General features: G+C 35.5%; 3 protein-coding genes and 1 non-coding gene across 8 annotated transcripts; 2 read left to right on the top strand and 2 right to left on the bottom strand.

Annotated features, from left to right (window-relative positions):
* The first annotated feature begins 4,160 nt into the window (after window positions 1-4,160).
* LOC126692793 (ubiquitin C-terminal hydrolase 12) lies at window positions 4,161-17,943 on the top strand. 3 transcript variants are annotated; one of them, XM_050388561.1, is made up of 32 exons: window positions 4,162-4,364; window positions 4,649-4,715; window positions 4,923-5,070; window positions 5,183-5,340; window positions 6,177-6,442; window positions 6,535-6,753; window positions 6,831-6,939; window positions 7,035-7,150; window positions 7,893-7,991; window positions 8,335-8,444; window positions 9,253-9,327; window positions 9,552-9,630; window positions 9,749-9,895; window positions 10,002-10,082; window positions 10,189-10,308; window positions 10,576-10,698; window positions 11,823-11,900; window positions 12,042-12,130; window positions 12,227-12,335; window positions 12,457-12,525; window positions 12,604-12,714; window positions 15,007-15,062; window positions 15,169-15,346; window positions 15,437-15,538; window positions 15,650-15,721; window positions 15,954-16,019; window positions 16,155-16,220; window positions 16,427-16,513; window positions 16,642-16,758; window positions 16,916-16,990; window positions 17,138-17,224; window positions 17,479-17,943. In XM_050388561.1, the coding sequence occupies exons 1-32, from the start codon at window positions 4,335-4,337 to the stop codon at window positions 17,518-17,520; spliced, it is 3,351 nt and encodes a 1,116-aa protein (XP_050244518.1). In that variant the 5' UTR covers window positions 4,162-4,334; the 3' UTR covers window positions 17,521-17,943. The 3 variants fall into 3 exon arrangements, with proteins under 3 accessions (XP_050244516.1, XP_050244518.1, XP_050244517.1); XM_050388560.1 differs by having other exon boundaries at window positions 4,920-5,070; XM_050388559.1 differs by having other exon boundaries at window positions 4,161-4,364; window positions 4,920-5,070; window positions 12,042-12,335.
* A 1,540-nt stretch (window positions 17,944-19,483) lies between these two features.
* LOC126692791 (uncharacterized) lies at window positions 19,484-23,738 on the bottom strand. Of its 2 annotated transcripts, none has more exons than XM_050388558.1 (8): window positions 23,466-23,738; window positions 23,160-23,360; window positions 22,886-23,045; window positions 22,594-22,664; window positions 22,379-22,429; window positions 22,179-22,291; window positions 20,148-20,253; window positions 19,484-19,747 (listed from the first exon to the last, which is right to left on the bottom strand). In XM_050388558.1, the coding sequence occupies exons 1-8, from the start codon at window positions 23,575-23,577 to the stop codon at window positions 19,653-19,655; spliced, it is 909 nt and encodes a 302-aa protein (XP_050244515.1). In that variant the 5' UTR covers window positions 23,578-23,738; the 3' UTR covers window positions 19,484-19,652. The 2 variants fall into 2 exon arrangements, with proteins under 2 accessions (XP_050244515.1, XP_050244514.1); XM_050388557.1 differs by having other exon boundaries at window positions 22,886-23,048; window positions 23,466-23,735.
* Window positions 23,739-23,793: 55 nt separating this feature from the next.
* TRNAR-CCU (transfer RNA arginine (anticodon CCU)) lies at window positions 23,794-23,866 on the top strand. Its single transcript has one exon. It is a non-coding gene; the product is annotated as a tRNA-Arg (tRNA).
* Window positions 23,867-27,300: 3,434 nt separating this feature from the next.
* Window positions 27,301-35,644, bottom strand: LOC126692790 (probable glutamate carboxypeptidase AMP1). Of its 2 annotated transcripts, none has more exons than XM_050388556.1 (10): window positions 34,357-35,625; window positions 33,355-33,597; window positions 33,123-33,275; window positions 32,861-32,929; window positions 30,256-30,343; window positions 29,666-29,749; window positions 29,464-29,552; window positions 28,682-28,795; window positions 28,392-28,526; window positions 27,301-27,688 (listed from the first exon to the last, which is right to left on the bottom strand). In XM_050388556.1, the coding sequence occupies exons 1-10, from the start codon at window positions 35,266-35,268 to the stop codon at window positions 27,506-27,508; spliced, it is 2,070 nt and encodes a 689-aa protein (XP_050244513.1). In that variant the 5' UTR covers window positions 35,269-35,625; the 3' UTR covers window positions 27,301-27,505. The 2 variants fall into 2 exon arrangements, 1 of the variants encoding a protein (XP_050244513.1); XR_007645080.1 differs by having other exon boundaries at window positions 27,668-27,688; window positions 28,392-28,531; window positions 34,357-35,644.
* Window positions 35,645-60,948: the final 25,304 nt, after the last annotated feature.

The raw sequence follows: 60,948 nt of genomic DNA, 5'->3' as shown, positions 1-60,948 counted from the left end.
TATATATATATATATATATATATATATATATAGAGAGAGAGAGAGAGAGAGAGAGGCTCTGGAATAAGAAGTCATAAGGAGAGAGAGATAGAGCCATGACATTTGGTCAGTGGGAAGAGAATTTAGAGTTTAAGACCACAATCGTAAGATTTTCAAGGCAAAGGACAAAGCTGGAGAAATTATATGTTGCTTTCAAATATGAGTTTATGTAAATTATATTGGTGATTTTGATTTTTGTGTTTTTGTGTTTGGTTGCTAAGAAAATGCAAGAAAATCTAGGTGTGAGGACCAAAAGGGCTCATAACAAACTTGGGTTTTAGCCAAAGTCTAAAATGGGCCCAACTAAATGTTCTAGAGGGTTGTGTGGGCCCTGCTAAGGAGAAAGACTGCTTGAAGAGGAAATAAGTCTGAGGAAAGATTTTGGAGATGGACGAGTCGAGGAGGGTGAAGGGTTTGGGGTTGGGTTGCACGTCTAGTCCAAGAAAGGTGATAGTAATTGTCCTAGACAAGTGTCAAAGGAAACTTCCTGGTGAAACTACCAACACCTTTGCATTAAATGCACTACACCAACTAGACATGTTGCATTAATGGTTGAATGACACATGAACAGTGTCTCACAACATGTTACTTGCCCAACACAGCCTTAAAAGAAGGGGAGGAAAAGGATGGGACAAGTATCCAAGGGAAAGAATATCCTCCATCTAGGTGGAGGGCCAAGATTGAAGCAATGGAATTATAAAAGGGAAGAGGTCCTTCATGTAAAGGTTGTTTAGATAGGCTAGAACTCTAAAGGATTCCAATAACACTTAAACTCCTAAGTCAAATAGGTTTTAATCTCTTATCCTTTTCCTTAACTGATAAGGAGACTAAAAGTTTAATATAAATAATTTACAAAATAAATCTCCATGTTACATATTCTTTTATTTATTTTCTTTGTAGTGATTATAATATAAAATAATATCACCTTCAAAATAAGTTAAATAATTCATCAATTTCACTCTAGAAGCAATTAAATTAAATATAAGTGAGGCGGGTGTTATAGAAGCTACCAATACCTCCGTATTATCTATCAAAAAAAAAAACGTTTGCATTAAATGCACTACACTAACTGGGCATGTCGCATTAATGACCGAATGACACGTGAATAGTGTCTCACAACCTGTTACCTGCCTAACACAGCCTCGAAAGAAGGGAAGGAGAAGGATGTGACAAGTATCCAAGGGAAAGAATACCCTCCATCTAGGTGGAGGGCCAAGATTGAAGCAATGGAATTATAAAAGGGAAGAGGTCCTTCATGTACAATAATCGAATCTCGAGAAGAGAGAGAAAAGAAAGAACATAGTAAAAAAGAGTGAGATCTGGTATTTTATTAAGTGTAAAGGCTCCTCAGCCATTTCGAGAAAGAAGAAATAAAGAAAAACTTGTTTCATTACTAGCTGTCTATTATCATTCAAAGAAAAAAGTTTTTTTTTTAATGGCCACGTTAGTATTTAGTGTGCTAATAGTGCATTTTGTCTGCTACGTAGGATATTTTCGTTAGCAAGATGACGGTAGGGACCGAAAAGGAACACTTTTTTCATTTTGGGGACTAAAAATGATAAAATAAAAAAGTATGGACCAAAATGAGAATATGGTCAAAATGTAGGGATGAAAAATGTATTTCCGCCTTACTCAATTACTACAAAGTATAATGTGAGCACTAGTTAATAGTTTGCATATATATATATATATATTAATAGATAGAACTGAGACAAAATCCAATTAGATTTCAAATTGAAATTCAATTAAAGTTTAATTTTGCACCACATGTCCCATCTAATTTAAGTTTTTGAATTTTTGTGTCAAGTGAGTTAATTTAGTGTAAAAATTAGATTTCAATTAGAGTTTAATTGTGTCACATGTCCTATCTAATCTATATTTTTCTAATTTTTTAACCAAGTGAGTTAAATTTAGTATAGAAAACGAGGAATCCAATATAAATAAACCATAAAAAAAACATAATCATATATCTAACTCTATATATAAAATTAGAGATTGAGAGAGTTTGAATAATTTTATATTTATGAGTCATTTTTTGTGTAACAAAAAAAAGCAAATCTATAAATCATTTATGTAATATACCATAACTATGTACAATCCGTTACTAACTAGGTAAATCAAAATTAGATTTTGCATTTTCGATACAAATTAAATTGTTTAGATTTTTGCTGTTATATTTTTCCCTGGACTAATGAGCATATTTTTTTATATTGTTTTCTATTCAAATATTTTGTATGCGAAGATCTTGAACGTAAGTACGTAACAAAATGTAATTGAGATGCATGATCCCATGCATGTATCCCCATTCAAGTTAGGAGATACTATTTGACCAATTTATTCTTTTATTTTGTGTTGTATTTAGTAGTATTTCACTGACAATGACTGTGAATTGATATTGTATATGTAGTATTTAATAATAATTTTTAAAATTATATACGTAATAGCAACGTAATGAGAACGTAACTAATATAATGAAAATTGCAAAGAAAAACTATTTTTGGTACTTTCAAATGTTTTGGTTGAACTAATGTCCTATATATTTAATAACTCAAATCAATATCAATAACACCACTATAATTCATCATTCAGTTACATTCTAGTTATTATGATGTTTATGTATACATATGCAGTAACATTCACAATATATAGATTATAGAGTAGAACCCATGCATGGGCCCATCCGTATATCTCCAAGGCTAGGACTGAGCTGCGTAAACGAGGCCCAAACTTGGATTGAGCTGAAGTTTGCTTACAACAAATTATTTTACGCACTTTATTGGTCCAATCCAATTCGATCCTAGTCTGGCCCAATCCACAGGTACCTCAACCAATGCCAATTCCCATTATCAGTTTATCAATGCTGCTAACTCAATCAAATCCACTTCAATACAGTCATCATTGAGAAGACTACTACGAATATTGCACCATCACCATCGTCCTGTTCTGGGCTAGTGTATATCTTTCTTTTTCTTTGGTCATACTACCACATCATACCACTCCCACTATTCCCCACCCCTTTAACATACATACTATATCATTTTCTAGCCATCACCAACCCCCCCTCCAACACCTTCTCTTAAAATGCCATTGGGATAAATAAATTTATTTGTTTGCTAAAGACAAGGAATTTTAAGAAACAATGACCCTAGAGACAAGTCTCTTTGGGAAAAAAAAAAAAAAAAAAGTCTCTTTGGAAAAATTCTAAGCTTCATGCATCATTCTATCGTTTCATGAGATTTTTGAGGGGTTTTTTGGATTGAGAGTGAATCTATTATGGTGTTTTTACAATTTTATCCATTTATTTTAAAATAAAATTTTATGATAGATATATATCATAAAAAGAATCTTAATTTGTTTTATAGTTTGGCACAAAGACCAATATATGATATCTCATAAAAAAAATTAGTACTAGTATTTTTGGCTAAATAAAAAGCATTTATTAAAGTCCATATTCCTCTCTTATTTTATTTATATTTATACCAAAAGGGACCATATTCAAACTCAAAGAACAGTCACTAACCGAGTCCTAAAAACTTGTTTCTACTAAACTACTAATTTGTTTTTTTTTTTTTTCCCTAAAAAAATGTCTTCTTTTTATTGATTTTTAAAATTCAGAAAACTCCCCCTTGTAAAAACCATCTTAATCAATGATAATACAACATAGAATCCCACAAAATCCTCCTTAAGAGATTTATATAAATTATGGTTATTGATACGTAGTTTTATAGTGTCGGTTGATAGGAAAGATCATTAACATTAAAAATACACAAAAAAAGGTGTTTGTACTACAAGGAAAATCATTTGCATAACAAAACAAAAAAATATCTAAAAACAAAAAGAAAAAGTAAAACCACAAAAAAGAACAAATTTTGGTAGTAATAGAAGACTAGCAGTCTAGCAGCATATGGATTATACAGTCAATAAATAGTGTCCCATCAACCAAAAAAATAAAAAATAGTGTACACGCACGTGACCCTGAAAGGCTACCACGTCACGAAATCTGACTACGTGTCATAATTTCACTGGTCATTGACCATCGTCCCGGACACAGACTAACCACACGCCAAAAATTTCGAACGCCCAAAAACACCCTCGGGTTTCCCTGAAAAACCACAACTCTACCCTTTCCAAAATTCCCAAGGCCTTTTCTCTCTCTCCCTCTCTCTCTCTCTCGGCACAGTCCCTCTTCTCTTCGCTAAGCCTGCTTGGCTTTTATATTTTTCTCTCTTCTCATCACTCAATCACTCACTCACTATCTCAGATTCATCGATCCAGCGGTCCAGGTTTCTCCACCAATGACCATGATGACTCCGCCGCCGTTAGATGTACATACCAACTCTCTCTCTCTGTCTCTGTATCTCTTTCCCCTATATATATTTAGCATTTATCGGAGTCACTGGTTTTTGGCTCAATTTTGATATCCTAGGGTTTCTGGTTCGATTCAGAGGCATCGAAATGGCTTCGATTTTTATTTTTTTTGGAATTTCACTTCGTTGAAGTTTGGTTTGCTAGGGTTTTGATTGATTCGCTAGAGTTGGGAGTTAGGTTTTAGGTTAGGTTAGGTTTTTGGCTGATCAGAGCTCTGATTTGCGTATTTTTGTGTATGTAGCAAGAGGAAGACGAGATGCTCGTGCCGCATTCAGATGTAGTAGTCGAAGGCCCTCAGCCAATGGAAGGTTTTTTCTCTCACTCTCACATTCATTCAAACCCTAAATTTCCATCAAAATCTGATTTGATCCAGAATTTGTGGTTTCTCTATGAGTTTCATTAATTCAGTGTGGCAGAGTTTCTAATTTGATCGGTTATGAAGTTAGGGTTTTGGATTTTTTTTTCTTTCTTTTTTTGGTGGATTTGAATTTTTATTTGTATTGATTTGATAGTAGTGGCGCAAGCGGAGCCAGCTAGTACGGTGGAGAATCAGCAAGTGGAGGATCCACCGTCTATGAAATTCACGTGGACAATTGATAATTTCACTAGGTTGAATACCAAGAAGCACTATTCCGAGGTTTTTGTCGTTGGTAGCTATAAATGGTATTTGAATTTGAATTTTTGTTGTTGTTAAAGTTATGTACACATTGGTAGCATGCTTTTAATTCACGTGTTATGATCTGTATTGGACGTGCTATTGTTGTGTTTTTATCAGGAGGATACTTGTTTTTCCCAAAGGGAACAATGTGGATCATTTGTCAATGTATTTGGATGTCGCTGATTCGTCCACATTGCCTTATGGCTGGAGTAGATACGCGCAATTCAGCTTGGCTGTGGTTAATCAGGTTCACAGCAAGTACTCGATACGAAAGGGTGTGTTCTTTACTGTTGTTATTGTCCTTTCCTTCTGTTCAGGCTTGTGTGTTTTGTCATTTTGTCATTTAAGGCAAAGGGTTTTTTGTCTGATGGAATTTGTGATCTCTCTTATCAGTGTCATGTTGCGTTGTCAAATAATTATCGATCATTATGAATGTATTTAATGTACAATTTCTTGTTCTATAATTTTGTTAGTATGCCATGTTGTTGATATGAATAGTTCCTGCAATTTATTGTTGGAACATATAACAGTAAAAATTATGCTGTTTTTCTTTCAGCTTAAGCTTTTAGAGAAACTTGCAAAAATATTAATATGGTATTAAAACTAACCATATTGGGTTCAAGACCCATGTTTTCTGATAATCCGGAAATACATCCACGTGTACAGTCTATGAAATGAGCAGCTATATATGTGTGCGCTCACATGGATGGCTCATGCTACAGGAGCTGCACATGATTTATTTATTTAGGGAGGGGGGGGTGTTATAGGAACATATAAATAACTAAATGATTTTGCTCTCTATCAGCTTAAGCTTTTAGCTAGTTAATACATTTGTGTCCTTTTCTTTTTCTGTGCACTTTTTCATTTTTCAAGCTTAAGTGAGTTAGTGTAACCAAGAAAAGCTCTTCCTCAAAATTAATCCAATTGCCTGGTAGATTGAATATTAAGGTTTTAATTTTTTAATTTTTATAATATTAAAACATGGCCATAGTTTTAGACCTTCATACCTATATATATATATATATATATAATGGCCATAATTTAGACCTTCATACCTATCCACAAAAAAAAAATGGCCATAATTTTAGACCTTCATGTTTGTATTTTGCAGACACACAACATCAGTTCAATGCAAGAGAGAGTGATTGGGGTTTCACATCATTCATGCCTCTCAGTGATCTTTATGACCCTGCTAGAGGGTACCTTGTCAATGACGCATGTGTCATTGAAGCTGAGGTTGCTGTTCGCAAGGTTTTGGATTACTGGTCTTATGACTCAAAGAAGGAGACTGGTTATGTTGGACTTAAGAACCAAGGAGCAACATGTTACATGAACTCTCTTCTTCAGACTCTCTACCATATTCCTTACTTTAGAAAGGTCAAAATGTGTTTCATGTTTCCCTAAGTCACTGTGAATTATGTCGATATTATATAGATGGAAATACCTTATTTTTGGAATGTTGACATCAGGCTGTGTACCATATGCCAACAACTGAAAATGACATGCCCTCAGGAAGCATTCCTTTGGCGTTACAGAGCTTATTCTATAAGCTTCAATATAATGACAGCAGTGTTGCAACTAAAGAATTGACCAAGTCTTTTGGATGGGATACATATGATTCTTTCATGCAACATGATGTGCAAGAACTTAATAGAGTTCTGTGTGAAAAGCTTGAAGACAAAATGAAGGTATATGAGGTTTAGCAAATTCTGCCATAAACATTTATGTTTGTTTCGCTCTTTTAATCCTTGCCCTGTTGGTCCAGGGGACTGTTGTGGAGGGGACAATACAGCAATTATTTGAAGGACACCACATGAATTACATTGAATGCATCAATGTGGACTACAAATCTACAAGAAAAGAATCATTTTATGGTATTTACTCTTGGTGCAAGTTTGAATTGTCTGGGGTTTTGAGAAATCATTTTTAGTTGCAGTGCATGATATCAAAACTTATATTTACTTTGCAGACCTCCAACTTGATGTCAAAGGCTGTCGGGATGTTTATGCTTCTTTTGACAAATATGTGGAAGTTGAACGACTTGAGGGCGATAATAAATACCATGCTGAAGAACATGGTTTGCAGGTGAGTTACTGTTATTTGATGGGGAACCAAATGTATGAAATTTGGGTAACCACAACCTAAATATGTTGAGATGATTCATACTTTCAATTTCTAAGGCACATATAGGAGCTCTTTTGGGAGGATCATGATAGGCCAGCAAAACCATTCTTATATTGTGCTGGCACTTTGAAGCAAACCATTTGAATCTAGGTTAAAGTGGTAAAATTAAAGCAATTGTTATGATTGTAAACAGATTCCTATTATCATAGATAATTCTAAGTTTAAGTGAAGTGATTTGTATTCGTGCTCAGGCTGCATGCACCTGGACTGATGCTCTCTTTCATTCCACATGAAATATATACTACTACAACAACAACAACCAAGCCTTAGTCCCAAAATTTGGTGTTTACTTTGGACACTCCAAGGACTTATCAGGGTTCACATGAAATTTATATAATTTAAAATTGACCTAGAGGCAAATGAGTTTGTTTATGGTGTTGAGAGAGTACTTTTGGAAGCACAAAGAAAGGCAATATAAATTCTCTCCAAGAGTAATATATACATAGAAATTGCATGGGGTTTAATTGAACAAATGGAGTTTGGGTGGATATAATTTTGTACTTCCTCACTTGTTGTGGTACTTAGTCAGCATCATTCCCATAGAATAGTTTCCCAAGCCATCATTTATGTAGAGTTTTTTCTTGTTTAGTAATGAACTTTTTAAATATTTTTCTCTAGGATTTCTGATTAATGCTGATTTCAGGATGCAAAGAAGGGTGTCTTGTTTATTGACTTTCCCCCAGTTCTTCAACTTCAGCTAAAGCGATTTGAATATGATTTCATGCGGGACACTATGGTTAAGGTCAGTTTCAGAAACTGATTTTACTGCTTCTTCTTGGTTTGTGCTTGCACTCCTGTCCATCTCTTCACAAATTGCAGCTATCAACTTTGCCCTGTGTATAAATCTTCATTATGGGTCTGCATTAAAGATAGGTCCCTTATGGTCAGTAGTATTGTTAGTTTTTAATTTAAATAAGAAGCACTCACCGCGTGCTTTCTTTCCCTAATGGGTTGAACTTGTTTAGGTATGCTCAATGCTGGTAGTCTGTCTTTCAGTGGTTAAATAATTAGTCTTATATAGCATTCAACCTTTTTTGGTGGTTAATATTTCCTTTTTTATTTACTGGATGCTTTTGGTTTTGCAGATAAATGACCGCTATGAATTTCCTCTTGAACTTGACCTTGATAGGGAGAATGGAAAATATCTGTCACCTGAAGCAGATAGGAGTGTCCGCAACCTTTACACACTTCACAGGTTTTAGTCATTTCTTTTGACTTACAAATTTGTTGTTTTCAAGAAGTTTGTATGATGTATGCCAATGACTTCATTGACCAACTTGCTGAAATGTTGTTTTTCATTTGATCGGTGTTGGCTAGATGAATGTTTTCTGGCATGTCTGCATTCTGTTGACTTCTTGTGATTTGGATAAGGCTTGCTTCTTTTAAATTTTTATTTCCCTTTTATTAAAATTTTTTTTTAATAACATTTCATGTCTAAAGCGTCAATGAGCTAATTGGGTTAACCACAGGTCTAAAGCATCCAAGTGATGGTCGTGCTTAGTTATACTGTACTGTTAATTCAACTCAATTCAATTATGTTCTATTCTAATATTAAATTGGGTTGGCTTTATGGATCCTTATCAACTAATGTCTGTAACTTCCCAGTTTAGCATTATCCTTCTTCACTATTTGTATTCATATTAGTTTTAGCCTCCTTTTACCTATTTTGCTCCATCAACTTGGATTCATTCTCTCCTACCATGCATTAATCAATTTCCATTTGCACATGACCGTGCTATGCTATACTGTCACAGGACATATTCATTATTTGTGTGAGGCTTTGAATCTCCTTTGTTGAAATTATTAAGGCAAAGCCTGATTCCATTTTCTTGTTGAGTGATACATAACTGAGTGTCAATAATCAATCTCAAATTTTCCCTATATTGATTGTTAATTAGAAGCTATTTCTCATGTCTGCTTTTGCATCTGATAATTTAACTGGTATGGATTATATACTATTTGGATTTGCTTGCATCTTCATGTGTTCAATTCTTCTATTGCAGTGTTTTGGTCCATAGTGGTGGGGTGCATGGTGGACATTATTATGCTTTTATCAGGCCAACCCTCTCAGATCAGTGGTATGCATTCTTTAAGGAATCCATTTTCTTGCAGTCAAATTGTAATGTAATGGATTACCGTGCATGCATAAGTATTTGTAAAAAATTTCATTGAATTTTCAGTTTTTGCCTAAACAATTTGCATGCAAAATGTTAGTGCATGTTCATTTGTTTTGTTTGTACGTGATTTTAATGTACAATAGTAAGAGCCTTAAATTTGTGGTGACAATATTTTGTCCTTTTAGGTTCAAATTTGATGATGAGCGGGTGACAAAGGAGGATGTGAAGAGGGCATTGGAAGAGCAGTATGGTGGTGAGGAAGAGGTATTCCTTTTTTTCCCCTCTATAAATATTTCTAAATGCTCTGTTTTTTTTTTAAATTTTTTTTAATAATATTCTCATCTTTTTTTCAACTGACGTCGTCTTTTATCATGTTGATCAGTTGCCACCGACCAATCCTGGCTTCAATAACACTCCCTTCAAATTTACAAAATACTCAAACGCTTACATGCTTGTATACATACGTGATAGTGATAAGGACAAAATAATATGTAATGTTGATGAGAAGGATATAGCCGAACATCTAAGGGTAAATGCTTAGTTTTATTTGTTCATGATTTAAATGATATCACTCCATTCCGAGAGCATCCAACTGCATGTGTGGATCTAAACTGGCTTACAATGTCTCATTTCAGATTAGGTTGAAGAAAGAACAAGAAGAGAAGGAGGACAAGAGAAGATATAAAGCACAGGCCCACTTGTATACTATCATAAAGGTTTTCTTACCTTTCTGTTCTTGTTTTAAGCTAATTGTTTTACAATGACTAGCTTAGGTGTCTCTTTCTGAATCTCATGACTTATGCTATTAATTAATGAATCCAGGTTGCACGAGATGAGGACCTTGCAGAACAGATTGGAAGGGATATATATTTTGACCTTGTGGATCATGAAAAAGTTCGTAATTTCCGTATTCAGAAACAGACACCCTTTAATGTTTTCAAGGTACTATAGATGTTTCTACTTTGAATCTGATTAGAAAATGGTTGAAATTTATTGTTTAAGGCAATTATTCTGTTCATCTTTCTCCAAGCTTTTGTGCATTCTCTTTGTTCTTAATTATTTGACAATTGCGTTTTTTACAGGGGGAATTGGTATTTTTAAATTTAGTGAATTCTGCATTTTGTTGTTGCTTATTTGCCACTGTGCTGTACTTTTGTCACGAAACTTAGTGTTTATTTTCTCATTTTCTAATTTTGAGGTGATTCCCAGGAGGACGTTGCCAAAGATTTTGGCATACCAGTGCAATTTCAGCGATTTTGGATTTGGGCAAAGAGGCAAAACCATACTTATCGTCCCAATAGACCATTGTTACCTCAGGAGGAATCACAATCTGTAAGTGCATCTTGCTTTGCTTCTTGTGCTGTGTTTTCTTTTCTAATAGTTATAACTTATAAGGGCATAGGTACTTAATATGGCTTGCCATTCTTGTTAGTTATTTAGTACCTATGGCTGTTCCATATTGACATGGGATCTAAATCTATTAAGATATTTCTACTATTAAGTTATGTGGTGTATTTGGAAGGACCAAAATGCTATGAATTGTGTGGGACGTGAAGATTCTGTTGTGGAACTGAAGCTTCAATTTTTGTCGCATGATTGGATGGCTGCTACTAGTTTTTTGTTTTTTTCCTAATTTGTTGGAGTTTATTGACCTCTTAGATTTTAGAGGTTAGATTCATTTTAGGTGTGTTTTTTTGTATACCTCCCACGTTTTAGGGTTGTGCCCCTTTTCATATATATAAAAAAAGGTTGTGCCCCTTTCTGCATATTTCTTAATGTCATTTGAAAAAAGTTGGATGCTGGAAGATCAACAATGGTAGAGGTGAAATCATTCTGTAAAACCATCTCAAGTGTGCAAAACAACTTTCTCAGACTGCCATTTTATTTTTTGATGTTTTGAGGGGGATTATATCTATCATGTGTATCCATGAAAAGATTCATTGTGTGCAGTAATTATGTTTACTCTTGGTGGGGTTTTATCAATTTTTGGTTAATTCCTTGGTTGAGTTTATCCTCTCTCTGTCCGGAAGTTTTTTTGTTTTTGTTTTTTCCTTTCTTTCTTTCTTTTCTTAAATTTTTTAATTTATATGTTCGAACGCTATAAAAACTCTTAATATTTGTGATTAATAAATAAGTTTTTTTTAAAAAACTTTTCTTTTTTCTGAGTATGTCTGAATTTTGTTCAGTTAATATATTATAAATGCATCTAAATTTGATTTAATTATGGGTGGCACATAAACACACACATACATCTGACACTTCTAGTTTATGTTTAGATTAATCCTCTCTCAATTAACCACCATGTCCTCAGTGTTCTGGTCAAGGGTTATGCTGGATTCTTGTATTCTGTCATGACTCATCATATGCTCAATACTATGTAAAAAGTGCATGTTTTTGTCTGCATAACTGGGTAAATTTGTATTGTGATGCTAATGATAACCATTTGCTGGTTGTAGGTTGGACAATTGAGGGAGGTTTCAAATAAGACACATAATGCGGAACTAAAGTTGTTTTTGGAAGTGGAGCTTGGTCTGGTAATGGTGTTTTTATGATACAGGCAGTTTACTCTGTAATTGTTTACCTGTGTATTTGAACAGCCATTGAAATTACAATGCTAGGGTAAATATTACAAATAATTCTTCTACACTTTTACTAATTCAAATATGGTATTTCAGGATCTACGTCCTATTCCTCCTCCTGAAAAAACTAAAGAAGACATTCTTCTTTTCTTCAAGTTTTATGACCCTGAGAAAGGAGAACTACGGTATATAGTGATTTCTTCCTTTTTACTGTGTTTTTTATTGTTTGGGAGTTTATTCTTTTTATGCTTTGTAACACCAAATTTCTTTCATGGTGCCAGATATGTTGGTAGGTTCTTTGTGAAGAGTTCTGGTAAGCCCATAGAAATTCTAGAAAAACTTAACCAAATGGCTGGCTTTGCCCCTGATGAGGAGATAGAGCTTTATGAGGTTTGTGTCCCAAAAAAATTATTTGTTCAGCATGTTTCATCCCTTTTTTTTGTGCTCTATGGCTAATCATGTTGTTCAAATTAAAATTCTTAGTCAATATATTTTATAAATTGTGGTTCAGGAAATAAAGTTTGACCCTTGTGTCATGTGCGAGCACCTTGATAAGAGGACCTCATTTCGATTAAGTCAGGTAGACTGCATGTCTGGATATATATATTGTAAAATGGCATTTGGAGTAGTAATTCACCTTTTGTTACTTTTTTTCTAGATTGAAGATGGGGACATTATTTGCTTCCAGAAATCTGCTCCACTTGAAAGTGAAGAAGAATGCCGATACCCAGATGTTCCATCATTTTTGGAATATGTGCATAATCGCCAGGTCAATCTGCCAAAAATTTTAAAACTTGATTACTGATATTTATAAAGTTTGTTAGCTTCTTGTAGTTTCTAGGACATTGTGATGCAGCAATGGAAGAAAGGTCAAGTCGTTGTCAGTTTTGGCAACTTAGAGCTTTCATTTGTGGAGCTTTCATGCGATGTCCAAATGAAGGAAGATGTACATGGGTTTGACTTTTGGAGGTCATATCACCAGTGTCTTAGGGTTAAAACATGTACATTTGTTAATATTAGTCATTAGTTTAAGAGTTATGATTTTTTTTATGTGCAGGGGTAGAATCGGGATTTATTTGTTTTTCATGTCAAGTTTAGAGTTTTCTAGGGCTTTCTAGTAGTCATATGTGTTATTTCTTGGGTCCTACCTCTAGTTGAACAAGAGTCAATGGCTATAAGTACCTTTGTAATCTTCATATTTTGATTAATAGATATCGAGTATTTTGGTTATTGAAGGCATGTGTTCCCTTTTTTTATTCTTCTCTCTTTCCCTTTTTTTCTTTGGCTCACTTCCTCTGTTACTGTTCATGTGCATTGTTCACTGCCCTCTGTCAGATTATTATCTTCTTTGCAACTCTTCACAAGCCTATAACCAATTAAATCCCTATCCCTTAAACTTTAAAACCCTACATATTATTCCTAACTATTAATTGTCATTAGCCTTTCAAATCATAAAATCTATTCCTGCTGTTGTCAAGACTTCCAACAAACATAATTTATAGAATGTTGCAAATTTTAACCATCAAAATCATGTGCATTTCTAAATATAAATAATCTTTCAATCATAAATCCCTTCTTATGGAATCATATGCATCCATCATAGGAGCAATTGTAGGCAGTTTTCCTAATTTGTCCCATGACAATTTGGTATGATACAAGCAAGGCTCTCTTACTCTAATCCTTAAACCCTATGTTTGGATTGAGGGAGAGTAGAGGGGAGTAGAGGAGAGTTGGATAGAATTTCCAGCCACCTTCCCCTATACTCTCCCTCCATCCAAATATACCAAAATTCTCCCTAGGAACACCAGGCTTTCAAACAAGAAATATTTGATCAAAATATGAGGTCTATGAATAGAAGGCAAATCTTACTGCTTAATTGATCTGGACCACCCCTCCATGGCTCCATCTAGGGATAACAATAAACCAGCTAAATAAAAGAAAGTAAAGGTAGGATAATATAAATACAGTAGCCATGCTGTAGTCCCGACTTTTTATATCCAAAAGTAAATAACCTAAATTACATCCAATAACATGCTTGTTGTAAAAATAAGCTGTCCTTGTTGATGTGCAGAGAATTATCGATCCAATTTGAATTTGCCTATGTATGTCATTTGTTATATGTTAAAACAAAAGTATATGATAAAATCAATATAATTCCTTAAAAGTATCAATGATTCAATTGCTGTTAGGTATTTTGTCTTTTAGAGCCATTGACAAGGGAATTTCAGCTGGTCTATAAGGATGTAGTTACTCTTTTAGGGGAAAAAATGTTGTTAATACTATTTAGTGAGAATAGAAGTTTATTCAACTATCATGCAGTTTAGGTGGAACTGGATGAAGCATTACTGTTTGGCCTCCCTGCCATGGTCATCCTTGCTGGAATATAGCAGATAAATGTTAGAAATGGTAGTCTGGATGAACTAGATTTTGTATTTTTATTGTGGATCCCATATTGTTAAAGATCCATATATCCTTAATGGGCTAGAAGATTTGTTGTAAGAGTAGCAATTCTGCTATAATTATTATTATTTTGAGAAATAAGGACTTTGTTGAAGGAAAATAGGTATACAGGGTTGTATCGAATTAAATGTAAAGTTCAAAAGAACAAGAAAATCTGAAAGGAAGATGATAGTTTCTGGATTATGCATAAGGCAAAGCATAGCAGTACTTAAAACTTTACTACAGTTTTGATTACTGGACCCCCCTTTCCAGCATGCAATCATTTCAAGTCTTAGTCATCACTTTATAAACCAAATAAAAAAAATAAAAAAAAAAAAAAAAAAAAAAGAAAGAGAAGAAAGCACTTGTGACCATTAATCTTTTGTCACTGTACAGTGCAATTAATATGCATCTTCTTTCCAGTCCTCTGGTTTTTGTAGATCTCAAATCAGTAAACATGCTATGGTCGTTTATTGAAATATTTGTAATTGTTTGCTAGGCATGGTTGTGACCCCCTTGTCCACTTAGATATTTAAGTGGTCCTGTCAAATGTAAATTTTGAAATATTTTGTAATTATGCCAAGGCATCAATTTTACGTCTTTATGATGTGATGCTTAATAGGTTGTTCGTTTTCGATCATTGGAGAGACCGAAGGAGGATGATTTTTGTCTAGAGTTGTAAGTATTTCCAGCTGATACAATTATTCTGTGCAGTAGGAGCATCATCACTGGTGTTATTTGATTTTATTACCCTTTTTTTTTTTTCTTTTTTCTTTTTTTCTAGGTCGAAGGTACACAGTTATGATGATGTTGTGGAGAGAGTGGCTCGGCGAATTGGTTTGGACGATCCATCAAAAATAAGACTCACATCTCACAACTGCTACTCTCAGCAACCTAAGCCCCAACCTATTAAATATCGGGGATATGATCATTTATCAGATATGCTAGTCCATTACAATCAGGTGTGGTGTCTGTCACGTGGCTTGAGTTCTTGAAATGTTCTTTTACTCTTATTGGTGGGTGTAAATTATTCTTGTTTTTCCATTTTGCAGACCTCAGATATATTGTACTATGAAGTCTTGGACATCCCCCTGCCTGAATTGCAAGGTCTTAAAAATCTGAAAGTTGCTTTTCATCATGCTACAAAGGATGAAGTGCGTCTGAAATCTATAACTATCACCACTTTGTTGTATATGTGTGTGTGTGTTCATGGATCATGCTTATATATCTGATTCTCCTTGTAATCTTTTTAAAATTGTTTTCAGGTGGTAATACACAACATCAGATTGCCTAAACAGAGCACTGTTGGAGATGTGATTAATGTATTAAAAACGAAGGTAAGTTTTTGCCATAACTGATGAATTCATGCTTTGTGTTTATTCTTTTAAGGTTCTTTTCCCTCTTTCTATTTTAGTAAAAAGAGTCCCAAGGAAAGTATTATTCATAAGTGGCAGATTTGCAATTTGCACCCTTCAATTATATATTGCAATTTACGTCTTCATGTTCCTATGTCAAATCTTTTATAGTTCCAATATGATTAATCTTCTCCTCTATTGTCACTTGAAACAGGTAGAGTTGTCTCATCCAAATGCTGAACTTAGACTACTTGAGGTTTTCTATCACAAGATCTATAAGGTAATGACTATCAATTCATTGTTGAATTAGGCAGCATGTGTTGCCGTATCTGAAACGTCTTCATTCACTAAAATATTAATGTCAGTTATGTTGTACACTGTATGTGCCCATTACTTTTCTCTCTGCTGCTTGCAGATCTTTCCACCCCATGAAAAAATTGAGAATATAAATGACCAATACTGGACATTGCGTGCAGAGGAGGCAAGTTTTATCTAAATTCTATTTTTGGAATGTACTCATTAGTTTTTATCTATTTATTATGTTTTACCTATTCCCTCTTATTTGGGGGAACAGTTGATAGATTCTCTGCTAGTTGAACAGTTAGGGTTTTGGTTCTTAATATTCAGCATACATAGTTGCCGGTGGTTTAGAATTGAGGCTGATCATGTTTACTTATTGAATTTCAGATTCCAGAAGAGGAGAAAAACCTTGGGCCCCATGATCGTTTGATTCACGTTTATCACTTCACGAAAGAGACTGCACAAAACCAAATGGTATTGCAATTCAGATAATTGGTTCAGATCCCTATTACATTTTTCAAGCTGTTTTATTATTTAAGTGAAAAATGGCAATTGGTTGCATGGAAAATTTCAAGGATCTTATTTTATGTTTCTTGCAACAGCAAGTACAAAATTTTGGGGAACCCTTTTTCTTGGTCATACATGAAGGTGAGACTTTAGAGGAAGTTAAAGTGCGTGTCCAGAAGAAATTGCAGGTTCCAGATGAGGAGTTTTCAAAGGTACTGATTTTATGCTGCTTGGAAGCTTGCAAATTTGTATAGCATATTAATATCATTGAAACTTGGTATTGCTTTCTTTCCATACCATAGTTACATATCTAGCTGAAAACTGATCCTTTGTTATTATTATTTGCTTTTGATCCTTTTGGTTGTTCAGTGGAAGTTTGCCTTTTTGTCAATGGGTCGCCCAGAGTACCTGCAAGACTCTGACATTGTATCTAACCGTTTTCAGGTGTGTCTATGTTTACTTGTAAACACTAGGTGATGAGCACCAGTGCAACTGTTTTTTATTGGTCTTGTTTTGGCTCAGCATTTAAATTGATTGTTTTGATTTATTTATTTATTTTAACAAGTGAATGTGTTAATATGTTTTCCTCAGAGAAGAGATGTTTATGGTGCTTGGGAGCAGTACCTTGGATTGGAGCATTCTGATAATACCCCAAAGAGGGCTTATGCAGTACACCAGGTAAGATGCCTCCGTACTGAAGTTCGTACATGGTGTCACCTTTGTAGAATTTGCACCACTAACAAAAGTCGATGCTGAACTATTTAGTAAAAGCTGCTTTTGATATGGTCCACTTATGTGTTGCAAGCCATTTGGTTCACTTACCATTGCATCTTTTACTGAAAAGCTTAGAGCCTTGTGCTTATGCTAGACTATGGTCGGGTTCACATGGAGATCTCTATATCTCATCACTAATTTGCCTCAAAATTTTGCAGAACCGTCACACGTTTGAGAAGCCAGTTAAAATATACAACTAGGTTAGAGCTGATGATCCTTCACCAGCACATTAGCTATACTGAGTGTCCTTCAATGTCTCACCTTGGTTACGTGGAAATGGAGGGATCAGAACAAGTTTTTCGGTTGAAGGATACAAGTGAAGCTCACATTGAGGTCCGTAAGATTTGATTATTGATTTTTAGGCTGTATTATTCTTTCTCCGATGTGGGTGGCGAAGGGGAGAGGTTTTCCCTTGATTTAGTGTATTTATAATGTTAAACGCACCCTGCTTTTGCTCTGCCCTTCTCTCTTTTTCTTAATTAATTAAGTTAACCTCTTTGGTTTGAGGTTGGTGGCTTTTCCACATACAGCTCCAGTGTAACTTAGCAGTACATAAGAAGATTTTGACAAAGGGGATATGTATATTGCGTACAGTTGGCTTTATTTGATTTTTTTTTTCCTTAGCCGTTTTTCTTCTTCCCTTACTGGTTTTTTATTTTACCGTTTTTTTTGTTGGGGATGGGTTTGTAAAATCGTTGGTTAAATCCACCAGTATGGCCGTAGGAATGTGTAAAATAAATATACTGATAATCAATCGTCCTCCATTTGATCTATAAATTCTCGAATCCCTTTTATTTTCGAACACATATTGTGTCCACTTCTTTTAATCCATTAGACTATTATTACTATTAAGAGAATACAACTCTCTTAGTTTTCTCTTTTCTTTTCTCTGAAAAATACGTCTCCACAACTCTGCATACAACTCAGCCTCTTCTAAAAACGAAAAACCAGGGATTATCAGAGTTAAAAAAAAATGCGAGACAAATTAAACTCCCACGTTCTAAAAATTTGGACAATGTTAAGGTCTTTGTCCAAAGCCTTTCTGTCTGCAGAGAAACTTCTTCTGGTTTTGGTTTTATAAGCTACAATAGAATTTTAACTTAATTGTTCACATTAACTAGTTTTTGCTGTAGGCAGAATTCAAACCCGAGCTAGTGGTCTGAATCAGTTGATGAAATCAATTGACGTGTTGAGGACGTTAAGGAGGGATTTGATGGAGATTGAGCAATTCATGTTGACAGTGGTTTGCTAGGAACGTTTGTAACACAGATTCACCATGAATTAAGGCCCGTTTGGTAGCCTTACTTGAGCAACATTTTTCACATTTTAAACATACTTACACACATTTTCACATACTTTTTCACACGTATATAAAAAACATTCAAACAACATTATTTTTCCTTTTTTAATTAATTCAAGTTTTTTCCGTTTTAAGGGTTTTAATACAAACGCACATCACAACTCCACTCAAAAGTCATGGTAACTTTTAAGGAAGTGTGACAAATTATACTACACATAACACTCTCTTAAGCAATATGAGATAATTACCCATTCTTTTTTTAAAAAAACAAACACACACACAAGGGAGAGAGAAGCCACTTTGAAATCACTCTTTTGTGTGTGCGTGTTTGTGTTTGTGTTTGTGTTTGTGTTTGTTTCTAAAAAGAAAAAAAAAAAGAAAAAAAAATTGATAAAAGAGAAACCACATTAAAATCCATCTACCCTCCAATTCTTCCATTCTTCCATTGACTTCACAGTGGGCTACCATCAAATGGGCCCAAATCTCTTTAAGAAATTGTCTCAAATTTGAAATATCACTTCGGCAATATTGGGGAAAAAAAAAAGAAAGAAAGTTGATGCTCTCTAATCATCTCAAGAGAAACTCTAGAGAGAGACCCAAATATGTACCCAAATTTATATGTTTAAGTGTCATCTTGTGATTGGTGTACTTAAATTAGCTTTTTCAATGAATACTAGTGGTGATCCATGTATAAGTATTGTAATCTAATCACAAATTGACGCTCAAGCAATGATATCAGTTTTTTTTTTTCACATGCACAAGCCTCCCTCTAAAGGGAGGAATTTTGTCCCGTTCATGAGACCCCCTCAAGCCTTAAAACACGAGTGGACAATGAACAATTGATTGAAAATTAACAGCAAGGGTGAAAGAAAGAAAAAATGAAAACATATTTCTTTGAAGTCATTGATCTTTCAAGTTACAAACTGAAAATGTGCTTCAATATACTATGTAATGCCCACCTAATGGCCATATCAATAACCAGTAAAGCAATAAGATGTGTGAGTACAATTTGTCTACTGCATTATATTTTGTCTATAAAACTCGATAGGATATTGATCCATCAATAGTCTCAACAACTAACCGATTCAAGCGTACAAGTAGCAGCAAATAAGATCTTGCTTTATGACCTGAAACAGTGCAGAAGCGTGTCATTAATCTTTCATAAAAAAGTAGAGCTCTACGTAGAATTATTCATAACAGCACTTTACTTAGTATTCAAGGCCTTAAGAAGTGTATTCACAATGCTTTCCCACATGGAAGGATGCATTCTTATTCAGGAATTTTGCAGAATGGCAATGAAAGCTGAATCAGACTCAGCTGCCTGTGACCAGCAGTAATCCCTGGCCACGTCATTTAGGTAACTAAAAGATAGCAAATGGAGTTCTCCTCTGTCTATACAAAAAGGCAGAGGCATTTATAAACTAGCAGCATTTTGAATGTGACTCCAGAATGCATTAACATTGCAGTTTTTCTTACAAAACCAGAGGGATCTATGGAGCAGAAAGAAATTGAAAGAAGGGACATTACCCAATCCCAATGATGAAATTTCATCTTGGTGGAAATAGTTGCATTCATTTGTTTTCTCTTTCTTGATCAGGCTTGAATTGATCTTCTCAATAGCATCAAGCAGCTCCTGCAAGGTGAAATTCAGCAAAACACCATCGACCAAATCTACTTATAAAAGTTCTAACCAAACTGGCTACCAAACAGCATATAATTACGAGACAGTCAGCCTCCCCAACAAAATTAGCACAAATTACAGATATCATCCATGTGGTATACCCTTAAAACATGGAGCTACCTTGTGTTTTATTTTGTGACACTTACCTCCCTTCTAGTTTGTTTTATCAGGGACTTACCTCCCTTGGGTTTTGTTTTGTTTGTTTTTTTTTTTTTTTTTTTAAGTGCTCTATTTCCCATGACAATCCCATTGCATCATTGTTCTTCCCTAATAAGGTTATTCACTGGAAGCCACGAACTCCACTAACTCACAAATGGAGCAATTAAAGAACAGAATTCCATCGAAATATGCATAAAAAGTAGCACGCATATTTATGCTTCGAAAGACCCATTTAGGCACTACAACTGCCACTCACTAGCTTGTTAATGAAATTATGAGGGCAAGGTGGGAGAGAGCTGATCAACTTCAGAAAAGAGATAGTCATCCGCACATTGTATAAATGATATTCTTTAAATGGAGTCTCACATTTTGGGTCTATTTATCAGTAATCAGAATTTCAGCAGGCCCATGGTCCGACCAGCTAAACCATGAAGCAAGTAAATTGAATCAACTACAGGTGTAACAACATTTGCTACATGTCTTGAGGAAAAAATTAAATAGCCAGCCATTATTCTCGCTTTGTGATTCACTCTCTCACCTATTACCACAGGTGTGATTGCAACCCACTAGACTGTGTTAAGATTTTCAGTTACTTTTCTTTTGTTTCATACTTACGACTTTTATAATGATATTTCCATTTCTGGTTTATTTATTTCGTCATTCTAAGAACTCTTATAGAAGATAAATTAAGTGAAACCAAGAATTAACTCAGATGCATGATTTTTATACATAGCCTCTTGCTTAAACCAGCAGTTCAACTACTGACCCAGTGGGTGAATTGATTCACCAAATCATTGTTTGGGTGAATGCCTAATGCAGTTCTCATAACTATGCATATTTGCAAAGTTCTTTTAAAAAAATTCACTAGCATTGATGGCCTAAAAACAACCAAGTCTAGTCCCAAAACTTTGGGGTTGACTCATGGGTTAAAATAGTAGAATACATCTTGAAGTATAGGTATATAACAAAACATGAAAGAAAACAATGAATCCATGCTTCATCCGGCTGAGTAACTGCTCTAGCAATTTGCATTAAACTGTAGAATCATCACCATAACAATTAGAGAAAGGAGGTTCAATGCTTAAACGACAGAAAGACATCTAAGAATCTGATAGTCATCTTAACTGGGTTCAGGTCTTGAGGAATCAAGTTTAAGTGGGCATCAAAGGAATTACAACTCACAAATTTAAATGGGTAGCCTAGAAGTTCTTAAAAGTCAAATGTAAGTCCATTAAGAATGACTATTCATAGCAGCAATATAAGCCAAAACAATGCAATGTAACATACCATACACTCAAGGAAATGTATTACTACCACAGTAATTAGGCCTTAGTGATTTGCAATTTGTCTAAATCTATGAGTATGATGAGTCAAAGAGCTTCCCAACTTTGTTTGGCTGGTCAAAAACCTCCCAACTAGGTAAAAACAAGAACTGTCTTGTTTAATTGGGTGGGGGGGAACCAAACCGGTGACCACAAGATGCTAAGGGAACACGAAATCTATGAACATAATAAGCATTAAGTTCAGCTAATAGCCCCTGAGGTCTATTTTGTTTTCTTATTAAGTTGTTTCAACTTACACGCACTACCAAATATAAGAACTACACATCTGCCTTTAATTAATATCTTATAATCCCTTAATCACAACACATCCATTTTAAATCGAATACGCATATATAAGAAAAGGTAAAATCAATAAGTATAAGGAGAAATTTATACCTCCCACGGCGCTAGACCTTTCAGATAGGAAGGAAGACTCTCATAATCATCATTTGATACCTTTATTAAAGGCTTTTGAACTTCAATCGACTTAAATTGTTCCTCATGTTGCCCTACATTTCAAATCAAGAAATCAGATTTTGGTATTTCTATAGTCATATGCCTTTTAATTACCAACAAAGAAAGGCAACCTCAATTACCAAAATCTAAGTGTTTTCTATGTTCAGATATATCATCAATCTGACCAGTAGCTGCACAAGAGAGAATGCAGTATTAATATAAGGAACAGTTAGAAAAGCAGCAGCTACTTCCTATAATTTAAGTTAACCATAATAAACGCACAGAGCCAAATACGACCAAACAAAACTGCAATCAATTCAAACAAAGCAACAGTTAGCAATTGTTGTTGACTAACCTTCAGATGCTAAAGTGGCAAGGCAAGCGTCAGAAAGCCCAAGCCTTTTCAAACTGAGTGAGTCATCCAATCTAAAGAATATTAAGAAACAACACAAATCTACCAATTAAGCCGAGTACATGCTCGGCCTAGTTGAGTTTCACTTTCATAAACCATTGTTCTTCCTCAAAAAAAAAAAAAAAAAAAAAATCGGCAATCAAATGTAGAATTAAGCAATTCATCGAAATTATTGTGAAATTCAAGACCTATTAAGACTTGTAACAGAAAAATTGAAGCATAAGCAAAAGGATACAATGCATCTTCTTCCAAACTCTTCACTATAGAACTGGTCATAGAGTCCGGTTTACAATAAGAATACAATGAATCCAATCCATACTTCGAATCCGAAACCTTCATTTCCAAACCATGCGGTGTTGATAGACTACGAACCTCATCTTCATCATCAACCTCAACTTCTATGGCAAAAGAAAGTAACAAAATCAACATTGGCAAACGCTTTGTATAGATTATTTGTCAGAAACTAAAAATCAAACAGGAATTGAGCGTGAATTGAATTGAAATTGTACCGGGATTGTATCCAAAGTCCTTGAGGCGAAGTTCGAGTTCGGCGAGATCGGACTGGTTCTTCTTGTAGACCTCATTGCAGTGACCTAAGAGCTCTTCGAAAGAGACGGTGCCGAAAGTCATGGAGTCGAGGAGGTTGAGATCGTCGGTTGCGATCGATACGCGGCGATTGAGGGATTGTATGAAGGTCGATGAAGCCGAATCTGTCACACAAAATATATAGTATATTATATAAAAAGAATAGCAGAGAAAACAAAAACGAAGAAAAATGAAAGAATAGAGAGAGAAGAGGAGAGGAGAGGAGAGACCGAGAGGAATGGGACGGCGATCGATGGATTGCTTGAGAGCGTCGCAACTGGACTCGACGTGGTTGCAGAATGAACTTAAGCTTCCGCAGAAGCTTCGGATTGACTCCTCCATTCTCTCTCTCGAGTCAAATCTTTGGAATTCAGAATTCGGAGTAGACTAGTATCGATTTGTATGGGAATGGGAAGCTTCTTTTTTTTTTTTTGGCAGTTTGAAATGCTACGCTGTGATTATGAGCGGGAATTGCAGTATCATATTGTGAACTTTTCGATCGACTTCTAGCCAAATCCACTTTTAACTGGCTTTTTGTATACCTATAATTTCAAGAAAGCGTCTGTAGCTCAGTGGATAGAGCGTCTGTTTCCTAAGCAGAAAGTCGTAGGTTCGACCCCTACCTGACGCGCATTCTCTATATTTTGGTTCCCTCCATATTTTTTTTTTTCTTTTTGCTAGTGAAGATCACTTTTTTTTTTTTTTTTGGATAGATTGTTAGTGAAGATAAAAAACTAAAGAACCTTCATTTTTCTATCTTACTAATTTTTTTGGGCAGGAAGGAAGGTAGCATTTCCCAATCCAAAGGTGTTTCTAACTTCCTGTAAATCAAATTGAAGTAAAGCAAGTGACCAAGTGCTTTTTATTTTATTTTATTTGTATTTAACTTGAAAAGAAAAAAAAAGGTGAGGACGACTAAAATTTTTGAGCAGCAAGTGTTGAAGAGTTAGATTGTTAATACTTTAGCTGCTCTCAAGTAGGGGTGTTCGAGGTGCAGTTTTGGGCCTTTTTAACACCACACTTTGCAGTGCGGTTTAGTTAAAATTATAACTGCACCACACCTTATTTTTACGATCACATGTACGGTGTGGTGCGGTGTAGTGTGGTGCGATTTAGAATTTAGCCAAAACCATAATTGCACCGCACCTCATTTTTGCGATTACATGTGCGGTACTATGTATAAGATGCGGTTTGAATAGATTAAAGTTGGTATATTTTTCAAATTTTGGGTTTTTTCTATCTAGCTCAAAAATAATTTTTCTCTTTATTTTGAGCCAAGTTTTAAAATATTGAGCTAGTTTTTCTTTATTTTGGACTAGCTTTCCTAGCCAACACTTGTTAGGGTTATCAAACTTTTATTTTTTTGAAAACTAGGATTATTAAACTATTAATAATATATTAAATATTAAAAATAAATAAAAATATTAATATATAGAGAATGTGCAGTGCGGTTATGCCATTTTGGTGCAGTTTTTTGCGGTTTAGTGAGCACCTATACTCCCCAATGACCTAATTTCCTTGAGGCAAAGAAATGTCTACAAGCACATTTAGAATTAGGAGAAAACAGGTCATTCAATACACCAATGGCCCCATTCACTGTGTTTAGCTTCATCTATAATTCCAACCATAATAGTCTAAGAAAAATATCAACCATTTGTTGATAAGCATTTTCTACAAGCCTGATTAGGCCAAATCTGACTTTCTTGTGGGCCTAATTCACGTATCATAATTTATTTTATTCTTTTAAATATGCCCCAAGCCCATGTAATTTAAGGAGAATGTGAGGGAGTGTGGTTTGAAAGGTACATGTTGTAAAGTGAGCCGGGGACACTTACAATACTTAAGGCTCATGGAAAGGGTCTAGTACCCAAAATTTTCACCCAATTGGAGGTTTCTAGCTCCTGTTGTATGTGGTTGAACATTCTAACCTAGCCCATTTTAGCCTTTAGGGTTTGTTTGGTTTGAGGAGTAGAAAAGTAGGAGGATAGAAAATATTTAGTTTTCCCTTGTGTGTATTTGGTTGTAAGGGTGGAAAAGTGGCAAAGAGGAAAACTCTTGTTTGGTTGAAGATAAAAGTGGGTGGATAGAAAATGTAGTTTATATAAATTGACTATTATGCTCTTGTTACATAATATGTAAGAAATAGATTTATTTGTATTCATTAAATAATATAAAAATTAACACATCATACATATACATTTACATTATTTTCTTTATTATATATATATATATATATATATATATTGCTACGGAAAAAAAAAAAAAAAAGAAGCAAAAACTAGGCAACAAAAACATGGGTAACAAATTTACACTATTTAACTAGATTTTAATACATTCTTCACCAGGGCATCAAAACACACTATTCAACAAATATTTACACATTCTTCACCTGTTTCAAAATAAATTTATCAACAAACTATATATATATATATATATATACATTCTTCCACTAGGTGGCCAAAGTAATCATGTTGAACATGAAATGATATTAATTACACTCATTCATAGCACAGTGCAAGTTAAAATATTACATTATCTTCTGAGTTTTCTATTTGCATTTTCAATAGAAAATAAAAAAAGCACAAAGTTTAGATATAAAAGGGGGAAAATTTGGGAAAAAAAAAAAAAAAAAACCTCTAGGAAGAAAAAGAAAAGTAAAAAAAGTGAAGGTCATACCTGTCTCGATTGGAGAAGAAAACAAAAGAGAGAATGCCGATAAGGAGGAGGGGGAAAAAAAAGAAAAAAGTAATGTCATACTTGGTTCTCAGTTGGAGAAGACAAAAAAAAAAAAAAAAAAAAAAACAAACAAACAGCAAAGAATAAATTAATAACAAAAGAAGATAATGACGAGAGAGAGAGAGAGAGAGAGAGAGAGAGAGAGAGAGAGAGAGAGAGAGAAGGGTCATACTTGATTTTGGCTGGAGAATTAAAAAAAAAAAAAAGAAGAAGATTAAGTTGAGATTACTAATGATGGAGGGACAAGAAGAAGGAAAAAAGAAACGAGAGAAGTTGAGATTATTACTGTTGAGCTATGAAGAGGCTTGTGAAGAGGTTGAAGTTTGAAGATTGACGATGAGAGTTCTTGGAAAAGTGGGAATTAGGTGGGGTAGATGAGAGCAAAAAAGGAGGGTTATTTTTGTCTTTCTCCATCAACAGGCGTTTTCACTCCTAGTTTCTCTCCATTTCGAAGAGACAAGTTTGGTATAGGCCTGGGTGGAAAATGCCCGAGCTCCACATAAAAATTTTCTTTCCCCCTCTTCTTACCAAACAACATAACCCCATTTTCTCTCCATTATTTTCCACCCACTATATTCCACCCCCAACCAAACAGACCCTTAAAGTTGAAATTTCAAAACAAAATCCCATATAGCCATCAAGGAGTTACACGGTTTCGATGCCCGGGTGAAAATAGTGGTACTAATGAGTTTTCTCTCTCTCCCTCACTACCTCTCAAATTCTTCTTCCTGCTATATGTGAAAAAAATTTCAAACCTAGTGTATTATGCACATTTTCTATCTCTTTGTTGTATTGCACTTTGATTTTGTTCTCGCAATGCACCACTAGCCTTATTTATTGAATATTGGAATTTTGGGCTTGAATATCTCCATTTAATCAAAGAACCCAGGGGAGAGTTTTGGGCTTGTTCTAGCATTTCAGCATTTGTCGCAAAAACATCCCAAAAATGTTCTAATTCTCAGGGCCTTCTATGAAGAAATCCTGGTAGTCCAGAGGATAGGCATATTCATATCTTTGTATTCGTGTGTTATTTTTCCTTCTTATCTTCTGCCTTTTCAGGCAAGAAGTTTACCAAATGGTTTTCTTCTAAAGGTTCATAAGAAACAACTCTGGCTGGCCCAACTCATCCAAGGCCATTGCTTATATAGTTATATCGTGTCTGCGGGTTATGCGCAAAGAGTAACATATTAAAGTCCACTTAGCTCACTTATTAAGTCATTGATTGTATACTCACTATTCTTTTTCTTTTTCCTCCCAGCCTGTGCCCGCATCATTCAGATGGTTCCCTAGTGAACCCAAAAGAAAAAGAAAAAGAAAACATAAACTACATTTGTACTAGGCTTTACGCTCTGCAAACCATATTTACAAGAGGCATAAAACGAACTGTCCATTTCACAGAATTTAATTACAACTAACAAAAACCAGATGTATAGAAACAGGAAAGGAGAGATTAGTACTCATATATACAAGTTAGCAGATATCGCAGTCGCTCTCTCCATGTATATGAGTTTTTGTGAGTTTTCCTGCAACTTGTTCAGGTAAGTTCCCCTTTAAGAGCTCTGGCAGCTCTTTGAATTGCTCTGGAAACCCTCCAGATCTCATGCTGAATTGCCGCTTGGATTTCTTTTCGACTCATTCTTGCAGATTGGGAAATAGCATCTGCTACCCCAGGGAAGAAATCCAACTTGCTTTCATGGTCACCCGGGGGCCCATAAATCTACCCCAAAAAACAAAATCAGAATGAGTTGTATGGGAAATATTTAGTTCTTCAATACAGTAATCTTACTAAGGATAGACCTATTGATTGTTTTCTTAATAGATAGGCATCAGGCAAAAGGGCCAGGAGCTCTATATTCAATGTGTACATACATGTACTCATTATGTCTTCATCACATTTTGGTATAATTGCTTCCCACAATACAACACAAACAAATTCGGTATATGTCAAAATTAATTTTCAAATATAACTTATTAGTCTATTTTTAGACAGTAGTAACTGCAAAATATGGATTCAAGTTGGTAAAAGGTACAAATTATGAACCCTTCTTTAGGAATCTCAAAAGTGAGATCGAATCAGGGAAAGAGATGAATAATCAGTAAATTGCTTAATCTGATTTTATAAGCATTATACAATGGTCTTTTTCCTTCCTCATTTTTCCTGCCATGGAGGACCATCGGCTTTGCAAAAATCTCAAAAAAGGTCATTTTTATGGGTCAGAACAGAAGTGGCATATTGGTGCTTAGCCTGCTCTTCTCCATAACAAGTTTTTAAGAAAAGAAGAATAATAAGTCTCCTAAATTCAAAATAAAAGTATAATTGGAAATTTTCTTCACGCTTATTTCGAAACAGAGCCTAACTTTTTTTCTCATTTACACAGTTATCACTCAAAATTTTCAATGAATTAAAGGAAAGAACTTACGAGATGCTTAAACCACTGCCTTCCTTGAAGCCCATCCACATCCAAAAACCCTCTTTCAGCAAGCATCAACCGATCATTCAGTGCTCGCTTTTTCAACACTACAGAATCACCAGTAGTTTCTTGCTGTCTCAGTATCTGCTCTTCAGAACAAGAAATGCCCCATGGTTAATTAAAAACACCAAAATTAAAAAGGAAAAAAATTCAAAAGATAAAGAAAGAAGGAAATTTACATAGGGGATTTATTTATCGTCGCTAATACATGCATGCCAAAAATAGTGTATTGAAATTACCTTTGCTTCATCCTCAGCTTCTTTAGCTGCAGAGACAAGTTCTTGAATTGATGTTGTTAGAGGATGCAGGGATACATTCTCATGCAACAAGTTGCTCAAGATACCTTTATACCTCTGGCCACAGGGGGAAAAATACAATTTCAATATGTAGTATCAACAAAAATAAGAACACCAATGCTATATTTGAAGGTTCAAACAATTTTAATTATTAACAATGATTTTTTACTTTAAAAAAAAAAAAGAAAAAAAGAAAAAAAAGAAGCTTTGTTAGTAATGTTGATGCAACATCAATGTTTGATAAGCATCTTCCTCAAAGTTCATTGGGATTTTTTAATATCTTCATATTAGTTTTCTCCATATTTAGCATAGAAAAAAGTTACGACTACTCTTGTTCAACTGTATAATATTCATTTGGTTGTCCATACATACAAACTCTTTTCCCATTGATTCCATGTGTATAGAAGAGAACTGTCTGGGAGGTTTGACGCCAAGCATTGCATTATTAACCTTAAAGCAGGTCATGGAAAAGATTAAATTAACATCACATGGTCACATCAACCAGCTAGAAGCTAGATTGCGGCCACCTTGACCAAATGGCAATTTCTCAACACAACACAACACAGCATAGCCCTAATCCTAAACAAAACATGTTTTTTTTTTTTTTTTTCACAAGTAATTCCAACTACAAGATTAATTAATCAGTATTTCCCAAACCACACACACTAGAGATACACAAGCAGCAAAGAATTCCTAAAATAACCAAAATAAGATTAGATGAATACCTGCAATTGTTCAGCATAAGATAGGTAATTGAATGGTAGAATGGAATCATCAGCCAGGTGAAGGGCTAGAAGACCCCAAATTCCTGCAACTGAAACAACACAAAACAGAAATGGCATCATCTTGAAGAGGCTTAATATTTGTTAAGACAAATTGAAGTGCCAATCCATTTATGGACAAATGCTAATAAAAAAGAGAGCTAACCAGCCACATGCCGATGAAACAACGGATCTCCATTATTTGTCATCCACACATAGGAGTCAAAAGCAGTGTGATAGACTGGAAAACCTGAATAGGAATGAAGATTCATTACTTCACCAAACTGTTTAGCATCAAAATTCAATTTGCTAATATTATATTTAACTGAGGTTCAGATTATTACAACAAGTATGTTAACATTATAACTCATTAGGGATAAGCAATTTCAAGAAATAATAAAATTCATTTTCTCCAGATAGTAAGGTTATTGTTTAAACAGCCTACAGAAGTTGATAAATGCAATTCTGATTCCCACAGAGAACACAGACACAACCTCTGTAATGGCTTCAGTATATATAGGAGCAAGAATCTGATTTAACATTTCATAAACTCTAAGCCATTCATTCTTTTTAAAAACTCCCAAACATAGTATAAGAGTCAAAGAGGAAAAAGAAAAGAAATATGGAACTCATAGTGTTGCACACAGACATACACAAGAGTGTACTTGCACCTACAACTAGATGTGATATGCATTATTTGCAAAACTTTCAATTTCTTCACGTAAAACTTTTTATGTACACGTATGAGAGATTTACCTCTTCCATAGTATATATCAATAGAAGGAACCCCTGCATGTTGCACAAATGGAGCAAAATCAGAATCCACTCCACCAAGTCTTTGGATCTACAGCCAGCCAAGACAATTGTGGTTAAAAAACTAGCATAAGCCTTGCATCGTTAAAAATGAAAGCACCAACCAAGAAAAGCAATTTAATTTCAATTCCTTTGCATCCCAAACAAGAAACTACTATCAAGAAGCGAATCATAGTGCCTTGGCCACTTTTATCTTTCAGAAATACTACAGCGACATAAATTGGTAGCAAGCATATAATAGGACCGAAAAAAGAGAGGGGGGGTGATGCAGCGTAGGCGTGTAGAAGCAGAATTTGTAACACACAATTACTACAACTCTTCCACGAAACCTATGTTCCACAAGAACACTAGGCTAGTAGGCAAAATAATAGAGAAAATATCTCTAACAAACTTTTATTAATCAACGCATAATAATAATAATCAACCCCTCTATAAAGAGTATTTATAGAAATAGAATTTCTCCTACTCCTTTTAGGAAAAGAAATAATAAACTTACTTCTACTTGAGAAAGGAAGAACAATTCAAATAGAAAAAAGAAAACAACATAAAATATTAAAATATTTTATTCTTCCTAAACCAATTTGCATCATTCTCTCGGGGTTGGGGAAAACTCATCCTCGAGTTTTGTGGCAATCTTCCACGATCAATTGGAACCCTGAATAATCCTCTCCATCCTATTCTTCTATGCAAGACAAGACGAATTAGTATGCTACTTATCAATCTTTTCTCTCTCATAATAAATCTTGATGTACGGATTTTTATTCTTGACTTCTTTTGCCACGGCGGGATATATGAAGCAAGTACTAAAAAAGAATCCATGCACGCATCCAAAAACTTCATATTTCCTCCTCGACAAAGATTACTTAAAATCACTCGTTCACGCCTCTTGTTGACCACTATCAATTCTTGTTCAATATAATCCTCTCAAAAGGGATCAATAACCTTTTGTTTTTGAATGTCGAAAGTCTCATCAACGATGTGAGTTATGGGCTCATCTCGTATGTATATGACTTTATTTTTATCAAGCTCAATCTTTTCTCCTTGACTAAAATCTTCAGGATAATCATCATAAATTGGTAGAGAATCCCAATCTACTAGACAAACTCTTTCAATGTATTCATCATCCTCTTTGATATCGCAGCCCTCCTGCTCAATATCAAGATCCTCCTCCTCCACAAAACATGGATTTGGATGGTAGTTTTGAGGTTGACTTCCAACGGCTAAGGCGGTAAGCTGCTTTGAAAGCGCATCAAACCACTCCTCTATTCGTTGAAAGAACGCCTCTAATTGCGCATCGCGTGTAACCTCATCGCATTCATACACGTCATCTATGGCAACAGGTTTTCCCCCATGTACTCCTTTTTGTGCCATCGTAGGATTCTAGCTTGGTTCTAATACCAACTGATGCAGCGTAGGTGTGTAGAAGCAGAATCTGTAACACACAATTACTACAACTCTTCCACGAAACCTAAGTTCCACAAGAACACTAGGCTAGTAGGCAAAATAATAAAGAAAACATTTCTAACAAATTTTATTAATCAACGCATAATAATAATAATCAAACCCTCCATAAAGAGTATTTATAGAAATAGAATTTCTCCTACTCCTTTTAGGAAAAGAAATAATAAACCTACTTCTACTTGAGAAAGGAAAAACAATTTAACTAGGAAAAGAAAAATAATTAAAATCCTAATTCAACTAGAAAAAAGAAAACAACATAAAATATTAAAATATTTTATTCTTCCTTAACCAATCTGCATCGGGGGGGGGGGGGGGGGGGGGGGGAGAGGGCTTGGATATAAGGTTATAAATGCATAAAATAGTAAAATACTATCTGGTTATGATTTTTAACTTCTAGAACATTCTTCAAGTTTTTTCATGAAACACTCAAACAAATATTTCAAAAGTTGCTTAAACAAGGCCTAGTAGAACTGTCTAATAGTCATTTAGGCCAAGCACATAACCACGAAAAAGTAGATTACCCTAGCTGATTCTTCATATATGCCTAGGATTTAATATTGGTGGCCATCTACCATGTCTGGGGAATCTCAGATAAACCTCAGTCAAACCAACTCAAGTTGTCTAATTTGTAGGGGCAATAATCTGACAATAAACTTGAGAACCACCGGAGCTGGGTATACTTTACCAAGCTCCATTTAATCTCATTTAGAAATCTAATGAGGCCAAACCCAAGCTGGAAGCCTGGAACAGATAAAAAATCATGAGCAGCATCAGGCATGAGTCAGTTGTGTTTCTATAGCTACATCATATCTTTGAAAGTCCACCGAAATGAATCAGTTCAGCAGCAATGTGCATCCTAGAAAATACACCAAAATAAACCAGTTGAAGAAAATCTTATTTACACTATAGAGACAGCAAGGATGAGAACAAGCCATGTAAGTGTTTTTCATTTCCTATGATGTTATCTTTTATTGGCACAAGTATGAAAATGATGAAATCATAATAAAAGGGTAACAGGATTGCCCCTTTGTATCCTAGACACATTCCAAATGAAACATCGGAAAGCTAAAAAAATAGGTAAACTTACATTCGTGCCTGCATTTGTGGCAGCCCACTTCTCATAGACTGTCAAACCCTCTGAATCAGGATCCTTTACCTGAAATCAGCTTCAATATTAGTTAAGTCACATTTCTCAAATACAGAGTTAAGACCAAGTCATATCCAATGAGATGTGTTAAAGTACTGATTATCCCAAATGCTTAAGTTATTAGGAAATTGTGAATTTAATCATTTAATCATAATTCTAATAAGATGATCATGGGTTATTGTTTATTTATTAAACACTTTACCTTCTTTGTGACCTCAAGAAGTAGACTGTCCAACTGAGGCGTAGCACCAACAAAGAAACCCGGACCTTGAACCGCACAATCTACATTAAGGTAGGCTACTGCTTTGGAGCCCAGATTCACAAGGTTCTGTTCAACCCACTCAGTTGATCCTATCTGAAATGACAAACCAATACATACTAAATTTAAGTCTTATACATGAACATAGTCCAAGAGAAAATTAAACATTACCTACCATCCCAAACTCTTCCGCATCCCAACTGCAGAGAATTATTGTCCTTCGAGGCTGCCACCCCAAGCGAATCATAAGAGCATATCGGCGAGCAATGTCAAGCAGCGCTGCAGTTCCACTGTTGGGGTCAACAGCACCATACGTCCATGCATCTCTATGATTTCCAAGCAGCACATAGCGATCAGGCTCTTCCGAACCCCTTATGACAGCAAAAACATTATGAATAGTCGCTACCTTTTTCTCCCCCTAAAAAATGTGAGGAAAAAAGAAGATTCATAAGTACATTATATCAGTGGTCTCAACCCTTTAGCAATAAACTGACATGTGAAGATGTTCAGCTTTCAATTGAAGAACACAAGTGCAAAGAAGTCAACCCCCTCAAATCCCATTATGAGGCTGCACACAAAAAGCATGCAGCCAATATGCATGCTCGCACCAGGCCAAGATAAACCTACCTACCTCCATACAACTTGAACTATTTCCTTTGTATTGTCATAACGTTACCTCCCCCAAGTAAAGTCCAAGAAACTCAATTTAAATTCATGTATGACAATTTATTTTCCGGGAGAGTCCAAACTTTTCCAAAAACTAGCAATCATGAGCCAGAGCACAAGGCTTCCAAAATTTCCAAAAACTGAACCACCCCCCATCCATATTTGAATAAAATGTTAGCTCAATAAATAAAGAACCCCAAAAAGGCCAACTTTCCCAACTTCCAAATGCACAATCAAATTAACCAAAGCAAGACGATTGCCCACATCCAAAGTTTGACCAAACTTTACTCAACCACCAGTCTAACTAACAAAACAAAAAATAACAGAAAACATAGCATAAAAGTCAAACACTGTTCTATCCCACCACAAAACTCTTTTCTTTCTTAACAACATTTGACTTTAAACATAAAGCAAACAAAAAAGTCTTTAAGTCCCTCCAACCAGTAGCGATTGATAAAACCATCCACTATTCATGCGTCAAATAAAAGCAAAGCTGAAACACATCACCAACCTGGTAAGTGAAGTTCAAGGTTGTCGGGCCCGGCCCGACCCCCCGGAGGTCAACCCGCCATTTTTCCGGCGGCGGAGCGCCACCGAGTGAGTCCAATATGAGCCGAGCTGCCCGAACCGACAAGGGCATGGATGGAATTTTGGGAAATCTTTTCAAGACTCGAGCGTCTTCCATCTCCAAACTCTCACTATCATCGACTGCAGCCCAGCCAGGACTCAGTGGGTCCCCAACGCCACTCATCACAGTCCCTCTCTCGAACCCTTTCACCTCCTCGCCCTCGGTGTACAACAGCACCGCCACAGCTCCATTCTCCTCCGCCTTCTGAACCACAATCCCTCTAGGCAAATCTCCTCTTCTCGCAACCACTACGCACCCTTTGACACTCACATTCAACTCCTTAATCGCCTGAAAGTCAACGTCCCTCCCGTAATTCACGAACACCGCCTTAGCGAACGCCGTCCCCGACGGCGAGTACGCGTGATAAGGTCGCACTACAGCGTCGTCGTCCGAGGAATCCGATAACGACAGGTCGTGGACCGTCCCGTTGCTAAAATGCGCGGACAGAGAGGAGTGCGTAGGATAGGAGAGTAGGGTTTTGTATTGAGTGGTGTGGGTTTGGAGGTTGAGGTTTTTGAAGTGGGAAACGACGTAGTTTACGGTAGTTAAAGAGGGCGCGGTTCCGGCGAGGTGAGGGTGCTGCGTGAGGGCGCGGAGGTAGGAAGCTATGGTGTGGTTGGAGGCAGAGGAGAGGAATATCTGGCGGAAGCGGAGGGCATTTTGGGCATTCGGATTTATTACCGTAGAGTCTGGGTAGTGTAAACTATAGAAACCAAGAATGCAGAGAATAATGAGTAGCAGGAAGGTACATAAGGGTGAAGGCTTTGATGTCGCTTTCCAAACAGTCTCTACCATTTTTGTAAGATTAGAAACAACAAAGTGTGTCAGACACAACAATAAGAACTAAGAAGAAGAAGCGAGTTTTTAGGGGTTTGGCGTTACCAATTTATTTAGGAAGTTTTATCAATGGCATTCATTTTCTTTCTTCTTCTTTTTTTTTTTTTTTTTTTTTTTTTAGCTCTAAATATTTTTTTGGTGATTGGATGTGATGTGAGGTTGTGAGATGAACAAAACAATGGCTGGAAAGGCTGAAAGTAAAACCAATTTGATTCATGTGTCGGGTTTGATGGTTGGTTTATTAAGGTGGTGGGGTTTTTTTGATTTTTTTTGGTGGGGATTTGGTGTGTTTTTTATTCGACAGTTGTAGTATAATTAGAAGCGATATGAAGCATGCTTGCTTTTGTCGCGTTTGTTCGATTGGGAAATCATGCGAAAGTGACTTGAAATGATGAAACTCTTTTTTAAAGTGCGAACCTACATCGACTTCCTTTTTTTATATGTGAGATCGGTTTGGAAAACCCGTCTTAAGACAAAAATCCCCCATTCTGATTTGTGTGCTCACCATAACGCCATAAAAATATTTGACGAGCCACCGACAACGCAACTTGTTATATTGATATATACTGTTTTAAAATACTTCCTCCACCTATGTGCACGGCACTACTCTAAAAATATTAATAAAAAATCTACTTGAAGGAGGAAATTTTTTTTTGTTGAATGTATCTATGTCACTTTCTAGCGGCATGAAACGATGGAGGGAGGTGGGTGCTAAGTAATAGGATATTGTTAATCGTCGTACAAATACAAAAACTCTGATTGGGTCCGTATCATGATGTATTGGACTTATTCAAATGATGTATAAATGTTAGAAATGTGTTATCATCTGGATAAGTCTAATGCACCTACATATTGGACGTATTATCATCTAGATGAGTTTAATACAATTGCACATTGGATCCAATCCTTACTCTTGTAGGAATGTAGCCATGCTACTCTCAAGCTAAAGAAAGATTCAAACAAACCCAAGTTAAATTGAGGCAAGACAAAAAGAATGCGAAAATAGGTGTCAGAACCTAGGGTTGCTTAAAGTCAACACCAAACGTGATCAAAGTCTGCATCAATTGTAAAATTAAAGAAAGTTTTATAATCATTCTTGAAACGGTAAAACTTCAAATTGTGCTTAAATAAAAAAATAACAAATAACAAAACACAAAAATAAACACTAATTATTAAATGGTTGGACTTAGTATGCGAAAATAGGTGTCAGAACCTAGGGTTGCTTAAAGTCAACACCAAGCGTGATCAAAGTCTGCATCAATTGTAAAATTAAAGAAAGTTTTATAATCATTCTTGAAACGGTAAAACTTCAAATTGTGCTTAAATAAAAAAATAACAAAACACAAAAATAAACACTAATTATTAAATGGTTGGACTTAGTAGGTATTTGGGTCCAATAATTAACTGACTCCATTTGAAAGACCACCAGTTTGGACGTCTTCTTTTTGCTTCTATGTTTATCTATCTATAATCTATATATAGTATAAAACCAAAATCCTTGACTTTTTGTTAACTTTTTAAAAATTGACATATTAACTTTACAAGCCTCACAAATTTATACCTCATTATAATTTTTAAATTTTTTTTTATTTCTTTAATTAGACTAAAATATTAGAAAGACTCGCATTAGTAGTAGGATTTATTAGAGAGACTCATGTTAGGATTAGGATTCAAAAAAATAAATTCTTTAATTAGATTGCAATATTAAAGAGACTCGAGAAAGAATTGTGCGTGAGAGAGAGAGAGAGAGAGAGAGAGAGAGAGAGAGAGTCACTTTAGGAGTTAGGACTCCTATCTTCCCACCTCAAAACCCTAGCAACTACCACAGTTGCTTAACACTTTCATGATTTCTTCAAATTATTGCTTGTCTTACCACATTCAATCTCACATATGATCTATGTATGATCCATATTTCATTTTTTTATAGAGATAAATTACAATATGCTGCAAATTCCGCTGCTCGAATTCTTTTTTCCCCTAAACCCTCAAGCACTTTGTGCATGGAGTGGTGTCAATTCAGTTATAAGGCCATTAGCAATCCATATTTCAACTGATTGTTTTTTTTTTTTCTTTCTCTCTTGCTCCTTCTGACAAAAGTACTGGTATATATATATATATATATATATATATGGGTTGGGTTCAAGTTATACATAGTGTAACTTTAAGCAATGTTACACCATTCAATATTTTTTAATTGGATGCAAATTTTGACAAATCTACCGATTACATTATCTTCGTATATTCTCCATGCTTGCAAAATTTCAAGGTGATCAAATATTGTTGTTCCATCTAATCTTAAGACGTATGAGTTAGCTACAACCAAGGAAGGGTGCTTGCATTTTATATTGAGTTACAGCACAATTACGATTTTGATATTAAGGTCGATCGTTATGAACTTGTGGGATTTGTAAAGGATGTAATTGATTGTAGATGTTTGAGATGTGTATTTTGTTTTAGAATTAAGGAGAAAGACACATTCTATATCAAATTTTATTCTACAATATTCATCCAAAGTTTTTTTTTTCCTCGTTACTTGAACTAAAGAATTATAATGGATGTGTATGTGCAATTTATAATTGTTACTTCTTAAGATAAGCTCATTACTAACAAAGTTCTATAACAACATTATCCAAAACCATCTTACATAAAATATTACAACATTATTTGTGCATCGCACAGGCAGCTTACTAACAGGATCAGCTCAACAACTTTGGGGGCCTTAGGCGAAAATTTTAAGTGAGACCTTTTTATATTTAAATATTAATCAAATAATATATATTGAATTTTTTTAATTTAAAATTTATTTTTCTTACTTTTTGAGATGCAAAATTACTAATTAAGTTTTTGATATGATACATATCAAATTATTAATTGGTATAATAGTTTATACCAATTGATTAAGTGAGAAAACGTGTTGTCTTATAACTATGGGCTGCACTGCACAGTACAGCCTGTGCTGTTGTGCGCCTATGCAGTGCAGATGTGAGATGTCTAGCCTGTACTCCTATGGCTAAGGGTGAAAGCAAAAAATGTGTCCTATCGTAGTGAAAAAGGGTCCAATTAAGAGAGGGGCAAAAAAGGGTCCTATCATAGTAGAATTTTGCATCAATATTTTCCCAGCCTGTCCTGTGACTAAAAACGTGTCTCATCAATCAATTGTGCAGTAAAATAAACTAAAAAAAAAATATAATTTAAGTTAAATAAATAGCAGACTCATCATCTTTATTTTTGAAAAGATAGAGAAGGGAAGAAGATTACCTTTGGTACACTTCCCCTTTCCAATTTTGAATTCGCTGTGAATTGAAGGGAATCAACAAAGAAAAATTTCAACCTAGACTGAGTTTATGGAAAAAGATCAAGAATCAAGATGAAGATGAAGAAAAGAAAAGTAAGAATATAGATGGGCAGAGAGATAGAGAGATGAGAGATTTTTCTTTTGTTTTTGAAATTTATAATCTTTATTTTAGCATATTTCAAGACAATTACGTTGTATTATTAATGAATTTGTTTGGTATTAATTTTGATTTTAGCATATTTCAAGAATGAGTTAATAAATTTGTCTCCTAAAATTTAATTTTGTTAGCTGAAGTTTGACTATTTTTGTCTTTTCTCTTTTTAATCTTCTACATTTTAGGATACTATGGGGCATTTTTAATGCATTTTATTGACCAATAAAAGTGCTTAATTTTTTTAATTAGAATGTATAGATAAATATATTTTATATATATAAATTTTTTTTTAACAAGTGGGGCTTTCTTTTATTTGGGGGCCTTAGTCGATTGCATCAATTGCATCACCTATTGAGCCGACCTTACTTACTAATCATCAATATTCAATATATATATATATATATATATATATATAGATATAAAAGCAGAGACCTCATGCAGGAGAGTATGAGGTTCTGCCATGTGGCTCATTCTATGAATAGAATTGAAATACTCTTAAGCCACATCAGAATTAAAAACAAATTTAAAAATAGAGACTCTTGATTTCCTTTGGTTCAATGTTTCAAGACTATTTTTTGTTACATTTTTTGTGCAATGTTTTAAGACTACTATTTGTTTCATTTAGTTCAATATTTCAAGACTTTTCCTCTCTCACACAAAAAAATCATTGCATTTCCATTCACCTTTTTAACTTCTACTCTTTTATATATGCATGTCCACAGTTCTTCATGCCATCCCATTTCAAATACACTCATAAAGAAAAAAACAATGTCATTTGCTTTCAACATTTTAACAATACCTACATAACTCCAACATTGCAGTACCATTTGATCAACCTGTATGAGTAGGCTATGACTAAGGAAGAGGGCTTGCATTTTTTATTCAATGATGGTAGCTCACAGTTTTGATGTTGAAGTCGGACGTTGTGGATTTTGTGAAAGTTGTGATTTGCTTTGAGTCTTTGGGTGTTTGGGATTTTGGTTTGGGAAAGTTATAAATGTATTTTGTTTTAGAACTAAAGAAAAAGAAAAAGAAACATTCTAATTGATTATTTATGAAGTTAGCTTTTTTGTTGTTAGAACTCATAATTTGTAGGTTTCTTTGTAGGCTTTTTTTTATAGCTATTTTGTGTGATATGAGCCATAGTGATAAAAAATAAAAATCAATGATGATTTCAAAGTAATTTCCTCCCTTTTTTTTCTCTCTCTTTTTTTTTTTTTTCTTTTAAAAGGATATGAAAGCCTAACTAAAGACAATTAAATTTTAAAATTGGATGTGTTTTTAGACAATTTCTTTTTGTTTAATCATGTTTTCTTTATGTTGATACTTACAAATGATTTCATTGAGATAATGAATTGGGTATTTGCAATTTAGGTTTCCATATTTGGTAGTGAAAATAGAGTGGTTAAGGAAGTGTTTGAGAGGTTCCTTAAATTTATGTAAATTTAAGATATAAAAGTATTTTATGCTTACAATTCTTATTTTGAAGATTTCAAAATCATTTAATTAGTTTAAAAAATAAATATACAAGTTTCAAAGTATTAATATTGTGGTAAAATATAAATATTATACAACAAAATAAGTATTATATGTAGGTCTTAATATACATAAAAATGATTTCAAATGAAATTGTAAAGTAGTCCACGCATTGTGCGGGACATTGTTTAGTATATTATAAAAGTTGGATTTAAAAATTAGTGGATGCACACAACTATGACAAATGGCGCAATATTCTATCTATTTAGAGTGATAAGGACAAATAGTGCCACGTGAAAAATAGCAATTTGTGCATAACTTAACACATTTGACATTTGTCAATACATATGGCAATGACATGGCTAGAGAAATTAATACGTAGAGAAATAAATTCATTGATATATATTATTATTTGTGAGCATTAATGCATTACTAATATAATACAAAGTTTAATGATATATGATATTCCCTAACTTTTAAATTTTGAGCTTCTGCACCACATGGCTTTCTCTCTTGAAAGCGGATTACAATGATTTTTTTCCTTCTTTCTTAGGAAAAATGGTGATCATCCTACGTTTTTTCAATATAAAAATAATTAAAATAATAATAACCTTAGCATTTGATAATAACATCAGTAGAATCTAAAATAAATAAATAAATAAATAACAACCTTAGCGGTTAGCATAATTGATGGAGCTTTTATGATATATATGGAAGGTCATTGAAATGGGATGGAAACCTTTCAGCTTTCAACATATAAATTAAAGGAAAATTTGTGGCATTATAGTAATACATTAGCATTAACTTTCTACAATAATACCCTTGGTGCGACGGTCACTCCATAAGTATAAGTGTTTGTGGGGTGTGTGTGGAGGGAGAGGGGGCAAGGGTTGGGGTTCAAGTCTCCGGGAGAGAGCTTCACACACATATACACTTAGATTATGCCAAAGTAGAATTTCTATTTTGTATATATATAAAAAAAAACATTAAATGCATAATAACTAAGAATTACAAACTAAAAAATAAATACTAAAATTCTTGACAATCGCCAACCTGATAGTTACCAAAAAAAAAAAAAAAAAACTTCCAAAAGGAGAATGGCTAATTAAACCAATAATTAAAAAAAAAAAACCTACAAAAATTATTTAGTGGCATCACAACGCTTTAGCATTATTAATAATCCAACACTATAATTATTATTAAATTCAAAATGGCTAATAATTTCTGTAAAAAAAAATATCAAAATTATTTTTTTAGCAGTGTGCAATATAATATAATTTTTATTAAAAAAAAAAACTTGCAAAAGGAGATAATTATTACTACTACATATTATTCAATTAAATTTTCCAATTTTTTTTTAAAGATTAAATGTTGCAAATGAAGTAAAAAATCAAATAGTGGGGTTACCATTGTTAGGGACGTTTTTGCGACAATGGCCAAAAATGCAAGATTAGCCCAAATCTCCTCTTGGGTTCTTTAGAAATGTTTATTTGTGGAGAATCAAGTCCAAAATTCCAAATGTATAATAAACAAAAGGCTAATGGTGCTTTAATAAGAGAGAAATTAAAATGTCATAATTGAAATACAAGAAAATGCAGAAAAGGTAGACAGATCCGAAACTTCGACCCACAATCAGCGTGAAGAGAAAATTGAGAGAGGTTATGAGGAAGAGAGGGAGTGAGGAAGAGAGGGAAGGTTTCCTTGTACCCATATTTCCACCCCTAAACTTCAGAATTGTGAAAATGTTGATTGGCTGAATGGGCTCTTACTCTAAAGTTTTAGCTATGTGAGTAAAACGTGGTTCATTGGTTTTTTAGCTGAAGAGAGATTGTTGTATTGAGTTTGGAGTGTTACTCCTAGAGTAAAAGATGGTTTCTTTGTTTTGAATCTGATTGTGGGCTTTTATATTGAGTTTTGTGTGTTCTGACTGGTTTTTAGGCTAAAAGATAAGGCTATTGGCCTCTAAGTTGCTAAATTGATGTTTGGTTTAGTTTGGATTTTGTTTGGATAAAAGGTTTGGCTTACTTTTATCATCATCAAGGGAAATGCTTGACTAAACCCTCATAGGATCCCCCTTTTCAGTTGTTTCAGACCATTGGAAGGCTCACCTGAATGAGGGCTAGCAGCTAAAGTTAGCCAATGAGAGCCAACCATTTTTAAAGGTAAAAAGGGGTCGGACAGAAACTTTGGGTCACAGTCAGCTAGAGCATAAAAGCTGTGTTGAGGTGGAAATTTTAGATACAAGACCTCTTCCATGAGCTTGAGGTGCTACCAGTGTCCCTTGCCCACTTGGTAGTATGCATGGGCTAGCTCATGCAAAAGGTCCGAAAGAAACCAACCCATACCCTCCAAACCACACTTCCTTAATTTCCTCCAATATGCTGCATAGGTTTGGGTCATGCTTAAAAAAATAAAATATAATGTAATACATGAATTAAGCCCACAAGAAAGTCAAGCTTGGTTGAATTGGGCTTATAGAAAATGTGTTGCAAAAATGGGTATCAACAACCATGAAATCTCATTAGGGAAGATCTAGGGTTGCATAGCAGTCTTTGGTTTGGTTCCACTTAGATTTAACCTTTTTGTTTTCAACAGATTCATTTAGTAAGTACTATATGTTTGAATGTTAATCTCTTAATTGGGTATTATCGATTTTTCCTTCACTTGCCCAATCCAAAAGGTACATGCTCTTTTGTTCATTAGTTGTTTTGTTGCATTATTTATTGGTGGGTTTGATTTATGGATTATGTTTTTTGCATTTTGAATTTTCTTTTTGTTTATACAGTTTCATCCACCAGTTGATGATGTTTTTTAAGTTTAGCGTTTCTTTCTCTTAATTTCAAATGTTTGGTTACTAATAAACCATGGAAAAAAAAAAAAAACCACATTTGTCTTTGCTTTGCTTCTTAATGTTAATTTTTTATTAATATATTGGAATGTGTTTTTGTTGATATCTCTTTTACTTTGAATTTTTGCAAAGTTAAGGAGTTTTTCTTTTTAGGATAGGGATCCACCTTAATATTTTCTGTAAGGTTGAATTTAATCAATCATTTTGTTGGCTTTATTCCGTGCCAAATTTTCTTGTATTTCAGCAATTAGTAATCCTATATTTAGGTGGGATTCTTGTAAGGGTAGTGAGTGAGATAGTGTGAAGAAATGCTCAAGAGTATGCAAGAAAAACAGGGACTCGCGACTGGATCTCGCGGCTGCAAGTCGCCAGAAGCTGCACACGTGCCAGGCATGCCAGAAGTTGAAGCGTCATGCTAGCTGGAGCACTACAGGACAAAATAAGACAACTGGCCGTTCAGTTATCTCGCGGCTGGAACTCGTGACTCAATTAAGCCGCGAGCCAGCCCTGTTTTGAAAAACCTGACTCTTCACATTCCATTCTCGCCCCAGTATAAATACCCCTTATACCTACGAAAGAAAGAGAGCTTCCAGAGAGAATTTTGAGAGAGAAACCCTAGAGAAAAACAAGATTGATTCATCCACAATCTTCACATAAGAGACTCTTCAAATTCCTCTACTCTCTTCCTCTCCATTGTTAAATCCTTGAGAGGCTTTTTACCAAAACCTTTTCTCACCATATCCATTACTGTGAGAGGGCTGTTTGGTGTTTTTGGGAAGCAGTTAGGAAGGAACCAATTTCACATTGGTTGATACTATGGTCAAGTAGCGGAATCCGGGAAGTTAGAAAAGAAATAGGTTCGGCGCAACCTCGTTGGAGCAAGAAGCTTGGAGGGCTTAGGTATACAGGGTAGATTAGGCTTGAAAGGTCTATTGCTGTTTATGTATCCCAACTATATTTTCTAGTGAATTACTACCGCTTGGAGGACGGCAGAGAGGTTTTACGTCGAGGGCTGCGGTTTTCTCTTCGATAACACATCGTTGTGTTGTCCTTATGTTTGCATCTCTCTTCCCTTAATCTTTGCCTTTTATTTTCTGCTGTGGATGTGATTTTAATTGGCTTAGATTGTTTACCAATTCTGTTTATAGCTTGTGTTCATTTTCCGCACACTTATTGTTTGTCATAAAGCTTGAATTGGTAATTTTGTTATTGGGGGTCTAAACGTTCAAGAGTGTTTTATACACATAATTGAACTTTCATTTTCTTTATTTAAAAATGGGCTATGATGTATATGAACTCTAGTTGTAGGTTGATCCATTTAGTCAAACAAGCTTGGATGCCTATCTTTCCAAGCCCGTACCTTAATCAGTATGGTTCGTTAAACCTTGTATAAGGGTCCAAAGTGAATTATAGACTTAAACCAAGTGGTGGCTCCCATTCTCTGGCCTAATGAAGGTCAGTGATATATTTCCAATTCTATGTCTAGGATGGAGCCACACCACGCAACACCCAAGCTAGGTCAATCACATGGTGAGCACTTAATGGTATCCAAGGGCCACATGACGGTTTGGTGTGCTCATAGGGTGTTTTGTTGTATTTTTATTACGGTGTATAGCTATTCTTTAGTAATAACTTCTTCTTTTTTTTTTTAATGGGGAATAAATATTTCTTGCCAAGAGGTGTGTTAATAACTATTCCTTAACCTAGGTAATTACACTTACAAAATAAAATCCACCAAAAACCCTATTATTAATTATCACCACCCAAAAAAGATCACAATGCTCATCTCTTACCGTCTTATGTTGTTAATTACATTGTTTAAATTGGATATTTTATTTGTGAATCCATAATATTTTTTCTTTTCTTTTTTGTTAGGGTCATATTTTTATGTAATGTAATTTACATATTCTATGACAAAATGCACTTTAATTGTATTTAGGTAGATCTAGGTGGATTCAAGAGTATCATGAAGTACTTCGAAGAAGTATAACAAGTAGTAGTATAGAAGACATGAAGGCTGTACAAAGAAACAAGTGGTGACAAGTTGAAAAATTGGGATCTCGACACCTAGGTTAATACGTTCGATCTATTGAGAATTAATGAATCTCTACACCTCTCGATCTATTGAGATTCACAGATTCTAAAATCGCAAATCTGATTTAAGATCCATGATGACAAGGCTTTTCTAGGGTTTCGTTCTCTAACCTACTGGATGGTATAAAAGCTTTATTTTATAGTCGTCATCATACACAAAGACATATACAAAAAATCTACATACTTTTTGTGAAGCTACTGTGTACTTAAGCATCTTAGGTTTTGTAACCAAGTTACCTTCAAGTCTACAAGTGTGTAGTGAAGAACTTTGCATCCAACAACAAACTTCAAGTTGTTTGGAGTTAGTTACAGATTGGAGATTTATGCATTGAAGAAGTCTCAACAAGATCAAGTCTAATTGGAGATTAGTGTAAAGATTCAACTATAGGTTGGCATTTTGGGATAGGAAGGGTAGTAGTAAGATTCCTTATACTTGTAACTGCTTGTTCTTGATTAGTGGATTTTTGGGAGTGGTGACCTAAAATTTACCCGGTGAGATATTTGCCTGTAAAGGTTTTCCCCCTTATTAGTCAACAAATTACTATGTCAAATTTAATTTTCCTTGCATTCTAAATTAGATTTGTGATTTGTTGGTGCCTTTATATTGTTTGCATAAAATTTGAATAATTAATCAACTTGGATAATTAATTTAATTAACTAGGGTCAATTTATAACCCAACATTTTTGTCGTCTTTTTTCTTAAAAAATTATAAATAAATTTGGGTTGATATTATATGGCTTATAATTGAATGATGTGGATGTAATTTGAAAAGGTGGATTAGATTTGTTGTTAAAGAATGGATGGAGTGGATGTAATATGTCTATGTACAATTGGATTGGTTTGAAAAATAACTATATATGTCTGTAAATGTCACAGTTGACTGTTTACAACCTAAGCTTGTAAAGAATCAGAATTCAACCTCTAAAAATACAACCCATGCTTGTAAATATCCCAGTTTTTATTCCCCATTTTGATTATACTCATGATACATGCCAATCTGCTGATACTTTTGAAATGAGATATTAGCAATCTTTTGATATCTCACATTTTGGTGGGTCTTTACCAGCAGGCACTTGAGAATTATGTTATAGGCAAGAGATGCTTTCTCCGTAGATGGACACTGGAGATACTTTCTCCACTACTCTTGTTTTCAGTGACATATCTTTATAACAGATACTATATGTAACACAATTTGTGGCCATAAATCCACACAAAAGGAACTTTTTCTGGATCTTCATTCATCTTTTTTTGCTTAATTATTATTTGAAAGGAGAATAAGAATCGATGTCTCCCTTTTCCTTTCACTTTCACTTGGCTCTATTGCACTTTATAATCTAAGCCAAAGCAGAGTGGACGTTCATGCCTGGCTGAGTGGGGGAAGCATTACCCTTCGAGCATCCATTTTTGTCTCTCAACTACAAAAGATGCGTCAACATCAATTAAGGCAATCATTTAAGGTGCTTTTTAGGAGGGAAACTGTTAGGAAGACCTCAGGGTCCAGAGAGATTTTGAAAGTCCAATCTCAATGCTCCATGTGGGTATCTTAGATTATTGGATGATTAGAGAATAAAGCTACCTTTACAATATTTTTGATACCAATAATGCTAATATCAAACACTTTGTCACAATTGTCCTATGTAGTAAATTATGAGTAATGACAAAAAAATGATAGATTTATGTGATAGTAATAGACAGCTAATTATAGATTGCCACATAAGACAATTGTGGTAAAGTGTGTGAAAATTTGTAATACTAGCATTATTGTTTCGCAGAGAAACTCTATGGCAAACTGTGATAGGCATTGCTATTGCTTGGAAGGCAATTGCTGCTGTTGAGAGTGCTTGTGCTTGTAGTGAGTGAGTGATTGTTGAGAAGTGTGTTGTGGTGTTGCTGAGATTGAGATGGTGAGTGAGTTAGTTAGTAGTTAGTTACTAGCTGAGGGAGTTATAGTAGTAGTTAACAGTTAGTGCTAAGTTGGATTGGCTAGCTGCTAGTTCAGTTAGTTATGCCAGGCTGTCAGTTAGTTAACTAGTGCATGGCTGCTTATATTGAGGAGAATATCAATTGTACAATTCATATAAGGAATAAGACAACTCCATTCTTGTTATTCTCTCTCCCTCATTATCTTCTTATCCTTTGCTCCTTTCCTTCTTCTTAATTTTCTTGGATTCTTCTTCCAATTCCTATTGAAATTGTTGGTTCCTATCAATGGCTATCAGAGCTCATTTTTGTAACCATGACAAAAACTCGATTCGTAGTTGCTCTCACAGAGAAATAGAATGCTCTTTTGAGGACTACAAAGCAACATGACACTAAATTTTAGATTTTGCATCAGAAGATGGTTGCCATGACATCAGTGTTGCAGACCTTTTCTGAAACAGTTCAAGAACTTACTGAAGCTAGTAAGAGATGGTAAACTAGGCCCAATTCTCCAGCAAGGTCTTCATCTCTATGGGTACATGGTCACCAAGAATCAATTTTCACAACTAAAATTGTGAAGCTAGAATTTCCTAAGTTTAGGGTTGAGAATCCCTCGGGTTGGGTGTATAAAGCTCTACAATTTTTTCAATTGTATAGAATACCTTTCAATCAGAGGATATTGTTGTCTTCTTACCACATGGAAGATGAAGTTTTGGTTTGGTTTCAGGATACTGAAGATGTAGGGCAGTTCACTAGCTGGGAAGCCTTTGTTAGGTCATTGCATATCAGATTTGGCACTTCTGCCTATGATGATCCTATGGAAAACTTGACAAAGTTGAGGCAAGTCAACTCAGTGGCTCAGTATAAAGGGTAGTTTAAGGCTTTATCCAATTGCATCAAGGGATTTTCAAATAAGCATAAGCTTTCTTGTTTCTTAAGTGGCTTGAAGGAGGAGATTAGGTTGCCTGTGAAGATGTTTAACCCTCAAAATCTCAATGCTGCATTTGGATTAGCCAAGATTCAAGAGGAATACCTCAGTGCTAGCAAGAGAGGCACTAAGCCATGGGGTGAAGCACAGGTGCCAAAGCCTTCAATTCTTGGTCCACCACCTACCAAGAATGAATATGGACCTTCCAAGCCACCATCTCAGAAGATTCCAGTTGCTCAGATTGAAGAAAGAATGAAGAAAGGGTTGTGTTTTTACTGTGAAGAGAAGTGGTTTGCTGGGCATAAATGCAAGACTCCCTAGGTTTTTCTTATGGAAGGGGTGTAGTTGTAGACACCGCATTTTGTGCTCCTTATGACTAGGGCCCCCGTTCCCCAATGATGCTCGAACTCTAAGGCCTAAGGCTAATTTAAAGCCCAATTAGATATCAAATTGACTTGAAGAGTGTTAAAATGGAAAATATAACTTTTTAAATGAGCAAAAACATTTTAAAAAAATAAAAGACCAAAGTGGTCCTCGGCCCACGTATGTGGGCAGTAGCCTGCATACGTGGGCCAAAGCATGTACACAAGCACACTTTTGCATACACAGCTAGGGTTTCAGAAGCATGAAAAAGACAAGTTTTTTACAATAATGACTGAGGTTTGGAATGAATATCACGTTATTTGGGAGCCGTTCCAAACCCCATTTTTTCACTATATAAAGCCTTACATGGTACATTTTCAAAACACACAGAAGTCTCATGAGAAAAACCTAAAGTTCACTAGAAAATAGTGAATCAAAAGGGAGTCTTTCACAAAACACCTTTGAGTCAATTTTATTTGATTGAGACCTTTTCTAGCCCTAATCCTTTTAGTTCAACATTGCTAATCGCTTGTTTAATGACTTGTGATATATTTGACTAAGAGAAATGTTTAAAATCAAAGTTGGGGAACTCTTTTTTGAGGTATCAAGTTTCAACTCTTCCTTTTTATTTTTTGCCTTTTCTTTCGGTTTTAATCTCGTTTCTTTGCTTAGTTTATGTTTTTTTTTTTATGCCTGTTTAGTTTAGTTTTATGCTTGTTTGATGTTTATAAGCATGATAGGTTGTTAGAATTAGGGTTTTCTTTTATGCTCTATTTTTCTGTTTCGTGTTTCTGGGTTAGGGTTTTGAACAAGTCCCATGCACACATGCCATAAGCATGCGTACACAGATTAAACCCTGCGTACGCACGCCTTTGGTTGCGCATGCAAGTACTTGACCAGAAACCCTAATTCAGATTTCTTATGTTGTTTGGTTCGCTTGTTCCATATGTTTTGTCTCTGTTTAAGCCCTTTTTTTTTTAAATGTTTATACACACCTGAGTCTCTGTCTTGTATGCTTGCTTATATCTAATGTGTTTAGATTAGGGTTTCATGTTTATGTCTCATTTAAATACCATGATCATTCATTCACATGTCCATGCATAATGCTACAGGTGCTGAAATGCTGCAAGGTTAGTAAGGTAGGTCATTCATTCACATGTACATGCATGTTGTTTGTTTAATCCTCTCTTGGTATATGTGTACGAAGTTGATGCCTTGTTTTTTATTCATGATATGACTTGCTTTGCTGCCATGTTTGGGTTGCTATCTTGCCTTGAGATGTATGATAGGGTTTCTCATATGTGTTTGACTCTTTATTGCTTTATGGATAGATATGTATTTTGGGATGAATGAAGCCATGTTGTATGCTAGATACATGCTAGTATATGTGTGAGTTAGAATACAAGTGTTGAATTTGTTTTTAATAAGGTTAAGACATAAGGCACAATGATGGGAGGCGATTTTGAGTGCCTAACACCTTCCCAAGAACATACCTAAACTCCGAATCCATACTCTAGTAGTAAGATCAAAGGTCATTTCTCGAAAGGATGCTATATATATGGTTCCTAGACTATTGCAAAAACTAGGTGGCGACTCCCCCTTTTGTCCCTAATTCCTATGTGTCTTGATTCTTAACTTTAATAAAAAAAACTATTTCAATACTTGTTTACACACACATCACTTATTCTCTTTTGTCCCTTAACCTCGATTGGTGATGAGTTGGAAGATGGAAGGCTCCATTTAGGCCAAATCTTCCGAAGTTCATCCCACCAACTCACAATCGGTGCCATCACTTATAATGGGCTTTAAGTACGCTAAAGGTTTGCTACCAACCACTATGGGGTCCACTTAGGCCCTCGGTTGGAATCATAGCCCACCTAGTTGTGAGTGACCTACTTATCAATTGTCATTTACCCAAAAGAACCAGCTCATTGCTAGTCACTAGCAATTTAAGCGACTCGAGACAAAGATACAAAATGACAAAAAATTATTACTTTAGTAGAAATAGTTAATCAAAGGTCAAAACACTAACAACCACCAAAGATATTCCACATGCCATCGATACTCAATGTGTGAATAGTTTAGCCAACACAAAACAACCTTAGTCTTAAGATAAAATATGGCTTGAATTTCTATCCAAAGTTATGCTTCAACTCAAATCTTAGTTGTTAACACTCAACAAATAAAATCACTCCGAAAATGGTGTAACACTCTCAAACATATGTGAGTAGAATAATGTAGAACAAAGACTAATATCTCACATATAAATAAGATGAAGAATGGTGAAGCAAAATAAGGGACATTTATAGTCTCATGAAAGAATGCCAAACACTAAGAATATTACACCACACACATTGATTAGTCACGTCAAGATCCAAACCATACCTTCCTTAGGATCAAATAGGGCTTTCATTGGGATGAATTTAGAACAAAGGGTATAGGTAAAAGTAAAAGGTGTTCCCAAGAATAATTAGAGAGACAACTTCTTTTGAGTATATGACAATTGATTTATCCTTTCAAGTTTCTTGAATATTGCACTTTCACTTTCTCTCTTTTTTCTTCAAAATTTCATCAACAAATTCATTCTCTGGGTCTGTTTGGATTGAGCTTATTTTTGCTGAAACTGAAAACCGAAACTGAAAACACTGTAGTAAAATATTTTTTAAATGTGTAAATAGTGCCGTGGGACCAATTTTTAATGAAAAAGTTGTTGAAAAGTGGAATTTGTGGGTCCGTGAACAGTGCACGGATCATTGTTCACAATGGAAAGTCAACATTTACGGTTACTGTTCATGCAACAGTGCATGAACAGTAGTTGCAACACTCTGAAACGCGTGAAAACCAAAAAAAAAAAAAAAAAAAGAAGGAAGAAGGAAGAAGGACACGTTTACTGTAGCGTGGGTCCCATGCCCAAAACGCAAACTCTGAACGCAGGAAAACGTCCAAACCAAACGGGCACTCTATTTCTTCCTCTTTCACATTCCTTTTTTTTTTTTCAACATTTTTCCTTTTTTTGTTTATGACTCTTTTTTTTATTGACTCCTCCTTTTCTTCCAACTATTTCACCACAAATTTACTGCAATAAGACAATTTAATTGCATTCATTCTTGGAACATTTCAGGAAAGAGTTTGAGAAATAATGACTAAAATAATAGGCTCAAATGGGTGACTAGCGGTAATGTATCAAGAAAGAAAATATTAAAGGCTCAAAATTAATAAAGATGGCCTAAAATCATCTCTTAAGGATTGGGATAGTTCTTCAAAATCCATGACTTTAACATATTCAAGTGGGGCATAAAATTGATGAATTCTTAGCATTCGACCAAATCAAAGAATAATGAGACTAAGCAACAACATAGTAATGTGCTTCCAAATGAAAAAAAATGAGATAAAAGAAAATAACCCTCTAAAAAAAAATGAATGGCTCAAGAACTCACTTTGGTTATAGTCTCTACATATTATTTTCAAGATTTTCAAAATCATCTCTATCTCTCAACCAAGATACATGTTTATGTGGCTAAAGTGCATGTGCATAATATTTGAGCATGAAAAGCAATAGAATTCTTTAGATAGAAGTAGCATAAAGAACTTTGATTTTGTAAGGTTGAATTTATTCAACCATCTAATTGGCTTTATTCCGTACCAAATTTGCTTGTAATTCAGCATTTAGTAACCCTGTATTTAGGTGGGTTTGTTGTAAGGGTAGTGAGTGAGATAGAGTGAAGATTGCTCAAGAGTTTGCAAGAAAATAGAGACTTGCGACTGGGACTCGCGGGTGACTCGCGGCTGCAAGCCGCCAGAAGCAGCACACGTGCCAAGCATGCTGGAAGATGAACAGTCATGCTAGCTGGAGCACTACAGGACAAAACAGGACAACTGGCCATACGGTTAACTCGCGACTGGATCTCGCGACTTAGTCAAGCCGCGAGGTCAAGCCGCGAGCCACCCCTGTTTTGTAAAACTTGACGTTTCACATTCCTCTCCCACTCCAGTATAAATACCCCTTTTACCCACGATTGAAAGAGGGCTTCCAGAGAGAATTTTGAGAGAGAAATCCTAAAGAAAAACAAGATTGTTTCACCCACAATCTATACCTTAGAGTCTCTTCAAATTCCTCTACTCTCTTCCTCTCCATTGTCAAATCCTTGAGAGGCATTATACCAAACCTGGTTCTCACCATCATCATCACTGTGAGACAGTCGTTTGGATTTCTGGGAAGCAGTTAGGAAGGAACCAATCTTCATTGGTTGATGCTACGGTCTAGTAGCGGAATCCGGGAAGTTAGAAAAGAAAAAGGTTCGGCGCAACCTCGTTGGAGCAAGAAGCTTGGAGGGCTTAGGTGCACTGGGTAGATTAGGCTTGGAGGGTCTATTGCTGTCCTTGTATCCCAACTGTATTTTCTAGTGGATTGTTTACCGCTTGGAGGGCGGCGGAGAGGTTTTTCGCCGAGGACTGAGGTTTTTCGCCGAGGCTTGGAGGGTCTATTGCTGTCCTTGTATCCCAACTGTATTTTCTAGTGGATTGTTTACCGCTTGGAGGGCGGCGGAGAGGTTTTTCGCCGAGGACTTCGGTTTCCTCTTCGATAACACATCGCGTGTTGTTTTTGTGTTTGCATCTTCCTTCCTCTCTATCTTTGCCTTTTTATTATCTGCTGTGGTTTTATTTTGTTATGGCTTAGATAGTCTTTAACCAATTTCGTATTATAGCATGTGTTAAGTTTCCGCACACTAATTGTTTGACATATTGCTTGTATTGGTTAAGTTGTAATTTGGGGGTTTAAACGTTCAAAGGTGTTTTGTACACGTTTTTGAACTTTCAATTGGTATCGGAGCAGGTACACTGCTATTGGTTTCATTACCATTGTGTGATCCTTGACTCCCTTTTGAGATGGATAGGTCTCAATCCCTAAATGCACCTCCATATTTTGATGGTAGTAATTATACTTTTTGGAAGGTTCGCATGAGAGCTTTTCTGTGTTCTATTGATGAATCCGTTTGGGATGCTGTTGAGATTGGTTGGACCAAACCTGAGGCAGCCAAATCCACATGGGATAAGGCAGCACTTGCTGCATCTAATGCTAACAGTAAAGCACTCAATGCTATTTTCTGTGGTGTGTCTCCAGATGAATTTCACAGGATTTCTCATATTACCGTTGCCAAAGAAGCATGGGAGATTTTGGAAACCACCTATGAAGGCACGAAGAAAGTGAAAGACACCAAGTTGCAAATGCTGACCACTCGGTTTGAGGAGCTCAAAATGAGTGAGGATGAGTCTTTTGACTCTTTCTATGGGAAGCTAAATGAGGTGGTGGTCAGTAAGTTCAACTTGGGGGAGAAAACGGAGGACTCAAAGATTGTAAGGAAGATCCTTCGATCATTGCCGGAAAGTTTTCGTGCTAAAGTGACAGCAATTGAAGAGAGCAAGGACCTTGATGACATCAAAGTACAGGAGTTGGTTGGTTCTCTGCAGACTTATGAGATGTCGCTGCCCAATCAACGGAAGAGTAAATCTCTTGCTCTAAAGACCATTAATGAGAAGGTGGAAGATCAAGACTCATCGGGAGAAGATGTGGTTGACAAAGATGTTGCATACCTTGTCAAAAATTTCAGAAAGTTCTTGAAATTCAAAAATAATGGCAAATTTGATGATAAAAGAAAATTCCAAAGTTCTGGAAGGGAGAAGAGGGAATTCAAAAAGAAAGATGGAAAAGAATCCCAACCCACACAAGGTGTCACTTGTTTTGAATGTAACGGGCATGGACACTTTAAGAAGGAATGTCCGAATTATCTGAAATCGAAAGGTAAAGTGTATGCCACGACCTTGAGTGACTCGGATTCGTCTGACTCAGAATCTGAAGAGAGCTGTGATGGAGAGGGGAACTATTCGGCTTTTATGACTATTGCTCATGTTGAGTCTTCAGATGAGTTGAATCTGCTTGTACGAAACCTTGGAGAACATAGTGATGATGAATCACTAGGAATTGTTGAAAAATCAGATGCTGAAGAAGATAAAAGCACAGCAAATCTTCAAGAGAATTATAACTCACTCTTGGAGAAGTCGGGTGAGTACACAAGGGTGGCCAAGGCTGCTGTGAGAAAAATGAAGAAGGCTGAGGAGGACTACAAAAGTCTCCTAATTCGATATAGGGAGGCCAAATGTGAGATAGAAACACTGAATGGTGAGTTGTCCGAAGCTTACACAAAAGTGAGATTTCTTGAGAATGAGGTTGTGCAAGCGAATGCTAAAATAGAGAGGGTCACCACCAAGGAGCTAGATGATGTTATATCATCTCAAAAGAGCTTTTCAGACAAATCCGGATTGGGATATACCGGAGGAAGTAGTTCATCTGGAAATGTCACTAAAGAAGTGAAGTTTGTAAAGGCCAAAGATCCAGTTGTAGCTGACCTTACTGGTGAGAAGCTCGAGGTGGAGGAGAAGAAGAATGTGGTGAACCAACGGATGCTGAATCCCCGTAATCAGTCTGTGGGCAGGTCTGAATCTCGTGCCAAGTCACGTCCACGACCACAAAGAGGTCCTAGAGGAACTTATGTGTGCCATTATTGCGGACTTCAAGGGCATACTCGACCAAATTGCCAAAAGCTGAGAGCAAAGAACAGTGCAACTCCTCAAAGGTCAGGAGGACCCAGAAATGATAGGAGAATTTGGGCAGGTGATCAATCTAGAGATCAAAATGGAGATCCTGGAATGATGAACGTGATGAAGATGATTGGTGCATTCACCAACTGCTTGGAAAGCTTCTCACAAAGGTTTGAAAGTCCTAACTCCCGTACCCAATCCTATAAGGAAATTACCCCAAACGCAAGTGACGTGTGGGTGAAAAAGGGTACTCATGCATAAGCATTACAACATGTCCATGCATTAATACTTCCTATGCTTTGTGACAATGTTTGTTTGGTTTGCTTGCTGTTTTTGATGTTGGTTGTTTGCTTGTCTACTTGTGAATATTTTTAATTTTGTTTTATCAATCTTTTTGTTTCTTGTGTCAAAAATCCAAAAATCACATAAAAAAATTAAAAAATCAAAAAGCTTGATTGACTTTGTTGAGTTTTGTCTCAAAACTTGTTTTGTCTTGTACCTTTGTACTAATGGCTTTGTGCATTTTCGAGCATTGCTTGTTTTCATGCACTTATATCACTGTGGGAAAAATCTTGAAATCTATGTGATTGTTGTAAATAGATCTTCAAACTTGTCATGAATGATTAGTGAATGGTTTTGTTGATCTTGAGACATGCATAGACTTGTGTCTATATATCTTCCCACTCTTTATTTTTGTTTTGCTAAAAAGAGCTCACCAAATGTAAATCTCCAAATGAAAAGAGATATTGAGCTGCAAAAGCCTGTCGCACATTCTAGTATTCGACTAGGAAAAAGGGTAAGCGACCTTATATTAAAGTGAATGTTTATTCAAAAAGCCAAAGGCTTGTTCATTAAAGTGAAATGTCAAATATCACTCTCACAATGAGAGGTGATTGCCTCAAAAGATCAAAAAGATCAAATGTTATGATTAAAAGTGGAGTAAAATGTAAAGCTCCAAGTCATGTTATCAAGTTTTGTGGGAGGTCATATATACATATTTCTATAATTGAGATATGTCACATGATCTAGTGCTAATTGTGTATGCCTTGGTTGAATCGATCATTGAAGCTTCACATTAGACGAAGGACTATCTCATTGTTGATATCCACACACAACACACAAGTTTATGTTCAATAAATGCCATATTCATTTGTGTGATTGTACTTGATGAAATGTGTTTTCACATGCTCAATCTTTGTTAATTCAAGCACAAAAAGATTTTTTAGTGTTTTAGGTGTTTTTGGAAAGTATTTTGTTTGAAAAATCTGAAAATTTCAAAAATCCTGTTTTGCCCTATTTTGGCGGCTCAGTCGCGAGTATGTCAAGTCGCGAGCCTCAGTCGCATCTTCGCTGGTCATTTTTGGCGACTTGTTCGTGAGTGGAAGGTCCAGTCGCGAGGTTCACTCAGAGATTTTTGCGGCTCAGCTCGCGACTCACTCGCGAGTAGACCTTCCAGTCGTGAAAAACACTTAGAAAATTTTTTCAAATTTTTGTTCTTGAGTGCTTTGGCGGCTGAGCTGGCGACTGAGTGACGACTTAATCAAGTCGCGAAAAACGCGTGTTTTGCAGAAATAAGAGCAGTTTTTAAATATTTTTCAGTTTTCCCTCGAATGTTTGTGACTGTTCATCTTCTCTCTAAACTATCTCCCTCCCAAACACTCCGTGCTCCCATTTCCAATCTCCATTGTTGCATTCTTGTAGCTTAAAATCTTCAAGTCACAGGTATGGGTTTTCAGTTTTGCACTCTTTTCTACTTGATTTTGTGCTTTTCCCTTTGATTTTTCGCATATGTTTGTGATTTAGAAATGGGTTTGTGTTTTGGATTTTGCTCCTTGTTCATGCTTAGCTTGCGAATGCTGCTACTAGAATTTGATTTGATCTTAGTTGTTTCCTTATTGCTCTTCATCCTGTGCTTAGCTAAGTGATTCTTTTATTTTATCTGAACTTTGAGCTGTTGAGTTGTTTCAAATTGTTCCTTTTGAGGCTGTGAGTTTTATTATGCTAAATATGCATGCTCTATTGTGTAAATCTTTTGGGAGCATATGTGAGCTTCACAATGCTGTTTTAGTAGCTTGTGTTTAAATGTTCCAAGTTCATTTGTATGGAAGATATCTCTTTGTTAATTACATGGTACTGACTAGTTCTACACATATATTGCTCTATACTGTTGTGGCCTCTTCTGATTGTTCACAGATGGCTCCCTCACCTCCTAAGAAGAAAACTCCTGCAAAGAAGGCTGACAAAAGATTGAAAATGGATTCTAAACTATTTAGGTCAGTTCATCATTTTGAGAGATACAGGGATAACTTCATGAAAGCAGGAATTATTCAAGAGCGATTTGTAGATTTGGAGGATTTGAGACAAACCTTTATCCCCAGCTGTTTTGAAGGAAGAGGATGGGAAAAGCTTCTGAGTGATTTCCCTGTAGTTTGTGAACCCCTGATTAGGGAATTTTACTCAAATGCTGTGATAAAGGAGAATGAGTTAAGTTGCTGGGTTAGAGGTAAAGAATTCATTTTGGATGCACATGTCATAGATGATGCATTAGGGCTTGAAGGATTAGAAGATGAGGAATTTATCAACTACAAGGATAGGAGTGTCTCTATTGAAACAGTTCAACAAAGGATAGGTGGGCAGAGAGAAGGAAAATGTTTGAATACCACTGCCTTTCCAGTGGACATGAGGTGTCTAACAATCATCATGATGTTTAACCTCTATCCCATTAAGAAGTTGACTACAATCAATTGTGCTAGAGCAATCTTTCTGATGGATCTCAAAGAAAAGAATTTTATAGACATAAGTTCCCACATATATGACACCATTGTGGATGAGACAAGAACAACCTCTAGGCCAAAATTGATCTTTCCCAGTTTGCTGATGAGGATCTTTAGAAGGAAGGGGGTTCCAATCCCTCAAGACATCAGTCCCATGTCCACACCTTCTGCAATTAACAAGCTTACCTGCAAAAGGATAAGTGTTAGGCTTCCAGGAGAAGAAGATGAAGGTGATGAAGGAGAAGGTGTCCCAATGGAGACTGAAGCAGAGGCAGCAGGGCATGCATCAACCTCAACACCCAGGAGGAGTGGCAAAAGACCCAGAGCATCAACTTCTTCAGATACACCTCCAGATGCTTTCCAAATCATTCTGGAAAGACTTGATGGGATCAGAGAAGTCTAGACTGAGCACTCTGAGAGGATGAGAGCCATGCAGGATCAGATTGATGTTTTGTCTGCAAAACTTGATAGCTTCACCACTTAGTCTGAACACTGACCCTTTGGCCATTCCTGTCAAAAAGGGGGAGAAGTTTCTGTCTGTTGATAATGTCATTGATGATTGAGAAGCAGAAAAGCAGCTCTTAAGGGGGAGTATTGTGTTGAGGGGGAGTTGTCAAAATAAGAGACTTTGTTTATATATGTTTATGTTTTGGGTACTTTTAGTGTTTTTATGGTTTTGATACACTGTGTTTTGGTGTATAGTTGTTTCTAACTCATTACTTATACTCTTGGTTTAAACTTTAATATATTTTGATGATGTTATTTAGGATGTTTTTGTGTTTGTACCCATGTGCTTTTGTAAGCTTTTAGGGTTAATGTTGTATTCATAGTTTGTAGGCTTTATGGTATGTACCTTGCTTAATGCAGCCTTTATGCTTTGTTGAAATCAGTACTTTAATCTAAATGTTCTGCATTTTGGTTTATGTACTGTCACTCTTGTGCCCTTGTAGGATTGTTCCTAGATGCATATGCCTTGTGTGTTATGCATTGGTTGAGTGTTGAGCATACAAGTGTCTTGCCTTGTGCTTGTTAACTTGTATGTCCTTGTGTTCATTCCAAGTGTGAATGAGCACTATGATCACTACCTTGTGGTGTTCACTTGGTTGATCAAGCCATGGTTTGTTTCTTAACTCCATCTTCGCTTGATCACATATTGCCTGTTTCATATGCATTTATAATTTTCTGCTTACAATGATCATGGTGTATTGTTGTGTTTCAGGAGTATTATGTTCATATGATTCAAGTGCTTCACAGCTTCTAGAGTTAGGTGTGAGTGAGTTTTGTTCAACTGTTCCCAACTCACATGTTAAGTCTAGAGTCTGTTTTAGGGTTTTGTCACGGAATAGCCAAAGGGGGAGATTGTAAGGTTGAATTTATTCAACCATCTAATTGGCTTTATTCCGTGCCAAATTTGCTTGTAATTCAGCATTTAGTAACCCTGTATTTAGGTGGGTTTGTTGTAAGGGTAGTGAGTGAGATAGAGTGAAGATTGCTCAAGAGTGTGCAAGAAAACAGAGACTCGCGGCTGGGACTCGTGGGTGACTCGCGGCTGCAAGCCACCAGAAGCAGCACACGTGCCAAGCATGCTGGAAGATGAACAGTCATGGTAGCTGGAGCACTACAGGACAAAACAGGACAACTGGCCATACGGTTAACTCGCGACTGGATCTCACGACTTAGTCAAGCCGCGAGGTCAAGCCGCGAGCCACCATTGTTTTGTAAAACCTGACGTTTTACATTCCTCTCCCACTCCAGTATAAATACCCCTTTTACCCACGATTGAAAGAGGGCTTCCAAAGAGAATTTTGAGAGAGAAACCCTAAAGAAAAACAAGATTGTTTCACCCACAATCTATACCTTAGAGTCTCTTCAAATTCCTCTACTCTCTTCCTCTCCATTGTCAAATCCTTGAGAGGCATTATACCAAACCTGGTTCTCACCATCATCATCACTGTGAGACAGTCGTTTGGATTTCTGGGAAGCAGTTAGGAAGGAACCAATCTTCATTGGTTGATGCTACGGTCTAGTAGCGGAATCCGGGAAGCTAGAAAAGAAAAAGGTTCGGCGCAATCTCGTTGGAGCAAGAAGCTTGGAGGGCTTAGGTGCACTGGGTAGATTAGGCTTGGAGGGTCTATTGCTGTCCTTGTATCCCAACTGTATTTTCTAGTGAATTGTTTACCGCTTGGAGGGCGGCGGAGAGGTTTTTCGCCGAGGATTTCGGTTTCCTCTTCGATAACACATCGCGTGTTGTCTTTGTGTTTGCATCTTCCTTCCTCTCTATCTTTGCCTTTTTATTATCTGCTGTGGTTTTATTTTGTTATGGCTTAGATAGTCTTTAACCAATTTCGTATTATAGCATGTGTTAAGTTTCCGCACACTAGTTGTTTGACATATTGCTTGTATTGGTTAAGTTGTAATTTGGGGGTCTAAACGTTCAAAGGTGTTTTGTACACGTTTTTGAACTTTCAGATTTAAAACTCTTGCTAAAACAACACTTTTTTTTTCTCTTTTTCTTTTTTCTTTCTTTTTTTGAAAATTGGACTAAAAAAAAATCACCAAAAAAAATTAACATAAAATAAAACCAAATGCAAATCATCTCAAGTTCCTCCCCACAACCTAAAACTTACATTGTCCTCAATGTTAACAAGGAAAAACAATAAAGAGTAGAGATTATGGAGAGTACCTTGAAGAGATGAACATAAATGAACCAAAAAAAAAAAAAAAAACTTTAACACCTACAAAAGGGATTAGAAAACAAAACAACAAAAATAATACAAAACTACGACACAAATACTAATGCTAATTGCTTGGAAAGTTTTGATAAATGGGATTCTCCAAATTAATGGATTCCTCTTCTTGTGAAAAATTCTCAAGAAATGGCTTAAGACGTTGTCCATTCACCTTAAATATGTTACCATTCTTAAGATTTTCAATTTCTATGGCACCATGGGGGAAAACATTTTTAACAATGAAAGGTCCAATCCATCTAGATCTCAATTTTCCGGGGAACAAATGTAACCTAGAATTATACAAAAGAACTTTTTGAGATGGTTCAAAAGATTTCCTTAAAATTTGTTTGTCATGAAAAACCTTCATTCTTTCTTTAGAAATCCTAGAATTCTCATATGCATCACGCCAAATTTCCTCTAACTCATGCAATTGCAATCTTCTCAATGAACTAGCCTTGT

The sequence above is a fragment of the Quercus robur genome, chromosome 7 (genome assembly GCF_932294415.1).
Source record: "Quercus robur chromosome 7, dhQueRobu3.1, whole genome shotgun sequence".
Classification (NCBI taxonomy): domain Eukaryota; kingdom Viridiplantae; phylum Streptophyta; class Magnoliopsida; order Fagales; family Fagaceae; genus Quercus; species Quercus robur.
This window is presented reverse-complemented; position numbering and strand designations above follow the sequence as displayed.

Bases quoted from the DNA above. Each gene is read 5' to 3' on its own strand.
- LOC126692793 (XM_050388559.1), top strand. From the start codon at position 4,335: ATGACCATGATGACTCCGCCGCCGTTAGAT. The intron at 10,699-11,822 runs GTAAGTGCATCT...TGCTGGTTGTAG, and splicing joins CTCAGGAGGAATCACAATCT to GTTGGACAATTGAGGGAGGT. The intron at 16,991-17,137 runs GTGTGTCTATGT...TGTTTTCCTCAG, and splicing joins TTGTATCTAACCGTTTTCAG to AGAAGAGATGTTTATGGTGC.
- LOC126692791 (XM_050388557.1), bottom strand. From the start codon at position 23,577: ATGGAGGAGTCAATCCGAAGCTTCTGCGGAAGCTTAAGTTCATTCTGC. The intron at 23,049-23,159 runs GTACAATTTCAA...CTTTTGCCATAG, and splicing joins GGACTTTGGATACAATCCCG to AAGTTGAGGTTGATGATGAA. The intron at 22,665-22,885 runs GTATCCTTTTGC...AATATTCTTTAG, and splicing joins AGTTTGGAAGAAGATGCATT to ATTGGATGACTCACTCAGTT.
- LOC126692790 (XM_050388556.1), bottom strand. From the start codon at position 35,268: ATGGTAGAGACTGTTTGGAAAGCGACATCAAAGCCTTCACCCTTATGT. The intron at 28,796-29,463 runs GTATTCATCTAA...CCCTGTGGCCAG, and splicing joins CTTATGCTGAACAATTGCAG to AGGTATAAAGGTATCTTGAG. The intron at 27,689-28,391 runs GTAAGTTCTTTC...TTTTTGGGGTAG, and splicing joins GGCAGTGGTTTAAGCATCTC to ATTTATGGGCCCCCGGGTGA.